This window comes from Podarcis bocagei, assembly GCF_964188305.1.
Source record: "Podarcis bocagei genome assembly, contig: HAP1_SCAFFOLD_171, whole genome shotgun sequence".
Taxonomy (NCBI): domain Eukaryota; kingdom Metazoa; phylum Chordata; class Lepidosauria; order Squamata; family Lacertidae; genus Podarcis; species Podarcis bocagei.
The window spans coordinates 1-72,089 of record NW_027670277.1 but is presented as its reverse complement, the minus strand read 5'-3'; the positions used below and the strand labels follow the sequence as shown (position 1 = coordinate 72,089).

The following is a 72,089-nucleotide window of genomic DNA, read 5'->3' as shown; positions in this document are numbered from 1 at the left end:
GGAATTTTGGGGGGGCCCTTCAACATTTTGGGGGCCCTCAGCCCATGTCCCACTAGACGACATGAGCACAACATGGGGTGTGCTGAAATTGCATGACCCCAGGGAATTTTGAGGGGGACCCTTCAACATTTTGGGGGCCCTCAGCCCATGTCCCCCTAGACGGCATGAGCACAACATGGGGTGTGCTGAAATTGCATAACCCCAGGGAATTTTGAGGGGAGCCCTTCAACATTTTGGGACCCCTCAGCCCATGCCCCCCTAGATGGCACAAGAACACCATGTGGTGTGCTGAAATTGCATGACATGACCCTAGGGAATTTTGAGGGGGACCCTTCAACATTTTGGGGGCCCTCAGCCCATGTCCCCCTAGACGGCATGAGCACAACATGGGGTGTGCTGAAATTGCATGACCCCAGGGAATTTTGGGGGGCGCTTCAACATTTTGGGACCCCTCAGCCAATGCCCCCCTAGATGGCACAAGAACACCATGTGGTGTGCTGAAACTGCATGACCACAGGAAATTTGAGGGGGCCCTTCAACATATTGGGGGCCCTCAGCCCATGTCCCCTTAGATGGCATGTGCTGACATCACACCGCTCCAGGGCATTTTGAGGGGGGCACCCCCTTGAAAATTTGGAGTCCTTGGCCTCCCCATCCTGTATATGTCACAAGCACACCATGGGGGTGTGCTGACATTGTGTGATCCCAGGGAATTTTGAGGGGGCCCACGCCTATTGAAAATTTTGGGAGTACCTTGATCCCCTAGATATCTCAAGCACACCATAGGGAGTGTTAAAGTCTCACTGTCCCAGGGAATTTTGAAGGGGCCCACCCCTTCTTTAAAATTTCGGGGGTCCTCAGTCCTTTGCCACTATAGGCTGTGCAGTCATGCCACAGGGTGTGCTGATGTCAGGCCTCTGGATTTCCCTCTTGCATAGATGCTGTATTGGGTCCCTGGACAGCAGGTGGAGGATATCTGCAGGATTAGGAGCAACCGAGGAAAGACACAGTTGTTGAAAATTAGGCTTCGGGGTACTTACAGAGGAGAAGGAAGGGGTGAGGCATACAGAACTTGGCTGGGAGTGGGATTTGTGGGGCTGGCAGGGTGAGGTTTGGGGCTGGGGCTGGGGCTGGGGCTGGGGCTGCAGCAAGAAACTGCTAGGGTGTTTTCCTTGGGGGAACAGTTTGCGACAGAACACTGGGGAAAGAGTTTGTGGTGTAAAAATCCTTTTTTAAAAAAGTTTGTATTTATTGATTGATACTTATTCTAAGACAGACAGAAATAATATTCATTATAAATATATATTTTATAATATACTGAGTTAAAACAGCTACTTAAGCTAAGAAAGAGCAGAAAGAAAGTCAGAAGGAAGAAAATACAAGAAAAAGAGAAAACAAAAGTAGAAGACAAAGGGAAAGAAAGAAAACAACTAAAGGGAGAGACTAGAATAAAAGGACTTCTGGGTCTCAGTAGCTACGTATGATACTGGTTTATAGAAAATAGAATGTTAAAGAGAGTATTTTTTTTTCAATCTTCAAATTCAGATACTGCAAGTTCATTTTCTCTTTCACACAAAAGGTCCATAGGAAACTTCCAATCCTTAACAAATGCTAGTAATGATTTTTCTCTAATTAAACATGTTAGCTTAGCCATCTAAGGCAATGTGGGGTAAAACTCCTGTGGTTGTAGATATTTTTATTTTATTTTTTGCAGCAAGGGGAGGGCTGGGAGCAAGGTCATTGAGGCTTTTCCCAGTCCATGAAATTCAGAAGCATTATAAACAAACATTACAATTCAACTTTAGCTTAAACACATTCCTACTTTCATCTCGGGTTTCCCCCACCTTAAAAAAGAAAGAAAAAAAGCTTTCAGACTACCCAAAGAGGATTAGCAATGAGATTGTAAACTTGAGGACGGGAACTATCTTTTTTGTTTGTGTGGGGGGGAAATTATTTACTTAGACATAATATTTGTACCTACTTAACATTTGGTTTATCAGTTTTCCTACTACATAAAAACCAAATATTAATACAACTTTTATAGTAGCAAAAAGCAAAGGCAGCTTTGCATAGCCTATTGCGTTTAGGCGTTATTCAAGCTTAAGCTTTAGGCCCGGACCCAAAATTTCAAAGCCAATGTTTCCAAAAGATTGTGCTGTTTTAATATTAAGTGTGAAAACATTTAAACAATCGTCACTTACAGTTCCCATAGTTGTTTGCTAATAGTAATGGAGAATCTGTGACTCTTTTGGATGCTATTGGGACTCCAGCTGGAAGAGAAGCTGGAAAAGGAATACCGTATTTTTCGCTCTATAACACGCACCAGACCATAACACGCACGTAGTTTTTAGAGGAGGAAAACAAGAAAAAAAATATTCTAAATGAAACAGTGGATGTATGATTTTTGTGGTTCATGCTGTGGCCACAGACATGTGATCTGACAGTGAGTTTGGAGTAGCCCATTGCAAAAATCCTGAGGATCCATGTGGATCCATGCTTTGTAACCATGTTTTTGCACCACTGCGACCCTAGGCAACAGTGGGTGCGTGATTTTTTGGGTGCAGGCTGTAGCCATGGACATGTAATGTGATCTGATGGTGAATTTGGGGTGACCCAGTGCAAAAATCCTGAGGATCCATGTGGATCCGTGCTTTGTCACCACGTTTTTGCACCATTGCAGCCCCAGGCAACAGTGGGTGCGCGATTCTTTTGGTACAGACTGTAGCCATGGACATGTAATGTGATCTGATGGTGAATTTGGGGTGACCCAGTGCAAAAATCCTGAGGATCCATGTGGATCCGTGCTTTGTCACCACGTTTTAAATGGGGTGGGAAGGAAAAACACAGAAGGGACAAGGAGCACAAGAGGGGTGTGCGGAGAAGCAGCTGGCTAAGAATGCAGGGGAGGGGGTTTAACGGGGTGGGGGGAGGAAAGGAAAGCAAAAGTCCCCCCCCCAAGCCAGCCCCCCCTCCCTCTCTCCCACCTGCATGTTTTTCGGCTGCCTGCGAGTCCCTAGAGCACGGAGAGGAGGAGGTGGTGGGCTGGAGCCTGCACGCAGTGTGACTCGGAAAGAATTAGAAGGAAGGACTCGATCCTTTCCTTAACCCTCTGCTTGCCAGGAGGGCAGGGGATTCCCTTCTCTTTGTTGAGTTTGAGCAAACGCAGCAACAGAAGCAGGTGGGCAGTAGGACCCTGAGGCAGAATGCAGGAAAGCAGCAGCTTCCGCCTTCCCTCCGCCCGCCCGCCCGATCTTATTTTTGCCTGATTTTTGCCTATTTTTGCCCCTGCGCTCCGGCGAGTCAGCTCCAGGGACCACACATTCGCTCAATAACACGCACAGACATTTCCCCTTACTTTTTAGGAGAAAAAATCTGCGTGTTATAGAGCGAAATTTACGGTAGCTGGGGAAAGACACAGCTGTTGATAATGAGGCTTCAGCGTTCTTAGAGGAGAAAGGGGCGAGGCAGAAAGGCTTTTGATTTTCTTTCACCCATAGAAGCCCAGCTAATACATTTATATATATTAGAAAATTTCAGTACTTCCTAATCCATGAAATTCAGAAGCTTTATAACGAAACATCGCAGTACACCTTTAGCTTAAACACATTCCTGCTTTTCTCTCTGGTACTGAATGTGGGAAACACCCTATGTGCTTTACAGGCATTTCACACAACCTTGCCATTACTTGATAAGTGTAATTGCGTGTCAAGGTCCCCAAGCCACCCCTCAAATAACTCACAACACACACATAATTTTTGTTTAAGGTTTTTGGCATAATTTTGGCCACAACTTTATTAACATACATGATTGTTAGTGGTTGCTTAGGCATTGGTTAAGACTATCTTTTTTTTTTAATATAAAATATTTTATTAAGTTTTAAAACACACAATAAAGAGTAAACACACAAAATCCCCTCACCAAACAGAATAACAAACAAAACACCAAATGCAAGAACACCAACAAACACTATAGATAGAAAAAAGAAAAAAGAAAAAGAAAAACATAACTATTCAAAAACTTTTTTATATAACTAACTGGACTTCCTCACATCTCCCTTACCCTGCGTTCTTTATAATAGAAAATACCAGCAAATTGTTACCTTATTTCATATCTTATTTTGTACTTTTCAAACGTTATATTTTTTAATTTTAAAGTAGTTTTTGTCAGTTATTTGTACCTTAAATTAAACATTGTATTACTTTAAACTTCGACCTTATCTTACTTATAACTTAGTTTCTATATCTCACAATCAAATTACTGGAGCCATATTTTTCTAGACCATGCAATTTCTTAACATTCATATAACTTATATTGTTTTTGTAAGTAGTCTTTAAATTTTTTCCAGTCCTCTTCCGTTGTTTCTTCTCCCAACTCCCGGATTCTGCCAGTCATTTCAGCCAGTTCCATATAGTCCATCAGTTGCGTCTGCCACTCTTCCAGTGTGGGCAAATCTTGTGCCTTCCAATGTTTTGCAATAAGTATTCTTGCTGCTGTAGTCGCGTACATAAAAAAGGTTCTGTCCTTTTTTAGCACTTTCTGGCCGACTATGTCCAAAAGGAAGGCCTCTGGTTTCTTGGTAAAGGTATATTTAAATACCTTTTTTAGCTCATTGTAGATCATTTCCCAGAAGGCCTTCACTTTTGGACAAGTCCACCAGAGGTGAAAAAATGTCCCTTCAGCCTCCTTACATTTCCAGCATTTATTATCAGACAGGTGATATATCTTTGCAAGCTTGACTGGGGTCATGTACCACCTATATATCATTTTCATAATGTTTTCCTTCAAGGCATTACATGCCGTGAATTTCATTCCGGTGGTCCATAACCTTTCCCAGTCCTCAAACATAATGTTATGCCCAATATCCTGTGCCCATTTTATCACGGCTGATTTGACTGTCTCATCCTGAGTGTTCCATTTAAGCAGCAAGTTATACATTCTTGAAAGTACCTTAATCTTTGGTTCTAACAATTCTGTCTCTAACTTCGATTTTTCCACCTGGAATCCTATCTTTTTATCCAATTTAAATACCTCTTGAATTTGAGCGTAGTGTAACCTTATTCTTTAATTTTTCCAAACTCTGCAACCTCCAATTATCTCCGATTTTTTCTATTATTTCCCAATATTTCGGCCAACCGGCCTCCATATTGAGTCTTTTTCGGGCCTTCGCCTCCATTGGTGATAACCATCTCGGGGTCTTGTTTTCTAATAAGTCTTTATATTTTGTCCAGACAATAAATATTGCTTTTCTGACAATATGGTTTTTGAATCCTTTGTGAACCTTTACCTTGTCGTACCACAAATATGCATGCCATCCAAAAGCATTATTAAACCCTTCCAGATCTAGGACATCAGTGTTCTCTAACAGTAACCAATCCTTCATCCAGCAGAAGGCTGCGGCTTCATAATATAACCTTAAGTCCGGCAGGGCAAATCCCCCTCTTTCCTTTGCATCAGTTAAAATCTTAAATTTTATTCTGGGCTTTTTGCCCTGCCAGACAAACTTAGAAATATCTTTCTGCCACTTTCCAAAACACTCCACTCTGTCCACAATCTGTAGGGTTTGAAACAAAAACAACATCTTTGGCAATACATTCATCTTTATAGCTGCAATTCGACCCAACAAGGAAAGTTTCAATCTTGACCAAGTTTCTAGATCCTTTTTAATTTCTAGCCAACATTTTTCATAATTGTCTTTAAATAAGTTCAGGTTTTTAGCAGTCAAATTTACCCCTAGGTATTTCACCTTCTTTACAATTTTTAGGTCTGTCTCTTTCTGAAACCTTTCTGATTCCTCAGTTGTCAATTTTTTCCCCAAAACCTTGGTTTGTTTGCTTGTTCAGTTTAAACCCCGCCACACGACCAAACTCATGAATTAATTCTAAAACTCTTTTCGTGCTAGATTCTGGCTCCTGTAATGTTAAAACCAAGTCATCTGCAAAAGCTTTCAGTTTGTATTGTTTCACTCCGACCTGTATTCCTTGCACCAACCGGTACTCCCTAATCATGTTCAAAAACACCTCCAGGACTGAGATAAATAACAAAGGGGATATGGGGCAACCTTGTCGTGTTCCTTTTTCAATTTTAAACTCTTCTGTCACCACATTGTTAACTATCAGTTTAGCTTTTTGCTCTGAGTAAATTGCCTCTGTTCCATTTTCAAACCCCCGTCCCACTCCCATCCCTTCAAGGTTTTTCTTCATGAATTTCCAAGAAATGTTGTCAAAGGCCTTCTCTGCATCAATAAAAATTAGCACTGCTTTTGTATTTATGTTGGTTTGCAAAAGTTCCAAAATGTCAATAATGTTCCTAGTGTTATCAAACAAATGTCTACCTGGGAGAAAGCCTGCCTGGTCTTTATGAATTACTTCATTTAACACTTTTTTGAGTCTATTTGCCAAGATATCTGCAAAAATTTTGTAATCCACATTTAGGAGTGAGATGGGACGGTAGTTCTTAAGTTGAGTCTTTTCAGTTTCCAATTTAGGTATCAATGTGATGAAAGCTTCTTTCCACGATTCCGGCGCCTTCTTCCCCTCCATGATCTGATTACAAACCTCCAATAGTGGTTGTATCAAAAAATCTTTCAATGTTTTATAATACTTGGAGGTAAGACCATCTGGCCCTGGAGATTTGCCTAGTTGCATATTCTGAATGGCACCCTCAATTTCATGTTGTGTTATCTTATAGTTCAGGATTGTTCTCTTTTCCTGAGATAATTTCGGTAACCCATTAATTTTTATGAATTGGTCTATCTCCGTCTCATTTTGCGTCCCTTGCGTATAAAGGTGTTTGAAGTATCTCTGGAAGCACTTTCTAATTTCCTCTGGTTTTTGGATATTTCTCCCTTCAATCTCTAGGTTTGTAACCGTATTCAATTTTTGTCTCTTCTTCAACTGCCATGCTAGCAGTTTCCCACACTTATTCGCTGATTCAAATGATTTTTGTTTCATTTGTTTAATTTTCCACTCAACTTCTTGATTTATCAATTTAGCATATTGTGCTTGGTGGAATTTGATTTCTCTCAGAACCTCCTGTGATTTTGGTTTTGATCTCAATTTTTTCTCACCATCTCTTATCTTCTCTAAGATCTTATCCTTTTTTTCATTCCAAAGTCTTTTCTTTATCGTGTTCTGTTGTATCAAAAACCCTCTCATAACAGCTTTACTTGCGTCCCAGATTACTCTTTTTTCCACCGTGGTATTCAAATTTATTTCAAAGTAGTCTTTCAAAGTTTTTTGGGCCTTCTTCACAATCTCCTGATCTCTTAATAGGGTGTCATTCATTTTCCATCTGAAGGAACCGATTGGAGTAAGTCTCATTTCCACTTTCATAGCGTTATGGTCGGAGCAGGTTTTGGGGCAGATTTCCACTTTTCTGGTCTTAGGTGCCAGCCCTCTAGTTATCCATATTTGGTCGATTCTTGTCCAAGACAGATGGGCTTCAGAAAAGAATGTTCCTTCTTTACCTAGGGGGTTCTTTGTCCTCCAAATGTCAATCAAGTCCATATTGTCAATTAGTTCAAAAAAGGTTTTAGGTAGTCTGCCGTCTTTTGTTAAGTTTTGATTTTGTGACTTGTCCATATTTGTGGAGACCACCCCATTCATAACTCCCATCATAATGATGTTGGTATAGTCCAAATAGTCCAGCATTGTCTCATGCAGTTTCTTATAGAATTCTGATTTCCCCTCATTCGGTGCATAGATTCCTAAAATTAAAAACTTTTCTCCTTGAGTCTGTATCTCAATAGCCAAAATTCTTCCTTGCTCATCTTTAAATAAAAATTTTGGTGACAGGCTCTCCTTTGCATAAATCACCACTCCTCTTTTCTTAACTCTCTCCGATGAGATAAATTCTTGGCCTAATCTTTTATTGATTAACACTTTCCTATGGAGCCTAGTCACATGCGTTTCCTGCAAGCAAATAATGTCCAATTGTTCTTTTTGCAATATGTGAAATATTCTTCTTCTTTTTTCCGGGGAATTCCCGCCATTAATGTTCCAACTAAGAAGCTGCAGAGCCATCCTGGATCAATCTGTTATTCCTTTGGTGGTGGCGTCTCTTCCTTTGAATCCTCTGGTCCCCAGGGTGCAGGTGTAGGTGCAGGTACCGGCGGAGGTGGTGGCCAGGATGCTATTGCTCCTTTCTGAAGGTCCTCTTTGTGGTCGTTCAAAAACTTTTGTTGGTCTTCTGCTGTCTTAATTTTAACTTTCTTTCCTTTGAAGTTGAAGGATAATCCTTGAGGAAATTCCCACCTAAAGGGAATTGAGTTGCCTTTCAGTAGTTTTGTTAATTCCGTATATGTAGCTCTAAGGTCCAAGAGTTGTTTCAGAATATCTTTGTAAGTTTCTGCTCTGTTGCCTTGAATGTCAAGTGATTTTCCAAAATGAAGGCCTAGTATTTTATCTCTCTCTTGCTTGGATCTCAAAATGATCAAACAGTCTCTGGATCTGTCCTTCCTCACCACTCTTCCCAATCTAAAAGCACTTACAATTTTAAAATCCTTATCTTCTTCTATCCCCCAGAACTTTGAGAATTCCGATGTCAAATAGCCGATCAAATCTCCCTGTTCAAGTTCTGGGATTGCTCTCAATCTAAGGTTGTTTTCCCTATTTCTCAGTTCAACCATAGACAGGTAGGCCTGCTGTTCACCAATCTGTTTGTGCAAGGGCTTTACCTCCACCTTTATTGCCTCAACCTTCTGATTGGCTTCCACGGCTTTTTGGTTAGCTTCCTCAGCCAATTTGCGATTTTCTGCAGTTGCTTCCTGGAGATTCCCAATTGCTTGTGTATGTTGAGCAACTTGGTCAGTCGGTTTGCTTATAGTGGCTGTGGCTTGGTCAATTTTGGACGAATGCTCATCCGCCTTCTTATTTAAAATTTCCAATTGTCCCAAAATTTGATCTAAGACTGCTGCAGATCCTCCTGAAGCCATATCCTCTAATGGTGTTTGCTCAGCTACCCCTTCTTGTGTCCCTAAAACAGCTGGGACAGATGATCTGCGTGGCGGAGAAGTCAAGGTTGTTTGTACCAGTTGTTTAGCTTTCGTTTTCGCCAATCTTGCTTTCCCTGTGCCACTCATTCCAATCCTGTCTATGTGCGGCATTGGTTAAGACTATCTGTTCCCCCCCCCGCCCCCCGCCTGGGGACAGAACTTACTTCCGGATTCCACCGAAAGCCAGTAAGGGAAAACAATATTGGGGAGAAATGGAGCTGAGCGACAGGCCCTCACTTCTCCCCGCATGCTCCCTAGGGCTTGCCGGTCCTAGCCCCATTCCAGGGATTCGGACGAAAACATGGCAAGCCCCTGGGTTCCTTTAACGGAATTCCCTTTCCGCAGCAGCGTTGGAGGGGCAGGCCCAGCCAATCCTTGCCCCTGTTCCAAACAATTTGATAACCAATGCCTAACCGCAACTTACAAGTTGTGACGATTTGCAGTAGGCAAAAAACAAATCAGCCAGATGGACAAAATTCCTACCAGTCCCCTGCCACAACAGCAGATGACCCCATGACAGGCATAGCAAGGTCGACGCAGAAAACCCTTAAATTTAGGGCGGGCGGGCGGGCGGGCGGGTGTTCCGATGCACGCAGCAAAGAGAAAGTTTCCAAGCTGCGTGCACAGAGTATAAAGCATTAGATCCCTCCCACCAAATTGCAACACATAAATTGCCCCAGCAACTCAACCAACTAATCATTGCCACAGGCCAACTTTTCAATCATGCCTGGCAACCAAGGAGGGGGTGTGTGGCCTGATAGACCCCACCGCAACCAGCGCTCTCCATTAAGGAGAACACTCTTTGTCACATGAAAGTGGTGGGGCGTGGGTGAGAAGGCAAAACCTGTTTACATCCCAGGGGAAAGAAATGACTTGGGTATCAATCACCCATTTTCTGACTTCCTTCTACACTTGACCAGATGTACCCTCTTCGGCTGTGTCTGTCTTTCCAACCAGGGAAATGTTAATGCAATTTGGACTGTAAACAGAGTCAGGTACAGCTGTCCCCGTGATCATAGCTGGAAGAAAATTACATCTGTGTCCACAGAAATGCCTGCCAGTGTTTCAGTCAGTAGTTCAGTTCATGCTTACATGCCCACATGTGATTTCAGCTGAAGTCTGCTTATGTGCGAGGGAAATCAAGCAGGCAAACATTTGGCAGCAACTCGCCATGCACTCATAATGTACAGTACTTCCAGTCTGTAGGATGGTTCAGTTAAGAGAGATATGATGTTTCGTTTCTCTGTGCCAAGTAACTGCAGCATCACAAGCAAGTTCCCCAGAGGTTGCAAAACTTGACACACAGATTCCATAAGCCCCTCTGCTTCTCAAAAGGCTAAACTGTGCTCTCGCCTCTTTTTTTTGCTCATTGTTAGTGCCCTCGCGTATGCATCTTGCTTTGTTGGGTTGCCAGGCTCCATAGAATCAGAGAGTTGGAAGAGACCACAAGGGCCATCGAGTCCAACCCCCTGCCAAGCAGGAAACACCATGAGAGCACTCCTGACATATGGTTGTCAAGCCTCTGCTTAAAGGACCTCCAAAGAAGGATGTGGATGGCATAATGACCCGCAGAGAATCTTGTGGTAGATAATGAGGTATGAAAAACAATAAATCACATTTTCTGCTACATTGTTAAGCATCAGGTCACCACTAGATCTTGACAATTTCCTGCAATGATCGGTGCTTAGAAGGCCTATGATTCAGTTCCAGGAGATATTGGTGACAGGCGCTGTAAGGCAAATACTGCTTCAGCCTACCAAGAAATTCCTCTTGAAAGAAATTTGTCTCTCACCTGAGGGATAATTACCTCCTGTACCTGGAAATGCTTCATTTCAAATTACTGTGGACTTGACTGTTCACATAATTTCACTCTCTGTGCTTATGTGCACATTCCACATGTACTAATCCAGGGATTCAAAGGTGAAAAGTAGGCGAATAGGTAAGCAGTGGCGGCGGTGGGGGGAGAATGGTGGGGCCAGAATGCACAAACTTTTCAAGGCTAACTTGACTGAAGCTGCATAGGCAGACCAAGCAGCTACTCACAGGCAGGAGAAGGGATGGCGGGCACAATTCAAGAGGCAGCTGCTATTCTGTAATCAGCTTTTTGCCAAATTGCAGTCAAATTCCTCGGATGTGACCCAGGCGTGTCCATCCACGTCCATCGCATCTCCTACTTGGCTACCTACATCCCATGCCTCCTGTGGCTGCTCAAGACGGCCACTTGCAGTCCCATAACAACCCAGCGGTGGCCAGTGGCGGCCCCTTCGGTATCGGAGGGACTGATCCCCCTGCCTAGAAATATTGAGGGGGCTGAAGCCCCATATACCCGTTACCCCTGCTTTCTTGTATCTTTTGGTTTAGAAAGGGGTCCTTACTGTCACAGTTGCTTCTCTCATAGGAGATAGATGGTGAAGACTCCACCTGTTCTGATTCTCTCATGTCCCACTCGGCTACCTATGGTGTGTGCCTCCTGCAGCTGTAGGTGACTGTCATTTGCAGCCCCATAACTACAACCTGGCGATGGGGGATAGTGGGGGGGGGGCGGGCTGAGCCCCCATGGCCAGGATTTAATCCAGCTGGGAATGGATTTAATAATCTTGTGTTTTCCGAGAATGCATGTAGCTGCCCCACCAGTTTGCCTGAGATGGGTGGGAGGAGTTATTAACATTCCAAATTCTCCTTCATCTTTCACTCACTGGCCCATCTGTGTGGTCAAATTACTCAATGTGACCTAGATGTGTTCATCCACACCTGTCGTACGTCCCGCTCAGGTACCTACGCCCGGCGCCAAATGAATTGTTTGGTCCCATAGGCTGCATTAAGATGGGGTGAAAAACTAAGGATTTTGCTCTAGTTTGAGTTGCCAATCATTCTGGTTCCTTCGTCTTGGTTAAAAGTTGTTTATTTGTTTGGAAACCTGTTATGATACCCTGCAGAAGGCAAATGGATTAAATCAAATTTTCCCCCTCCCCTCTCCTCTCCTCCATCTTCGCCTCCCCTGCCAGGCGTGGCCATTCATATTTCTCGCATGTCCCTCGTGGCTAACAGGGCCCTTGGCCTCCCACGGCTGCTGGGGACAGTCATTTGTGGCCACAGCAACAGCCTGGTGGTGGGGGATGGCGGTCCCCTCAATACTGGGGGGACTGAGCACCCTTCCTAGAAATATTGAGGGGGCTAAAGCCCTGGGTATCTACGAGGTCTGCCCTGCCTTGTACCTGCAGTCAGTCATTCCGGCCAACTGAGGCAACAAGTCCTCAGTAGAGAATCAGCTCTGCTGGGATCATTAGAATTCTGCAAATAGCAGGGGCATCAGTGCCTTGGTACTTCATCCTCTGTTGGGTTCCTCATCGTCTTTTACAAAGGAAATGGGGCTGCTGCAGTTGGACAGTTGCTTAAGACATGCCTGCAAGGAGGTGTGGGCCAGCTCTGACACAGAGCACTCTGCACCCAAAATGGCAGGAAATGCAATCAAACTTCCGAATCTGAACTACACACAGGCTAACACCAGGCAGGCCCCAGAAGAAGGATCTTTCTTGTATCTTTTTGTTTGCAAGGGGTCCTTGCTGTCATAGGAGCTTCTCTGCTAGGAGAGGTACGGGGTAGGTTTCTTTTCCTGCTTCTGCTTTCCCAACAAATATTTTAAATTGCTAAATTATGGCTTGATTTTTGTATTTTTTGTTAACTGCCTTGATCTTTTCAGAAGAAAGGAAAGGAGAGTGTAGCAGGAGACCCCCCTTCATTACACTGTAATGCACAAGCTCCACACACACACACACACACACACACACACACACACACACACACACACCTCCCACACACACACACATACCTCCCACCTCCCCGAGCCTGGAGATGCCCCTTCTAGAGGGGCATCCCCTGAAAACCTTCCGTAAATAAGGGAGCACTAACTTGACAGCTCCGCACGGAACCCCTGTTATTTTCATATCTTTTCCCTGAGTAGACCGTGAAACTCTACCTCGCCCTATTCTTATGGGTTGACCAACTCTCCGAACTCGAGGTCAATCGGCTGCCGCTTCAACCAATCAGTGCTACCGAACAGCGCCCCTTGTGGCGGCCACGCTGGTACTGCAGGCAAAGGCGCGCTTCCCTATACTTTGACAGCTCTCAAATACAAAGTTTCCGAGTTCAATTGACTGTGACTGATCTAATCAAAATGTTGCAACCAGCTTCCGGAAAAGCGAAAGCGCTTTGAACTTCTAGGACAGTTTTCTTCATAAATTCACTATAAATCAGCCGTACATCGGATCTTCACCGGACCACTTTTATTCTGCTTCATATCACAAGGACTATCAAAGGGGGTGGCCATAATCCCTCAAGCAAGGAGGCACGTACACTACAGCCCTTCCCAGTTGGCATGGCAACCTTGATAGTCATCCTGATGGGCTCAGACAGAAGACTATCAAGAACACAACGAACTGCATACACTAGTGGATTCAACACGGACTATGACAAAGGGACAGTGATCGGATTCCCCTCAGGGGGCAGGAAACTGCGCCTATCCTTTTGTCTTCTGGAAATGACTCATGGGGAGGGGGGAAAGGGGCTCTGGCCAGGTGTCATGGTACTCAGATTACCTGAGCAACCCCTCCCCTGACTCCTCCTGTTTTTAATGTAGTCATGATGTAGTTACGATGTATTTCTAGGGGTGTAACTCAGGGGATTAGAAGCTAATAAAAGTTGGGGTCTTCTTTTGTTCTGGGCTTCCATCTTGCTTCACCTCGTGGGCGGTGGGAGTCCTGTCGCGACAGTCTTTCTTCAATAAAGACCGAGCCTACAGGCTGCTGATTTGCTCCAAATTGCTTTGGTTGGTGTCTTGATTTCTGCCCAAGGGAGCCCTCGGATTCTCCGGTAACAAGAGCAAAAGTAAAAATATTTTAAATAAATACATAAAGATATTCAAGGAGCCCATTGCTGTATACAGTGCTAATGTTACCATGGATTAAACTAGGGGTTTTTTTTTTTATTTGTTTAAAAACATTGTATGATTTATTCTTTGTACCCCACCCATCTGGCTGGGTTTCTCCAGCCACTCTGGGTGGCTTCTAAGCAGCCCATGGGGGTCGTTTAACCGGCCCCCGAGCCACCCTTGAACTGAACTGCCCGCTTCGCGAGTCCCCACAAGCTCAGGCTACCTTTTGGGGTGGCCAGGATGACATAATAGCAGCACGGGACATTTCAGCTGACAGCTAGAGTGGGCATAAGACAAACAGACTGCTGCGTTGATATTTGACAAGGTGACCACAGCTGTGCTTATCTCCATTTCCATTCTTTGGCCACATAGAATGGTGTCGGCTTCCTTTGTTTCTGAGATACATGGTACAAGTGGTGAGGCAACACATGCCATGGTCACATTACTTTGTATCAGTCTGAGCATCCGTTTCTTTGGCCTTGACTGTCATTGTCAGCTGAAACCACAGTAACAGGCTTTCCTGGGCTGTGTCCTCATGCTACACCCCAACCCCCAATGGTCTGCTGAGTCTATCTTGAGCCATCATGAAATCAGGCTCTGGTCACTTGATCAGATTATCAGGACACAAACATGGAAAATTCTCTCTTCAAATGACTAATCTCTTCACCACATATTTATGTATTTGAGGGGGAAACATTGTAGCTCGGTGGCATGCAGAAGGTCCCAGGTCCCTTCCCTGGCATCTCTGATTAAATAAGAACTAGGGAAGAATTGTCACTCCCTGAGACCCCATCAGGGCTATGCGGACAGATATTCTGTTGTTGTTGTTTTTTTAAATCATGGTTTTTATTGAGTTTTCCATATTTCATTTCATTTTATAATACATATCCCAAGCTTATATTACTGCTCCAAGCGAGCATCGACTTCCTTCCATCATTCTTTCTGACTTTCCTATTAGTTTAACATATTTGTCACATTTCTATAATCACTTCTTTACCATATATAATCATTTAACAATCACCCTTTCATTTGTAAATTAGCTCCTTCTTTCCACATTACAAAACATTTCACATTAATGTTACAAACGTTTTTAGGTGTTTACAACTTTCTTTCAAATAATTTATAAATTTGCTCCAGTCCCTTTGAAATCTTTCAGCGGGTCGGTTCCTAATTTTCTCCGTCAACTTTGCCAGTTCCACGTACTCTACCATCTTTATCTGCCAGTCGTCTAGAGTGGGGAGCTCTTGCTGTTTCCATTTTTGGGCCAGAAGGATTCTTGCCGCCGTTGTGGAGTACATGAATAGGTTAACATCTTTTTGGTGGATTTCCTCGTCAATTAATCCTAATACAAATACTTCTGGCTTTTTACTATTTATAATGAATTTTAAAAGGTATTGACCTTTTTAAATTCATTATAAATAGTATCCCAGAAGATTTTAACTTTGGTACAAGTCCACCACATATGTAGGAAATTCCCTTCTTCTTCCCTACATTTCCAACATAATTTATCTTGGCTTCTATACATTTTGGCTAATTTACTTGGTGTGATGTACCAACGGTACATCATTTTCATTCAGTTTTCTTTAAGTGCCACACATGCCGTAAATTTGATTGTTTTATTCCACATTACCTGCCACCTCTCAAAATCAATATTATGCCTCAGATCCTGTGCCCATCTTATCATCACACTCTTTACCTCCTCATCCTTTGTTTTGCACTCTAGTAGTACCTTATACATTTTTGATATCATTTTCTTATTACTACCCAGCAGTTCTGTCTTAATCTCTGATTGGATGTTACTAAAACCATTGCTTTTATTGTCTTTCTTAAAGATATCTTGTAATTGGTGGTATTGTAACCAATCGGTTAATTATCCTCTCAATTCTTTGAATGATTTTAACTTTACTTTACCATCCCCCTCCAGTAACATGTCATAGACCAAATGGAGCAAACAGCACGCAGACCTAGTGGTGGGAGGAAAAAATCCTTAAATAAGAGACACGGGGGAATGATTAATGGACTTCAATGTCTGTACACTAATGCGCAAAGCATGGGAAATAAACAAGATGAGCTTGAGCTCTTGGTACAGCAAACTAAATATGACATAATAGGCATCACTGAAACCTGGTGGGATAAGTCCCACAATTGGAATGTAATAATGGGGGGATACAATCTATTTCAGAGAAACAGACCAGACAAGAAAGGAGGAGGAGTGGCATTATATGTCAGGGATGTGTATACCTGTGAAGAGATCCAAGATTTAGAACCTCAAAGCCAAAGTGAGAGCATTTGGGTCAAAATTAAGGGAGAGAAGAATAACAGAGACCTCATTAAGATTAAAAAAGGATGTGTACAAAAAATGGAAAAGGGGGGAAACCACCAAAGAGGAATTCAAGCAAATAGCCAGCACGTGTAGACACAAAGTCAGAAAAGCTAAAGCACAGAATGAACTCAGGCTTGCTAGAGAGGTTAAAAGCAACACAAAAGGCTTTTATGGGTATGTTCGTAGCAAAAGGAAGAACAAAGAAACAGTGGGGTCACTCAGAGGAGAAGATGGTGAAATGCAAACAGGGGACACAGAAAGGGCTGAACTCCTCAATGCCTTCTTTGCCTCAGTCTTCTCCGATAAAGAAAACAATGCCCGACCTGAAGAATTTGGAGCAAATGATTCAGCAAAGGAAACACAGCCCAGAATAACTAAGGAGATAGTACAAGAATACTTGGCTAGTTTAGATGTATTCAAGTCTCCAGGGCCAGATGAACTGCATCCAAGAGTATTAAAAGAACTGGCATATGTGATCTCAGAACCACTGGCAGTCATCTTTGAGAGTTCCTGGAGAACAGCCGAAGTCCCGGCAGACTGGAGGAGGGAAAATGTTGTCCCTATTTTCAAAAAGGGGAAAAGAGAGGACCCAAATAATTACCGCCCAGTCAGTCTGACATCAATACCAGGGAAGATTCTGGAGCAGATCATTAAGCAAACAGTCTATGAGCACCTAGAAAGGAATGCTGTGATCACCAATAGTCAGCATGGATTTCTCAAAAATAAGTCATGTCAGACTAACCTGATCTCGTTTTTTGACAGAATTACAAGCCTGGTAGATGAAGGGAACGCAGTGGATGTAGCCTACCTTGATTTCAGCAAGGCATTTGACAAGGTGCCCCATGATATTCTTGTAAAGAAGCTGGTAAAATGCGGTCTTGACTATGCTACCACTCAGTGGATTTGTAACTGGCTGACTGACCGAACCCAAAGGGTGCTCATCAATGGTTCCTCTTCATCCTGGAGAAGAGTGACTAGTGGGGTGCCACAGGGTTCTGTCTTGGGCCCGGTCTTATTCAACATCTTTATCAACGACTTGGATGATGGACTCAAGGGCATCCTGATCAAATTTGCAGATGACACCAAACTGGGAGGGGTGGCTAACACCCCAGAGGACAGGATCACACTTCAAAACGACCTTGACAGATTAGAGAACTGGGCAAAAACAAACAAGATGAATTTTAACAGGGAGAAATGTAAAGTATTGTACTTGGGCAAAAAAAATGAGAGGCACAAATACAAGATGGGGGACACCTGGCTTGAGAGCAGTACATGTGAAAAGGATCTAGGAGTCTTGGTTGACCACAAACTTGACATGAGCAGACAGTATGACACGGCAGCTAAAAAAGCCAATGCAATTCTGGGCTGCATCAATAGGAGTATAGCATCTAGATCAAGGGAAGTAATAGTGCCACTGTATTCTGCTCTGGTCAGACCTCACGGAGTTTTACGTTCTAAGAGATTTTTATGTCTAGTCCATACCTCATACAAGGATTTTCTAATGATGTGGTGCAGAAACCCTCTGTGAACTTTTGTCTTTCCATACCACAGGTAGGCGTGCCACCCGTATCTATTATCGAATCCCTCTAAATCTAGTACCTCCTCATTGTCTAATGCTATCCAATCACGCAACCAACAAAAACAAGATGCTTCATAATAAATTTTTAGATCTGGCTGGGAGAATCCACCTCTTTCTTTTGCATCAGTCAGGATTTTATATTTGATCCTAGGTTTCTTTCCCAGCCAGATATATTTAGAAATAAGTTTTCGTCAGATGTCAAATTGTTTCGTTCCACATATAATAGGAATGGTCTGGAATAAGATTAACAGTTTCGGAAGCATGTTCATTTTAATACCAGCAATTCTGTCCATCAACGATAATTTCATTCTGGTCCAAATTTCCAGGTCTTGTTTAATCTCTGTCCACACCTTTTCGTAATTATCTTTATATAAGTTGATGTTTTTTGTCATTAGCCATACCCCCAAGTATTTTACTTTTTTTTGCAATTGTTAGTCCTGTTTTCATTTGTAACTCTTCTATTTCTTTACTATCCATGTTTTCTGTTAGTAGTTTTGTTTTGCTCTTATTAAATTTAAATCCAGCAAGATGACAATATTCTTCTATTTTTTCCATTGCCTCAATTGAACTATTTATTAGTTGTTCCAACGTCAACACTACATCATCTGCAAAAGCTTTATATTTGTATTCTTTTAAACCAATTTCTATACCTTTTACTCTTTTTGTTTCAGTTATTTTTTTCAGCAGAACATCTAGTGTTGTTATGAATAATAATGGCAATAGCAGGCAGCCCTGCCTTGTCCCCTTCGTTATCTCAATTCTTTCCGTTAAAGTATTGTTAATTATTAATCTAGCGAATTGTTCGGAATAGATAGATTTAATTCCATTCAGATATTCTGAGCGAGTATCGAGGCAGCTTCTTATGTATTTTGTAACTTGATGCAAGAACCTTCCCTCTCAGTCTCAGTCACCTCACTGCTATGTTAGGAAAGTGATAGTGGCCTACCTTGGAAGACTGTTGTAAGAAAAAAGTAGGTTTTTTAAATTGTACCCATGGTTTTTCAGAACCTATGGCTTGTCTAACTGATGCACTTACCTGAACTCACCTTTTACATGCCTTCTGAGGACATCAATTTTTCTTTTTCTTCCATGCTGCCCCCAGCAAAGGAAATTTTTGTGTTTCATTTGTGTTCCTTTGCATACTTCTGTATCTGTATTTTATTTTGTTGTACTTAGCTTTGGGGAAAAACCCTTAATAGACAAATATACAATGTTTAAATTGTTATATTGAACCAAAAACAGAGGTGCCACACTACTGGCAATTGCAAGTTTGAGAACACTGCTGGAAATTAGCATGTTGAATCCTAAGATCATCTGTCCAGTGGTTGTTGCTTCTGCTCGGATGAATTGGATAAAATGATTCTAGGGTAATTAAATGTTGACCTACATATCCATTTTTCATTTTCATATACAGTGGTACCTCGGGTTAAGAACTTAATTCATTCCGGAGGTCCATTCTTAACCGGAAACTGTTCTTAACCTGAGGCACCACTTTAGCTAAAGGGGCCTCCCACTGCCGCCGTGCAATTTCTGTTCTCATCCTGAAGCAAAGTTCTTAACCCGAGGTACTACTTCCGGGTTAACAGAGTCTGTAACCTGAAGCGTATGTAACCCGAGGTACCACTGTATAGTTATTGTGTTCTATATAATTTTAAGTATAATTCCCCATACAAGTGAATAGTAAAAGAACTCATACAAGTAATGCTGACACAACCCCTCACACACACTACCATATTTTTTGCTCTATAAGACGCACCAGACCATAAAACGCACCTAGTTTTTGGAGGAGGAAACAAGAAAAAAAATATTCTGAATCCCAGAAGCCAGGACAGCAAGCGAGATCGCAGTGATCCCGCTTGCTGTCCTGGCTTCTGGGATAGCCACACGCAGCCCCCGGCAGCAGGATGAAGGCTTCTGTTGCCCGGGAGAACTTGCGCATGGCTAAGGCTCCCCCAAGACCTGTGCTCCCTTTAAAGAGCCTGTGAAGCGCTCTTTCCCTGGGGAAAAGCCAAGAGCCGCACACAAGCTCCACACGGCTAATAAAAGGGAGCACTGAGCAGAGCCTCCCGCCTGCATTCGCTCCATAAGACGCACACACATTTCCCCTTACTTTTTAGGAAGGGAAAAGTGTGTCTTATAGAGCGAAAAATGCGGTAAGTAGAATAAGAGAAGCATAACCACCCGACCCCACCCCTCTCCCTCTTTTGTCTTTTTCTTCTTCTTCTTCTTCCTAATTGTTTAAACCAGTTCATAAACCAAGAACTTATACACTGATCACTAATAATGAAACATATGTTGCAGATATTTTTCCACAATTATTATGCTATTTTTGTGACATACTAATGACATGAGAAAACTTGTATAATGTTATTCTTGTTTATATAAGCCAATAAACACACACACACACACACAATTTTAGTTCTCATTTCCCCTAATTTCTTTCCAAGCAATTTCCCCCAAAATAACACATTTCTGTTTGTTATTGACACAAATATATGTATTTTTGATGCACACTTTTCCCTAACGTATGTGTCACGGGAAATGGGGTTGCTTGTGTGTAAATCTCCAGCCGTTCCAAACTGCTTAGGTGTGGTTGTGTCTTTTTCTGACTGAGCAGCCCTTTGCGCTGCTGCTCAGTCGCTAGCAGAATCCGTGAGTGAGTGTCTCCTAAATTTCCTCCAGCATAAGAATTCCTTAACGGACAACCTTCGCCTCGCCTCTCTGCGCGGAAGCCTTCTGCGCAGAGTGGGCGTGCCGAGTGGTGGTCCTCCACCCTCCTCACTGACTTCACTGGAAGAGTCTCGGAGCCTCGCCTCCGAGCTGCTCTCTGCCTCTCCCTTCTTCCTGGTGTCACCTGAACTTCCTTCCCCAGATGACGTTCTCTCTCTTCCCTTACTCTTCCCCTCTCCTGCAGAGTCCGGGAGCCTCGCCTCTCCCCTCTGCTCCGATGTCAGTTCCCTGACATCCACCTCCCTCCCAGGGCCCTCCAACCCCCCCGTCCTTTCCTCGGACGGTGATGCAGGAAACCCCCGGAAGGAACTCTCCCCTCCATCTGATGATTCAAACACCCCTCTCCATTTGCTGCTGTCTCTTCTCTCTCCCCTATCTCCCCAGTCGGATTCTTCTTCGGACAATTCCCCTTCCTCCTCTTCGGAGGCGGGAAAACCCTCAAACTCTTCCTCTTCATCGGTGGTGCCAAATTGCTCCCCCCAGAACCTCTCTGGTGGTTTGGGCTTTCCCGGATACCTGCTATGAAACTCCTCCTGCAGATACTCATCCCTAATCTCTTCTGCTGGGACCCATGCGTTTTCCGCTTCTGGCTCCCCCTCCCACGCCACCAAATATTCCACTCGTCCCCCTCTCCACCTGGAATCAAGAATTTCAGCTGCATGGCCACTGAATTCCCTTTCCTCCATCTGTGGATGCAAGGGTGTTTCACTTTGCTGACCCAGAAATTCCCTCCCCTCCCTGAACGGTGAGAGTAAGGACCTGTGGAACATGGGGTGCAGTTTCATGTGAGATGGCAATTTGAGCCTAAAGGCCACTGGATTAACTTGCTGGGCTACTTCGAACGGTCCCAGTTTCTTTGGCCTTAGCTTCTTGCACCCTCCTTTGAACGGCAACCCTTTGGTAGACAACCACACCTGGTCCCCCACTCTTATGGTTTCTCCCTCTCTGCGGTGCTTGTCTGCCTGCCTCTTGTACTCTTCCTTGGCCCTTTCCAGGTTTAACTTAAGCTGTTGGTGTAAAGCCTCCATTTCTTCCACAAATTTTTCAGCTGCGGGAACACTCCAACTTCCCTCCCCTTCCCCGGGGAAAGCCCTGGGGTGACACCCGTAATTCGCCATAAACGGACTCATCCCTGTGGACACATGTTCTGCGTTATTGTATGCAAACTCAGCCAGCGCTAATTTGTCCACCCAATCCTTCTCCCTCTCGCTGACGTAGCAGCGTAGATATTGTTGAAGTATGCTGTTAGCTCTCTCTGCTTGTCCATTGGTTTCTGGATGTCTGGCCGTTGAGAACCCAACCTCGACGTCCAGCAGACTCATGAGCTTCCTCCAGAATCTGGACGTGAATTGCCGGCCTCTGTCGGATAAAATCCTCAAGGGGGCGCCATGCAACCTGAAAACATGCTCTACAAACAGCTTTGCTGTTTCTTCTGCAGTCACCGCATGCGAGCACGCAATAAAATGGCACATTTTGGTCATCAAGTCAACTACCACCATTACTGCCGTTTTCCCCCTGGCTTTGGGTAAGTCCGTCATAAAGTCAATTGATACCACCTCCCATGGCCTCTCTGGTGTGGGTAAGGGCTCCAGTAACCCTGCAGGTGCTGTCCTCTCCCCCTTCGCTCTCTGGCAGCACTGGCACCCACGTACATACTCCTTCACATCTTCCCTCACCCGTGGCCACCAAAACTGCCTGGTGACCAGTAGCATTGTCTTATGTTGTCCAAAATGTCCTGCCGTGGGGTTGTCATGCAGTTGTTTGAGTATTCTGCTCCTCAAATCCCCCTCAGGTATGTACAATGCACCCTTATAGTACAGTGCCCCGTCCTTTACTTCGAACCCCCCCCCCTGAGTTTCCCCAGTGATACCAATTTCTCGGATTTTGGTTTGTGCATATTGATCATCCCTCGTCAACCCGGCCAGCTCTTGCCTCCCGACGAACACTCCCCCCCACACCCATCTGCCCTCGGGAATGACATGACGTGCTTCTGGCCCTCCCTCCCCTTCTGCGTATTCGGGCTTGCGGGAGAGGGCGTCTGCTCTGACATTTTCCTTCCCAGGCACGTACCTAATCTCAAAATTAAACTTGGAAAACTCCTGTGCCCACCGCACCTGTCGTTGGTTCAGCACTTTCGCCGTTCTCCAATATTCCAGGTTCTTGTGGTCAGTACACACCTGGACTTTGTGCTGTGCGCCTATGAGAAAATGTCTCCATCGTCGAAAGGCCTCGTGAATTGCCAGCAGTTCCCGATCGTACACTGTATAGTTTTGCTCTGACTTGTTCAGCTTCCTGGAAAAGAGGGCACACGGCTTCCACTGTTCCCCATTTTCCTGCTGGAGCAATATGCCCCCCACAGCTCTGTCTGGCGCGTCCGTCTCTAGCCTCATCGGCTTCCGCAGATCCACATGTAGGAGCTGCTCTTCCGACGCGAAAGCCCTCTTAAGCTTTTCAAAGGAACGCTGGGCCTCTTCTGTCCATTCGAACTTCTTCTTACTGCTGAGACAATCCGTTATGGGTGCCGTTAGATGGGCGAAGTTCTTGATGAACTTCCTGTAGAAATTTGCAAACCCCAAGAACCTCTGCACGTCCTTCCTGTTCTTGGGAGGCTTCCATTCTAGAACGGCCTGCACCTTCCCCGGGTCCATGGCCAAGCCCTTGTCTGACAACCGATAGCCAAGGAACTCCACCTCTCGAGCGTGGAATTGGCACTTCTCCAATTTGACCCACAGCTGGTGCTCCTGCAGTCTCTTCAGCACTTCCCTGACGTCTTTTACATGCTGCTCCTCGTTCTCTGAGTAGATTAGGACGTCGTCCAGGAAGGCTACACAATTCTTGTACAGCAGGGACCCCAGCACGTGGTGCATGAAAGCTTGAAAGGTGCTCGATCCCGATTGTAATCCGAAGGGCATAACTAAGTACTCAAAGGCTCCCAGAGGGGTGAACATGGTGGTTTTCCATTCATCCCCCTCCCTCATCCTTATCAAGTTGTACGCCCCCCGAAGGTCCAGCTTGGTAAAAATCTTCCCCTTCCTTACCCTGGCCAAAATGTCATCAATTCTGGGCATTGGGAAGGTCACTGGTTCCAACACCCTGTTCAATCCACGGTAGTCCACTACGAGCCTGGGCTCATGGGAGTCTCGCTTGTCCACAAAGAACACTGGACTACCCCCCACCGCCCTCGATTCCCTTATGAACCCTCGCTTCAGGTTCTTGTCAATAAACTTCCGCAATTCCTGCATCTCCCTATCTGACATGGCGTACAGCTTGCCCACTGGCAGCTGAGCGTCTGGGAGCAAGTTGATCTGGCAGTCAAAGGGCCTGTGGGGGGGGGGGTAGCCGATCCGCCTCCTTCTCGCTGAAGACTTCTTCCAAGTCCGCATACTGAGGTGGTATCTTCCCTTTTTCCCCTACTGCCATCCCTGCCACCCTGGCTACTGCCATCCTCAGGCCTTCACTTCCGTGGCAATGCTCTACGCAGTGAGCTGACCCAAAGGTGACTGTCCGCTGGTGCCACCCTACTACTGGGTCGTGCAGTGCCAGCCAACTCATTCCCAGTATGATAGGTGGTCCTGCTAAGGTGGCTACGTGAAAGACAATTGTCTCAGTGTGTCTGGAAACTGTCATTTTCATGGGCGGGGTCTGGTGGGTCACTTCCCCTCCCAAAAGTTCTCTCCCATCTATCGTGGTTACTTGCAGGGGATGTTCTAGAGGCACCACCTGTAGCTGGTGTTCTAGCGCAAAATCCTTGCTAAAGAAGTTGCAAGAGCTGCCTGAATCCAGCAGCGCCTTCACTTTGATGGGGTGTCCGTTTGGGAGTTCTAGCACCACCTCTATTGTGATGGCTGCTCGGGGGGGGGGTCTGGTTTGGGCACTACTACTGGTTGCTCGCCTGGCTGCTGTGCCCTCCTTCCTGCAGCCAAGCACGGCCGTTTCCCGGCGCCTCTTTTTTTTCCTCCTCACTCCCCACTGCCCCCACCATTCCTTGCCACGCCTTCTTCTGAGGGCATACTCTGGCAAAATGTCCCGGCTGCTGGCATAGGAAACACCTCTTACTGGTTTTCCCCTCCTTCTTACGCACCTCGCTGGAGTTTGAAAACCCGCGCACGCTCGCTTCTCCAATCTCCATTGGCTCCTCGGGTGGCACAGTAGACACTGGCATGTCTGGAATGCGGTTGTCATGCCAACGCTCTGCTCTCCCTTCCCGCCTTTCCAGAGCGCGCGTCTCTTGTCGGACTCCTACAGCGAGCGCCAACTTGGTCAGCTGGTCCATCGATTCCGGGCGGGGTGAGCGGGAAAGTTCGTCTCTCACCCAAGAGGATAAGCCCTCCTCAAATAACATTTGTACTGGTTGAGAACTCAGATCCCACCCAAGTTTATGGATCAGCATAGCAAATCTCGACCAGTACTCTCTCACTGACTGGTTTCCTTGTTTGCACCCCATCAGTTCTTTACGAGTCACACTCTCTTCAACATCGCTCGCGAACATGTGATCCATCACGCTAAAAAACTTTCTCAGGTCCTTCAAAGCCGCGTTCTCCGCCGCCATTAAGGGTCGGACCCAATCTCTGGCCCTCCCCTGCAGGTGCCCCACCACGAAAGCGACTCTTCCCCCATCGTCGGCAAAGTCATCGTGCTGCAGATCCAGCGCATACTGCACTTCAGTCTTAAAAGCGTTATAATCTCTGGGGTTGCCCCCAAAAGTCCGCACAAGTCCCCGTACCTTTCTTGCGATGGGGGTAATCTTCCCCTGGGCGTCATGTGTCCTCCTTTCATCCAGCCGCGCCGCTAGTAGAGCCAGTTGCTGCTCCAAGTCTCGGTTTCTCTCCTCCAGACTCTGTCCGCCTTTGGCCCCCTCTCCTGCGCCGGCTCCTCCGGTTTGACTCATGACTGTACCCCGGTCCTCTTGCACACAAGCAACGTAAAGGACTCACGGATTGCTGTCACGGGAAATGGGGTTGCTTGTGTGTAAATCTCCAGCCGTTCCAAACCGCTTAGGTGTGGTTGTGTCTTTCCCTGACTGAGCAGCCCTTTGCGCTGCTGCTCAGTCGCTAGCAGAATCCGTGAGTGGGTGTCTCCTAAATTTCCTCCAGCATAAGAATTACTTTGATCTGAAGCCTTTGAAGAGGAATTTAAAAGTTTCAATTTCGTGCATGACCTGAACTGTCGCTATAGGTACTAAGGGATTTAAACTTTTTTTTCTGCTTTGCTTTGAACTTAGTTTTTCCTCTCCCTGTGGATTTACAAAATTATTTAAAGAAACCCAGGTACTTGACTGCCAAACTATTAGAGCTGTCAGTTTGCGGACTTGATTTTTGCTACTCTGAACTGTTACTTTTGAGTGTTACTGGACTAGCTACTTTGAAACACTATTATCTGGCACTTTTCCTGAAACTTTGTTTAAATAAGGACTCACTCTGCTGGCTATAAAGAAGAGCGGAAGGTCTTTCTTGAAATTTATGAGTGGTTGGATACTGTTGGATTTTGGCAAAACTTTTTTAAGCTTTTACGCTTTGGAACAACTATTGGAAAAATTTCCTTTGTTCTCCTCAAGATTTGTTTGAACTCCCCCTGGTGGATTTTGGATTTACAACTGGTTGGGACTTGTTTTTTCTCTTTTTTCTTCCTTTAACTTGTTGTTTACTCTCTGGGCTTGTGGATTCCCATGGGAGCATACTAAATCTGACCTTGGTACGCAGACAGGAGTGGAATGAGTGGCACTGGGAAAACAAGATCGGCCAAAGCTAAAGCTAAACAATTAACTCAATCAACATTAACTTCCCAGTTGCGCAGATCATCTGTTCCTACTGTTTTGGGAACACAAGAATTAGAAACTGAGCTGACTTTATCAGAAGGCATGGCAGCTGGAGGAAACGAATCAGTACTAGACAAAATCTTGGAGAAGTTGGAAACATTGGACAAAAAAGTGGATGTACAATCGGCAAAGATTGACCAAAATACTGCCAGCCTAAATAAATTAACTGAACAAGTGACCTTACATGCACAATCAATTGGGAAGCTTTTTGAAGCTACTACAGAGAATCGTAAAGCTACCACAGAGAATCGTAAATTGGCTGAGGAAGTTAACCAGAAAGTGGAAGCAGTGAAGGAGGAGGTTAAACCACTGACTAAACAGATTGGTGAACATCAGGCCTACCTGTCTATGATTGAATTACGCAGTCGGGAAAATAATCTGAGGCTGAGATCAATTTTAGAACTGGAACAAGGGAATTTAACGGAATATTTGACAAAAGAACTTTCCAAGTTTTGGAACTTGGAGGAAGACAAGGACTTTAAAATCGTTAGTGCCTTCAGACTTGGAAGAGTAGCAAGGAAGGACAGACCCAGAGACTGTTTGATTACTTTGAGATCTAAGGAAGAGAAGGATAAAATACTAAGTTTACATTACGAAAAATCACTTGTAATCCAGGGAAGGAGAGCAGAAATTTACAAAGATATCCCTAAACAACTTTTGGATCTAAGAACCACCTATACAGAACTAACCAAACTGTTGAGAAGTAACTCAATCCTTTTCAGGTGGGAATTTCCTCAAGGATTATCTTTCACATTCAGAGGGAAGAAGGTGAAAATTAAAACACCCGAGGATAAAGATAAGTTCCTGCATGATTACGGAGAAGACCTTCAGAAAGTGATTACAGGGCCTGAGGCTTGGTCACCGCCACCGCCTGCACCTACACCTTTGGGATCTGAGGAACAGAAGAAAGAAACACCACCCTCTACAGAATAACAGACTCGCCCAGGATGTCTCTGCAACTTCTTAGCTGGAACATTAATGGTGGAAATTCCCCGGAAAAAAGGAGAAGGATATTCCATATATTAAAGAAAGAACAATTGGACATTATTTGCCTACAGGAAACACATGTGACTAGGCTCCACAGAAAAGTGTTAATTAACAAAAGATTAGGCCAAGAATTTATTTCATCAGACCGAGTCAAAAAGAGAGGAGTGGTGATTTATGCAAAGGAGAGCCTATCACCAAAATTCCTTTTTAAAGATGAACAAGGAAGAATTTTGGCAATCGAAATTCAAACCCAGGGTGAAAAGTTCTTGATACTGGGAATCTATGCACCGAACGAAGGGAAATCAGAATTTTATAAGAAGCTGCATGAGACAATGCTGGACTATCTGGACTATAATAACATCATTATGATGGGAGATATGAATGGGGTGGTGTCTACAAATATGGATAAGTCACATGGCCAAAGCTTGACAAAAGATGGCAGACTACCTAAAACTTTTTTTGAACTGACTGACAATATGGACTTGATTGATATCTGGAGGACAAAAAAACCCCTAGGAAGAGAACGAACATTCTTTTCTGAAGCCCAACTGACATGGACAAGAATCGACCAAATCTGGATAACTAGAGGTCTGGCACCCAAGATCAGAAAAGTGGAAATCTGCCCAAAGACTTGCTCCGACCATAACACAGTAAAGATGGATATGAGACTAACTACAACCGGCTCCTTTAGATGGAAGATGAATGACACCCTGCTCAGAGATCAGGAGATTATCAAAAAGGCCCAAAAAGCTTTGAAGGACTATTTTGAAATAAATTTGAACACCACGGTGGAAAAAAGAGTAATCTGGGACGCAAGTAAAGCTGTAATGAGGGGGTTTCTGATACAACAGAACACCATAAAGAAAAGAGCACAGAACGAGAAAAAGGAAAAGATTTTGGAGAAAATTAGGGAATGCGAGAAAAAGTTAAGATCGAAACCGAAGTCAAAGGAGATTCTGAGAGAAACTAAACTCTACCAAGTACAATACTCTAAATTGATAAATCAGGAAGTGGAGTGGAAAATCAAGTTAATGAAACAAAGATCATTTGAATCGGCAAATAAATGTGGAAAGCTGTTAGCATGGCAGCTGAAAAAGAGACAAAAACTAAATACGGTTACCAACTTAGAGATTGAAGGGAAAAACATTCAGAATCCTGTGGAGATTAGAAAGTGCTTCCAGAGATACTTTAAGCAACTTTACACTCAAGCTTTTTGTTCAGAATATATCGCACCCATACCATTCTCAAATCCTTGGCCTACCCCCATCCCATGAAGATTCTTTTTCATAAAACTCCAAGAGATATTGTCAAAGGCTTTCTCCGCGTCCACAAAAATCAGAACTGCTTTAGTGTTTATATTCACCTCTAGTAGTTCCAAAATGTCTATTATGTTCCTCACATTGTCTGATAAATGCCTTTTAGGGAGAAAGCCTGCTTGGTCCTTATGAATTTTCTCCATCAACACTCTTTTCAATCTTTTTGCCAAAATGTCTGCAAAAATTTTGTAATCCACATTAAGTAATGATATTGGGCGGTAGTTCTTAAGTTGAGTCTTTTCAGTCTCTGTCTTTGGTATGAGTGTAATATACGCTTCTTTCCACGATTCTGGCGCCCTTTTCCCCTCTAAAATCTCATTACAGACTTCCTTTAGTGGTTGCACCAACCACTCCTTCAAAGCTTTGTAGTATCTGGAAGTCAGTCCATCTGGTCCTGGAGATTTGCCCAATTGCATGTTCTGAATGGCACCCTCTATCTCTTGTTCTGTTATTCTCTGATTTAGATCCACCTTACTTTGATGAGAGATTTTTTGTAATCCATATTTTTTAAGGAATTCATCTATGTCCTCTTCATTCTGTGATCCTTGTGAATATAACTTTTTAAAATAACTCAGGAAACAATTTCTAATCTCGTTGGGTTTGGATATATTCTTTCCATCCACTTCTAGATTTGTAACTGTATTTAGTTTCTGTCTCTTCTTCAATTGCCAGGCAAGAAGTTTACCACATTTATCTGCCGATTCAAATGTCTTTTGTCTCATTTGCTTTATCTTCCACTCAATCTCTTAGAATCATAGAATCATAGAATCATAGAGTTGGAAGAGACCACAAGGGCCATCAAGTCCAACCCCCTGCCAAGCAGGAAACACCATCAGAGCACTCCTGACATATGGTTGTCAAGCCTCTGCTTAAAGACCTCCAAAGTAGGAGACTCCACCACACTCCTTGGCAGCAAATTCCACTGTCGAACAGCTCTTACTGTCAGGAAGTTCTTCCTAATGTTTAGGTGGAATCTTCTTTCTTGTAGTTTGGATCCATTGCTCCGTGTCCGCTTCTCTGGAGCAGCAGAAAACAACCTTTCTCCCTCCTCTATGTGACATCCTTTTATATATTTGAACATGGCTATCATATCACCCCTTAACCTCCTCTTCTCCAGGCTAAACATGCCGAGCTCCCTTAGCCGTTCCTCATAAGGCATCGTTTCCAGGCCTTTGACCATTTTGGTTGCCCTCCTCTGGACACGTTCCAGTTTGTCAGTGTCCTTCTTGAATTGTGGTGCCCAGAACTGGACACAGTACTCCAGGTGTGGTCTGACCAGAGCAGAATACAGTGGCACTATTACTTCCCTTGATCTAGATGCTATACTCCTATTGATGCAGCCCAGAATTGCATTGGCTTTTTTAGCTGCCGCGTCACACTGTTGGCTCATGTCAAGTTTGTGGTCAACCAAGACTCCTAGATCCTTTTCACATGTACTGCTCTCAAGCCAGGTGTCACCCATCTTGTATTTGTGCCTCTCATTTTTTTTGCCCAAGTGCAATACTTTACATTTCTCCCTGTTAAAATTCATTTTGTTTGTTTTTGCCCAGTTCTCTAATCTGTCAAGGTCGTTTTGAAGTGTGATCCTGTCCTCTGGGGTGTTAGCCACCCCTCCCAGTTTGGTGTCATCTGCAAATTTGATCAGGATGCCCTTGAGTCCATCATCCAAGTCGTTGATAAAGATGTTAAATAAGACCGGGCCCAAGACAGAACCCTGTGGCACCCCACTAGTCACTCTTCTCCAGGATGAAGAGGAACCATTGATGAGCACCCTTTGGGTTCGGTCAGTCAGCCAGTTACAAATCCACTGAGTGGTAGCAGAGTCAAGACCGCATTTTACCAGCTTCTTTACAAGAATATCATGGGGCACCTTGTCAAATGCCTTACTGAAATCAAGGTAGGCTATATCCACTGAGTTCCCTTCATCTACCAGGCTTGTAATTCTGTCAAAAAATGAGATCAGGTTAGTCTGACATGACTTATTTTTCAGAAATCCATGCTGACTATTGGTGATCACAGCATTCCTTTCTAGGTGCTCACAGACTGTTTGCTTAATGATCTGCTCCAGAATCTTCCCTGCTATTGATGTCAGACTGACTGGGCGGTAATTATTTGGGTCCTCTCTTTTCCCCTTTTTGAAAATAGGGACAACATTTGCCCTCCTCCAGTCTGCCGGGACTTCGCCTGTTCTCCAGGATTTCTCGAAGATGACTGCCAGTGGTTCTGAGATCACATCTGCCAGTTCTTTTAATACTCTTGGATGCAGTTCATCTGGCCCTGGAGACTTGAATACATCTAAACTAGCCAAATATTCTTGTACTGTCTCCTTAGTTATTCTGGGCTGTGTTTCCTTTGCTGAATCATTTGCTCCAAATTCTTCAGGTCGGGCATTGTTTTCTTTATCGGAGAAGACTGAGGCAAAGAAGGCATTGAGGAGTTCAGCCCTTTCTGTGTCCCCTGTTTGCATTTCACCATCTTCTCCTCTGAGTGACCCCACTGTTTCTTTGTTCTTCCTTTTGCTACGAACATACCCATAAAAGCCTTTTTTGTTGCTTTTAACCTCTCTAGCAAGCCTGAGTTCATTCTGTGCTTTAGCTTTTCTGACTTTGTGTCTACACGTGCTGGCTATTTGTTTGAATTCCTCTTTGGTGGTTTCCCCCCTTTTCCATTTTTTGTACACATCCTTTTTTAATCTTAATTCAGTTAAAAGTTCTTTAGATAGCCACCCTGGCTTCTTTAGGCACCTTCCATGTTTCCGTCTCATTGGTATTGCCTGACGTTGTGCTTTTACTATCTCCCTCTTAACAAACTCCCAGCCATCATGAACTCCCTTTCCTTTTAGTATTGCTGTCCATGGGATCTCACCCAGCACTTCCCTAAGTTTTATGAAGTCGGCTTTCTTAAAGTCAAGAAAATGAGTCCTAGTATGCTTGGCTGCTCCTTTCTGCTGTATAGTAAACTTCAGAAGAGCATGATCACTCGCGCCTAATGATCCTTCCACTTCTACCCCACTAACCAGGTCATCAACATTGGTTAGGACCAGATCTAAAATGGCTGTTCCTCTTGTTGCTTCTCCCACTTTCTGGACAATGAAGTTGTCTGCAAGGCCAGTGAGGAATCTGTTTGACCTTATGCTCTTGGCTGAGTTTGACGTCCAACAAATATCCGGGTAATTGAAGTCCCCCATTACTACTATCTCCCTTCCTTTTGCATGCTTGGCCATCTGTTCCAGGAAGGCATCATCTATGTCCTCCGTTTGGCTTGGGGATCTATAGTAAACTCCCACAATGAGGTCTCTGTTATTCTTCTCTCCCTTAATTTTGACCCAAATGCTCTCACATTGGCTTTGAGGTTCTAAATCTTGGATCTCTTCACAGGTATTCACATCCCTGACATATAACGCCACTCCTCCTCCTTTCTTGTCTGGTCTGTTTCTCTGAAATAGATTGTATCCCCCCATTATTACATTCCAATCGTGGGACTTATCCCACCAGGTTTCAGTGATGCCTATTATGTCATATTTAGTTTGCTGTACCAAGAGCTCAAGCTCATCTTGTTTATTTCCCATGCTTTGCGCATTAGTGTACAGACATTGAAGTCCATTAATCATTCCCCCGTGTCTCTTATTTAAGGATTTTTTCCTCCCACCACTAGGTCCGCGTGCTGTTTGCTCCATTTGGTCTATGACATTTGGATGATCATCTTCATTAATTGATAGACTCCTACCTTCAGGAGCACTGTCTCCCTCCCCCACATTAGTCAGTTTAAAGCCCTCCTGATGAGGTTTCTGAGATTTTTGGCAAAAACATTCCTCCCAACCGTTGTGAGGTGCAGCCCATCACTTGCCAGAAGTCCATCTTCAAGAAACTGCAGTCCGTGATCTAAGAATCCAAACCGTTCCTGTTTACACCATTTGCGAAGCCAGCTGTTCACTTCCACTATTTTCCCCTCTCTCCCTGGGCCACGTCGTTCAACTGGGAGGACAGACGAGATGACAATTTGTGCATTTAGTTGCTTCAATTTCCTGCCGAGAGCCTCGTAGTCTCTTTTGATCTTCTGAATCTTCTTGATTCATCAATTCCATATATTGTGTTTGATATAGCTTGATCTCTCTCAAAATCTCCTGGGACTTTGGTTTTGATCTTAATCTTTTCTCTCCTTCTTTTATCTTTTCCAAAATCTTTTCCTTCTTCTCATTTTGCTTTCTCTTTTTTATTGAATTTTGTTGAATCAAAAATCCTCGCATCACAGCTTTGCTTGCGTCCCAGATCACTCTTTTTTCTACATCGGCCTTTAAATTTATTTCAAAATAGTCCTTTAAGGTTTTTTGGGCCTTTCTGTGGATCTCCTCGTCTCGAAACAGGGTGTCATTCATCCTCCATCTGAATTGACCAGTTGTTGTAAGTTTCATCTCCATCTTCACGGCGTTATGGTCGGAGCAAGTCTTTGGGCAGATTTCTATTTTTTTAATCTTTGGAGCCATCCCACTAGTAATCCAAATTTGGTCGATTCTGGTCCAGGTCATCATTGCTTGAGAGAAAAAAGTTCCCTCTCTCTCTCGAGAGGGTTCCTTGTTCTCCAAATATCTATTAACTCCATATTTTCAGTCATTTCAAAGAAGGTCTTCGGAAGTCTCCCTTCCTTGGAGATTGTCAGTCTTTGTGCCTTGTCCATATTTGTAGAAACCACACCATTCATATCTCCCATAATTACTACGTTATAGTCCAAATAATCCATCAGAGTTTCATGCAACTTCTTGAAGAATTCCGCCTTCCCTTCATTTGGTGCATAGATTCCAACTATTAACAATTTTTCTCCTTGTACTTGTATTTCCACTGCCAGGTATCTTCCTTGTTCATCTTTAAACATCATTTTTGGGGCCAATTTCTCTTTTGCATAAATCACCACTCCTCTTTTCTTAACTTTGTCCGATGAGATGAATTCTTGTCCTAATCTTTTATTTATAAGTAGTTTTCTGTGTACCCTGGTCACATGGGTTTCTTGTAAACAGATCAAATCCAATTGTTCTCTTTTCAAAATATGAAAAACTTGGCGTCTTTTCGTGGGCATGTTCAGCCCATTACAATTCCAACTAAGGAATTGCAGGGCCATCTTGTTATTTGTCACTTACTCCTCCTACCGCTCCAAGTTGTTGCTCTTCCTCTGATGGTGGTGGTTTAAGCCCAAATGATAGATTCAGAATGTCCACTACTCTTTTTTGCTCTGAGATTGGGTCTACCGTTCCCTTCTGCAGATCCTCGTGGTTTCTCTCCAAGAATTTCTCTTTGTCTTGAATTGTTTTTATTTTCACCTTCTTTCCCTTGTAGTTAAAGGACAGTCCTTGTGGAAACTCCCACCTGAAGAGTATGTTGTTCTTTTTCAGCAGGTAGACCAGATCTTTATAGAAGGTTCTCACCTCCAAAATATATTTAGGGATGTCCTTAAAAATCTGTATATGAGAATTTCCAATTTCCAAGGCCTTTTGGTAATGTAGTTTCAGTATTTTGTCTCTTTCTTCCTTGGATCTGAAAGTAATCAGGCAATCCCTCGGAGTCTTTCTGTTTTGTCTCCTGCCCAGTCTAAATGCTGTTATTATCTTAAATTCTTCTTCCTCCAATTCTTCCTGCCAAAAGTCAGAAAACTCTTGTGTAAGGAACTCCACAAGGCTGTCTCCTTCACTTTCAGGAATTAGTCTTAATTTCAAATTTCTCTCCTTTCTCTGTAATTCCATCAAAGACAAGGCCGCATCATGTTCATACACTTTTTTAGAAAACGGTTCTAATTTTTCCTGTGTCTCCTCAGCAATCTTTCTGGCATCCTCTGCGATTTTACGTGTTGCCGAGTTTTCTTCAATCAGTTTATTTATAGATTCTGTGTTGGATATCACACTTTTCGTATTCAAATCCAGCCTTGCTGTTAATTCTGTTAGTTTTTGTGAATTTTCTGTACTCTGCTGTGTCAAAGCTTCCAGGGATTGATTTATCTTGAGTAACGCCTGTGTCATTGACTCCATGGAGACAGCCGTCACTTTTTCCTGCCCAGCTGCACCTGTCGGTGTTAAACTTGATATTGAGCCTCTTTTCTTCTGTTGCTGTTGCTGCTGTTTTGCTTTAGCTCTCGTAGTTATCTCCTCTGCTGGGCCACTCATGTCCCAAGGACGTTCTCACAGGAACAATTTCCAAATGGAAAATCCCACTGTCTTAATCTGTTATTCTGCAACTGTTACTTCTCAGCCCTCTAGAGGGGGCAAAACATAATGTCCAAGTGAAGGAAACAAAGAATATAGAACAAAGAAACCAGGAAACTTCAATATAAATGCTGCAACACTTTTTCTATGTAGTTTCTCTGTCAACACAGTCCAGTCTGGTATATTGTAGCAGCAAAACCCCAAAACTTTGTATCAGTTAAGTCCTCAACTATGTAGCCTTGTAACAAGTTTCTAAAATCTTTTCACTGTCCTGGTATCTTATTTTGACAGTCCGTCTCAGGGGATTGAGGCAGCGGAAAGTTTTTCTCTTTCAAAAATCATGCAGGTTAATGAGGTTACTTTCCCTCCCCTCTGCCCCTGCCTGCTAGAGAGGAGATTTATATCCAAATGCCAGACTTAAATAGTCCTATTGTTATTTCCCTTCAGATGCAGCTCTTTGTTTTTCGTTGCTTCATCTGTCATGCAGTCGGGGGAAGGCAGACTTCCTTGATTTTAACCTCCCCCGTTTCCGGCCAAATTTCCAATTTAAATTTAAAAGTTCCCGATAGTCATTCAATCCGAATTCAATTTGCAGGAAGGAATCGGCGCTCTCCGTCAATGGCGACGCGGCTTCACTCTGCGGGCTGGGTAGCGACTCTCAGCACCGCGCTCTCCCGATGCCGTTCCGGAGCCTTTAAAAAGGCAGTAAAGGGGGGCGCTTCTGGTGCCCACCGAGTCTCCTTGTTCACAGGCATCCGCGCCTGTGATTTTAGGGGTCCCCCACTTGCCGTAGCGGGTCAGACCCGAACTCGTGGAGCAGTCCTCCTCCGGAGCTCGGAAAGAGGACCGCCATTAACGCTGGCGCCGACCGGAAGTAAAGGCTTTCTGGGAAATGATCTATAATGAGTTAAAAAAGGTATTTAAGTATACCTTCCTTAAGAAACCAGAGGCCTTCCTTTTGGGCATTGTCGGCCAAGGGGTGTTAAAGAAAGATAGAACCTTTTTTATGTATGCAACAACAGCAGCAAGAATACTCATTGCAAAGCACCGGAAGACCCAAGATTTACCCACACTGGAAGAATGGCAGACGCAACTGATAGACTACATGGAACTGGCTGAAATGACTGGCAGAATCCGAGACCTGGGAGAAGAGACGGTGGAAGAGGATTGGAAAAAATTTAAAGACTATTTACAAAAACACTACAAACTGTATGAATGTTAGGAGAATGCACGATTGAAAGTAACACGGCAGTAGAAACTTTGTTGTAAAATATATGAGAATAAGTGAGGTTTAAGGAAATGATGAAATTTGAAGCAATATTATGTTTAAATCAAGCAGTTTAATTTACGATAAAGTTATTTAAAAGTTGGGACATAATATCCGAGATTTACAAAATAAGAATTGAAATAAGGTAATAAATTGCTGTCTATAACTATGTGACTGAGAACGCAGGGAAGGGTGATGCGAGGAAGTCCAAAGATTATGAAAATATGACTTATGAACAACTGTGTTTTATATGTATTCTTCTTTTATTCTTTGTTTATTTCTTAACTTTGCTTTGACTTTTTCTGTCTGTATGGTGATGGTATTTTATATGTTTGGTGGTTTGTTCGTTATTTTAAAAATTGCAATAAATATTTTATTTTTTTTTTTAAAAAAGAATTCCTTAACAGACAACCTTCGCCTCGCCTCTCTGCGCGGAAGCCTTCTGCGCAGAGTGGGCGTGCCGAGTGGTGGTCCTCCACCCTCCTCACTGACTTCACTGGAAGAGTCTCGGAGCCTCACGTCCGAGCTGCTCTCTGCCTCTCCCTTCTTCCTGGTGTCACCTGGACTTCCTTCCCCAGATGACGTTCTCTCTCTTCCCTTACTTGTCCCCTCTCCTGCAGAGTCCGGGAGCCTCGCCTCTCCCCTCTGCTCCGATGTCAGTTCCCTGACAGTATGTCCACATTGTTTTTTGTTGGAGAACCATGTGGCAAAATTCCAAGAAGTGCAAATTTCAAAAGAAAGCTGCGTTTCAGTGTGCCTCTTGTTTAAGGAAGGGTGAATTGGGTCAGTTTCATGTTAAGGGAACTGAATTTCCTCTCCATCCCTCTGTTCATATTGAGAAACATTCTCTTTTGCTTTGAGGTTCATTTTTTTATGCTTTCTGGACTTTTTGTTTCATTTTAACTGGGATGTGGTCATTGTTGCCCAGGCAGCCTGTGCAAACACCCCTCTCTGAGCTCCTGGGAATGGGGAAAGGTTAGAATACAAATGCTGCAAATAAAACGAAAAAATGGAACCAAAAAAATCAATGAATACTATATCATATGAAGGCAAAGGAATGGGGAACATGGTCTTAGCATGGGCATAGCGAGGACTTTTGTTAGCGGGGCAGAAATGACATGATTGGTCAGTTAAGTATTTCTATTGTTTTATTTGATAGGGAGCAGCTGCCCTCTGTCCCCCCCCCCCTTAGCTATGCCCATGGGTCTTATGAAACAAAATGTGGTATTTTGGGCTTGTGGCTCTCCCCCCCCCCCCCGGGCTGGTAACTTGCAAGGAAGGAGGACTTGTATTAGCAGCACACAAAGAGAGAGAGAGAGAGAGAGAGAGAGAGAGAGAGAGAGAGAGAGAGGGAGGGAGGGAGGGAGAGGGAGAGTATTCTGCCAGAACCATGGTAATATGGAAATAAACAAGTCTGGTTCCACACTTGCATCAGCATCGCCTGGGCAACCTGGGAGCGAATTGCGACATGAGGCATTGTTTATGTTCCAAAAAGGAGGGGGTAGAGGAGGAATTGGAAAGCTGAGTAACATCCCCACTCCTTATTGAAATCTACATCCAGATTTCCATTCCATCCAGAGAAGCAGCATCAGCGGTATGGGTGACTGACACAACCAATTGCTACTTTGATTGGTAACTGAAATCCTAAGACCTTTGTTTACTGTGTATTAGCATGATTAGGGTTAGGGAGCATAGCAATGCAAAGGCCAGTTGCCACCTCTCTTAGAAACTCCAGAGAATTAGAAAGACACAGAAGAAATTGTTTGTATTCTCCAAATGCTGCCCCACAGACCATGCCACTACAAGGAGATGACAAAAGGCATTGTTTTTGTGCCCTGTATTTAAGTTTTATTCCCCACCCCCTCCAAAGTGCTCAGGGTGAGGGATCAGGCCTGGTCTCATGCTCTGGAGGTGGTGCTCCCTTCATTCTGCTCCCATTCCTGGTTTAAATAAACAAAGGCACACAGACCTCTGGATTCACCCTCATTCCCTTAGCCCTTACAGTGCAGGGGCTGCAAAGGGGCTCTTCTCTGTCTGTTGTTGGACTAAAACTCCCATCATCCCATGGTGACTGGGGCTGATGGGAGTTGGAGTCCAACAAGCTCTTGGGATGTTGGCTACCCTGGCCTAGGTACACGCCGTTAAATCACATAAACAAGCAGCAATCTCCATTCTTTTAGCACTTATGGTCCTTATGTGGCCAAAACAGCACCATCTGTGCAAGACGGAGGGCTCAGCAAGCCTGGAGAAAACGGCAAGGTTTGAAGATAGGATAGGATAGGATAGGATAGGATAGGATAGGATAGGATAGGATAAGATCCCTCAGAGGAGAACACTCCCCCCTCCCCAAATAGCCCAATGTGAACTTAGCATACTTAGTGGAAATTGAATACTGTTTGGGGTGGGGTAGAACGGAGTAGCTGGAACCCTGAGCTGCAACACTCCATGGTGCAACATTTTATTGCAGGTTGGACTTGCATTCATTCATTTACTTTCATTCCCCAGAGCACTGGTGACACATACGACTCCCCACTGCAGTGGGCACACTCCAATGCCGACTTCCAGAGCCAAAGGTGCAGCTCAGCCTGTTAGTTGTCTTTCTGGTATCTCTAAGCATCCAGCCAGAGTGCCGGCCATCAAGAAGCAGTATGCGTCCATCAGTGCCAAGTATAAAGGTGAGCTGTGGGAATAGATGGGGCAAGAGAGAGAAGGAGATCAGGAATACAGAGGTACCCATATCTTTGCCAGTCTGGATGTGTTCAACAGCATTGTTGAAAGACCCTCTGGCATCTGGTTAGCCCCTGTGAGAACAGGATGCTGGACTCGGTGGCTGGCTGGCTTGATCCATCAGGGTTCCTTTTTTGTTCTTGTGGAAACCAAAGAAGGAAACTGATCTACATTTCTCAGTCACCATCAGAACTTTCTTCCAAGAGTACTGCTAGCATGCGAGACAGTGCATATTTCCTTGTTAATAAATAATAATAAATAATAAATTTTATTTATATCCCGCCCTCCCCAGCCGAAGCTGGGCTCAGGGCAGCTAACAACAATAAAATAATACAACATTCTAAAATCATTTCATTATAAAATTTATTCAAATCAAATTGATGGCAACCATTGGGCTAGAGTTCTGTGAAGATTGCCAAAGGAGGGAGTCAGGCTAATAATATTTTTTTTTCTTTTGTTTTCCTTTTCCTGTGGCTGGTATGTCACCACTGCTGTTGTCCTACCAGGGTAACGCTTGTTTAAAGGGGATGAAGGAACGGGGTTGGGAAAGTACAGGCAGAGCATAGGTGGTTGAGTAAAATGGGAAATCTTCTCTGGCTTGAATTATAGTCCGAGCCACAGAAGAATTCAGGTGCCTTGTAATGCTCACTTCCTATTGCAATGCAAATATCCTGGCCCAAGGCTAGCGAGATTTTACCAGAGGGAGAAGAAAAGTATGTTGTGGGACTTCCATCAGCCCCAGCCAGTCTGGTTCAATGGTCAGAGATGATGGGAGTTGCAGTGCAGCAACACCTGGAGATCAAACACATCCATTCTTAAGGAAATTAGCCCTGAGTGCTCACTGGAAGGACAGATTGTGAAGCTGAGGCTCCAATACTTTGGCCACCTCATGAGAAGACTCCCTGGAAAAGACCCTGATGTTGGGAAAGATGGAGGGCACAAGGAGAAGGGGACGACGGAGGATGAGATGGTTGGACAGTGTTCTCGAAGCTACAAACATGAGTCTGATCAAACTGCGGGAGGCAGTGGAAGACAGGAGTGCCCAGCATGCTCTGGTCCATGGGGTCACGAAGAGTCGGACACGACTAAACTACTAAACAACAACAACAACACCTAGAGAGCTGTAGCTCCAAAACCCAATATATTATTCAATATATTATTCAACACAATATATTATTCCATTTTGCCCTTTTACCCAGTGTGGCAGCTCATAATCTGCAAATGCTAATGGTTCCGGGTTGTCTTCCCATTATTTTATTCCTCCCCCCCTTGTGGTTCTCTTGCAGGGCCAGGACCTGGGAAGTATGGTAGGTAGCCTCTCACTGGCATTAAGGACCATGACTTCACCAAGTATGCTGAGCCAGCCTACACAATGCGTGTGTGTCAGGGGTTTAGGTGCAGAGGCACGGGCAAGGGAGGAAACAGAGAGCGAAGGGGAGGAGACAGAGGAAAGGATGAGTGATGACGACGACCCGAGATCTCCCAGTCTTTCCAGTGAATCAGAGGATTCACAGAAAGGAGCACCAGTGGCCAGGGCAAGGGGGGCGTCTAGGGAGGCACCCCAGGAAGATAGAGCCAGAGGAGACTCAGGGGGGAGCAGCTGGAAATCGGGACCAGCGTCACCGCCAGGAAGCAGGGAAGAGGAAAGGAGCCAGGAGGGAAGCGCTGGCAGCTCACCACAGGAGGGAGGGCAGGAGTCAGGAGTGGCCACACCTCCATCGGGGAGCGAAGAAACGGTTAAGAGGAAAGTGGAAGGTTGGGCGCGCGCGCCAAGTTCAAATGCAGAGGAAGGCGGCGCAGTGAGCAGCCCCGAAAGGGAACCGGGTCCTAAAGCCCGGCGCAAGGAGGCAGAAGGGTCTGGGTCAGCGTCAGAAGAATCCCGGAAGGAAGAAGCCCCGGGGGGTAGAGGGACCCAGAGGAGGACAGTCAGGAGGAAAAGGTGGAGCAAGGCTAGGATATTAAGTTGGTGCGCACGGGGCGGAGACTCAGACGGAGCCTCGCCGATCTAGCTAGTAGACGTAGAGTTGCAGACAGCAGCGTGAGAATGGAAACTGTAATTCAATAAAGACTTTTACTTAATGACCGCTGGCTAGCGTGATCCTCTGTGAGCTAGGATCTTGAAGCAGCTCTGACAGTGTGAAATCCAGTGAAAGATGTAAGATGCTGACAAGTTAGGTTCTGTGTTATTTGGGTTTTCCCAACAGCATTAACTGACCCACAGGGTGAAGCTGGCTAAACAACTGTTAAATTTGCTGGCAAAACATTTGAACAGAGATTGACAACCTGTGTTTTTGGGACTCTCTAATTATCGGGGCCACAGTTGATGGGACCTGGGTGATCCATGATCAAGAGCTGGGTGGCTTTCCAAAGTTTCCATTCCAACTGGATCAATGGCACTGCATGTAGGGGGCTAATGTAGTTGTTTCTTGACTACAACTCCCATCAGCCCCAGTCAGCATGGTCAAGAATGATAGGAGTTGTAGTCCAGCAAGGGCTGGAGGGTCTTATACTGCTGATTATTATGGTTGCACAAAAATCAGGGTTCTCAGTTGTACAGCTGTGGACCTTAGTGGGAAGAGGATGATCTACACTTAAGCCATGTTGAAGGATAACAGGAATGGAGGTGCAGGGGGGCGGAGCTTAACATATTCACTGCTATCTAGCTAGTGGGTGCCTTTAATTGATATCGGATAGGAAGTCAGTCATTGCAACCAAGCTAAATAGCTCAGAATCCACACCATGCCTCATGCAGACAATTCTTCTTTCCTTTGCAAGTGATCTCGATCACGGAGAGTCCTGGGCCCTGCTACTATGTGGACCCAAGCATTTCCCGTCTAGGGATATGGAGACCAGTTTCATTCCGCATGGTGCAAGACAGAAAGCGGGCATGTAAGTTGAAAGATGAGAGATACTATGATGGTCAAGATGGGGCTGGAGTGGCATCTGTGCAATTTTGTGATGAAAATGTTTCTTTCTCACCTTGTGCAAAGAAGGCTTGTTGGTCAATCCCTGAACATGAAAGAGAGGGAATGAAAAAGAATGAGTGTGAGTGAATGAGCAGGTGTGTTATGCATGAAAATGGATGTGTGGGAGCATTATGTGTGGAGCTGTGGTCTTAAACCACTGAGTCTCTTGGGCTTGCTGAGCAGAAGGTTGGTGGTTCGAATCCCTGAGACAGGGTGAGCTCCTGTTGCTCTGTTCCAGCTTCTGCCAATCTCGCAGCTTGAAAGCATACCTGTGCAAGTGGATAAATAGGTACTGCTCCAGGGGGAAGGTAAACGGCGTTTCCATGCACTCTGGCTTCTATCACAGTGTCCCGGTGCACCAGAATGCTGGCCACATGACCCAGAAAGCTGTCTGCTCCTTCAGCCTGAAGTGAGATGAGCGCCACACCGCATAGACGCCTTTGACTATGTATGTAAGGTCCTTTACCTTACATTTACCTTTTACCTGCATGCATGTGGATTTGTGTATGAATGACAGAGAGCAGGGGTAGACTTTGGTAATACGGTTTTCTAAGTGAGGACAAAATTTGGCACTTCCCCCAATATATTTTATTTCCACAGTAATTCCTTTTGGTACAGTTGCTTTTTAATGGGGTTTCTCAGTAGGTACCCACATGAATATAAGTATAATTATTATTATTATTATTATTATTATTATTATTATTATTATTATTATTATTATTACTACTATTATTATTGCTACTACCAATATTATTATTACTATTATTATTATTTTATGCCCCCTTGGCTCAGCACCCTGAGCAGGGGAACAGCCTGCACTGCCCTAGATCTGGCACTACAGAGAGAAGCATATGAAAAAGAGACAGGTGGCCTCACCCTCTTTTTTTATCAGCCACACTCACTGTTTGTCCCAGCCCCACTGGTTTGCAGGCCCTGGAAGGTTGACTGCATGGGAGTGTTGTCCATAGGCTGTAAAAGTTTATTCACTCTTTGATAAAAAAAATATTTCTGAGTAGGGGGTGTCAAGAACCAGACAGGAAAACCAGCTATGTACAGAGACCTTACCTAAGTGGGCTGTTTGATGTGGGAGATTGTCTGGGGTGATATCAAAGTGTAGTTTAAAAGTGTCTGTGACGCCCATCCATCCCTCCATTCATTCCATGTGAGTGTGTGATCCCTATTGCTTTCCAGCTATTGGCCTTGACCGAGTGGGGCTGCTCTGGATAAAGGGGCATTCAAGGAACTGGGGGAAATATAGTTTTCCTGATTGGTGTTCCACCAAGTCAACTGGGTTGAAAAACACTTTTTACCATTAGGGTGTCTAAGTGTCCTACTTTACAGAGGGCAATCCTCTAGGCAAAGGGTTCTTCCATGTGCTATATATATCAATAGTAACACCTTGAACCTGGCCTGGTAGCAAATCAGCAGCCAGTGCAGATCTTTGAGCACAGGTGTTATATGCTGACAAGGTCTCACTCCTGCCAGCAATCATGTTGCAGCATTCTGGTCAATCACGCTGGAAGTCTCATCTTCCTGATGCCAAGGGACCATAAGATGTTGAGCATGTGGCTGATGAACGGACAGAAAGGAGAGCCACCAAAAACAGCATAAGGGAAAACAAGAGGGTCATGTTGCTTTAGAGTCATAATCTAGGAAGTAGTCTGGAGGGTACCTATGGAATTAACAGTAAATGACAGTGAATTGCAAGGGAAGATGTCATGGAAGAGATTAATAGCACTGCACTCTTAACTCCACAGGTGATGAACTTAGTTGGAAAGGCTGCTAGAAGAGGAGATTGGAGGACAATGCCATGATTTTTAAAAGTGGGGGGGATTTTCAGTCAAAGCAAGGAGGATAGTGCCTCTTCCTCCAACATCCTCAAAATCACAACAGTTTACAAATGATTCAGCTTAAGAACAAATAGAATTCTCAAATTTAGAGAGAGAAAGAGAGAGAGAATATGCAAGGCTTGTCATCTACAAGGAGGAGCAGAGTATTGTAGCAAATACATGGGGAATGCTTTTCCCTTTCGTTTGAGAAACATCAATGGAAGCTTGGGATCTACTAATAGATCAATAAGTGGGTTTTTTTTACTCCTAACATTAGCAAGTAAAACAGCAACTTAAAAAACAAACAAACCCTGCATGGCAGATTGCTCCTTCTCTTTAAGCCTCAATGTTTCTCACCTGTCAGATTTTACATCCATCATTCCTGCCTCCTCCTGTGCTCCTGTAGGATATGATGTATCTGTTACAATATAGAAGCAATGCGGCCGCGAGCTGGTAGCTTGAAAGCAAAACATAATGGGAATGTTGGGACTGTTCCTTTTTTTTTTATAATAATTTTTATTACTTTTTTTACAACAGAAAAAAGAAAGAACATAGAAAATAGAAAGAAAAAAGAACAGAAAATTCAAACCATTTCAACAACTTATTTCAAATTTCCAACGGACTTCCCCGCATCTCCCGCCCGGTGCATTCTTAACAATAAAAATTATCAGCAAGTTATACCCTTGTTTCTTGTGTTTCTTTGTACTTTCAATTGCAATTTTAAGTTTAAATCCCTTATTTTCCATTTACTCTAAAAATATAGCATATTGTCGTTTTTACCCATTTAAACTTTGATTCTTTCATGAATATTATCCAATTTCTTATATAATCCACTCTCATTGCTGGGGCTGACCTTCCAAATCATACGGCACCTCACAGTTCATATAACTTATAATACTTTTGCAAATAGTCCTTAAATTTTTTCCAGTCCTCTTCCATCGCTTCTTCTCCCAAATCTCGGATCCTGGCAGTCATCTCAGCTAGTTCCATGTAGTTCATCAATTGCGTCTGCCAGTCCTCCAGTGTGGGCAAATGTTGAGTCTTCCAATATTTGGCGATAAGGATCCTTGCTGCTGTAGTGGCATACATGAAAAAAGTTCTATCCTTCTTTAACACCTTCTGGCCGACAATGCCCAGGAGGAATGCCTCTGGTTTCTTAGGAAAGGTGTATTTAAACACCTTTTTTAACTCGTTGTAAATCATTTCCCAGAAGGCCTTCACTCTTGGGCAAGTCCACCAGAGATGAAAGAACGTCCCTTCAGCCTCCTTACATTTCCAACATTTATTATCGGACAGATGGTAAATCTTAGCAAGCTTGACTGGGGTCATGTACCACCTGTATACCATTTTCATAATGTTTTCTTTCAAGGCATTACATGCCGTAAACTTCATACCGGTGGTCCATAACCTTTCCCAGTCCTCAGACATGATGTTGTAACCAATGTCCTGAGCCCATTTTATCATGGCTGATTTAACTGTCTCATCCTGAGTGTTCCATTTAAGTAGCAAGTTATACATTCTCGATAATAGCTTGGTCTTTGGTTCTAACAATTCTGTCTCAAGTTTCGATTTTTCCACCTGGAATCCTGTTTTTTTATCTAGCTTAAAAACCTCATTAATTTGGGCATAATGAAGCCAGTCTTGCACTTTACCCTTTAATTTTTCAAAGCTCTGCAACCTCCAGTTGTCTCCAATGTTTTCTATTATTTCCCAATATTTCGGCCAACCGGCCTCCATATTAGGTTTTTTCCGAGCCTTGGCCTCTATTGGTGATACCCACCTCGGAGTTTTGCTTTCTAACAAGTCTTTGTATTTTTTCCAGACCATAAATATTGCTTTTCTGACAATATGGTTTTTAAACATTCCATATGTTTTTGCCTTGTCATACCACAAATACGCATGCCAACCTAGCGAATTATTAAAGCCTTCCAGATCTAGGACATCAGTGTTTTCTAACAAAATCCAATCTTTCAACCAGCAGAAGGCCGCAGCTTCATAATATAACCTTAAGTCTGGCAGGGCAAACCCCCCCTCTCTCCTTTGCATCAGTTAATATTTTAAACTTTATTCGGGGCTTTTTGCCCTGCCAAACAAATTTAGAAATATCCCTCTGCCACTTTCCAAAACATTCCACTCTGTCCACAATCTGCAAGGCTTGAAACAAAAACAACATTTTTGGCAAAACGTTCATTTTTATAGCTGCAATTCGGCCTAACAAGGATAATTTCAATCTTGACCAAATTTCTAGATCTTTTTTAACTTCTGACCAACATTTCTCATAATTATCTTTGAATAAATTCAAGTTCTTGGAAGAGAGATTGACCCCCAGGTATTTCACTTTTTTAACAATATTTAGTTCTGTTTCCTTCTGAAACCCCTCTGTTTCAATGGTTGTCAAGTTTTTCCCTAACACCTTAGTTTTTTGTTTGTTCAACTTAAAGCCCGCCACCCGACCAAATTTCTGGATCAATTCCAAAACTCTTTTTGTACTAGATTCTGGCTCCTGTAATGTTAAAACCAAGTCATCTGCAAATGCTTTCAGTTTATATTGTTTCACTCCGACCCGTATTCCTTGTACCTGCCGATCCTTCCTTATCATATTCAGCAAGACCTCCAGGACTGAAATAAACAATAAAGGGGAAAGGGGGCACCCCTGACGTGTTCCTTTTTCAATCTGAAGTTCTTCTGTCACCACATTGTTCACTATCAACTTAGCTTTTTGTTCAGAATAGATTGCTTCTATTCCGTTCTCAAACCCCCTTCCCACTCCCATCCCTTCCAAGTTTTTCTTCATAAATTTCCAAGAAATATTGTCAAAGGCCTTCTCCGCATCAATAAAAATTAACACTGCTTTAGTGTTAATATTTGTTTGTAAAAGTTCCAGAATATCGATAATATTCCTAGTGTTATCAAACAAATGTCTACCTGGGAGAAAACCTGCTTGGTCCTTATGAATTACTTCATTTAATACTTTTTAAAATCTGTTTGCCAGAATATCTGCAAATATTTTGTAATCCACGTTTAGGAGTGAGATGGGACGGTAGTTCTTAAGTTGAGTCTTTTCAGTTTCCACTTTGGGTATCAATGTGATGAATGCTTCTTTCCACGTTTCTGGTGCCCTCCCTCCCCCCATAATCTGGTTACAAACCTCCAGTAATGGTTGTATCAAGTAGTCCTTTAACATCCTGTAGTACTTGGAGGTAAGTCCATCAGGGCCTGGAGATTTGCCTAGCTGCATATTCTGGATGGCAACCTCAATTTCCTGTTGTGTTATTTTACAATTCAAGATTGATCTCTTCTCTTGAGATAGTTCTGGTAGGCCATTGTCTTTCAAGAATTGTTCTATCTCAGTCAGTTCCTCGGGCCCTTGGGTGTACAGTTTTTTAAAATATTTCTGGAAGCACTTTCTAATTTCTCCCGGTTTCTGAATACTTTTTCCTTCAACTTCTAAATTGGTGACATAATTTAGTTTTTGTCTCTTTTTCAACTGCCAAGCTAGCAGTTTCCCACATTTATTCGCAGATTCGAAAGATCTTTGTTTCATTTGTTTGATTTTCCATTCCACTTCTTGGTTAATCAATTTCGTATATTGTGACTGATGGAATTTAATTTCTCTTAGAGTCTCTTTTGATTTTGGATTCAATCTTAATTTTTTCTCTCCATCTCTTATCTTCTCTAATATCTTGTCCTTTTTCCCATTCCAGAATTTTTTCTTGATCGTGTTTTGTTGTATCAGAAACCCTCTCATAACAGCTTTACTTGCGTCCCAGATTATTCTTTTTTCCACCGAGGTGTTGAGGTTAATTTCAAAGTAGTCCTTTAAAGCTTTTTGGGCCTTCTTTACAATCTCTTGGTCTCTTAGCAGGTTGTCATTCATTTTCCATCTGAAGGAGTCGGCAGTGGTAAATCTCATTTCCATTTTCAGAGTGTTGTGGTCGGAGCAGGTCTTTGGGCAGATTTCTACTCTTGTGGTCTGGTGCCAGCCCTCTAGTTGTCCAAATTTGGTCAATTCTTGTCCATGACAGGTGAGCCTCAGAGAAGAAAGTTCCTTCTTTACCTAGGGGGTTTCTCGTCCTCCATAGGTCAATCAAATCCATATTGTCAGTTAGTTCGAAAAAAGTTTTTGGTAGTCTTCCATCTTTAGTCAGATTCTGGTTCTGTGACTTGTCCATATAGGTAGAGACCACCCCATTCATGTCTCCCATCATGATGATGTTAGAATAGTCCAGATAGTCCAGTAATGTCTCATGAAGCTTCTTGTAGAATTCTGATTTCCCCTCATTTGGTGCGTAGATTCCTAAGATCAAAACTTTTTCTCCTTGGATTTGTATTTCAATTGCCAGGATTCTTCCTTGTTCATCTTTAAACAGAAATTTTGGTGATAAATTCTCTTTTGCATAGATCACCACTCCTCTCTTTTTAACTCTGTCTGATGAGATAAATTCTTGGCCTAATCTTTTGTTTATTAACACTTTCCTGTGAAGCCTAGTCACATGAGTTTCTTGCAGACAGATTATATCCAAATGTTCCTTCTTCAAAATATGAAAAATCCTTTTGCGTTTTTCCGGGGAATTTGCACCATTAATGTTCCAACTATACAGCTGCAGAGACATCCTGTAACAATCTGTTGTTGCTCTTTATGGGGCGTCTTCTTTCTTGTCCAAATCCGAGGGTGCTGGCTCTTTTCCAGAGTCAGGTGGTGGCCAAGGAGCAGCTACTCCTTTCTGCAGGTCTTCTCCGTGGTCGTGTAGAAACTTCTGGCTGTCCTCTTTCGTCCTGATTTTAATCTTCTTTCCTGTGTAGTTGAATGATAGGCCTTGTGGAAACTCCCACCTGTAAGGTATTCCGTTGCTTCTCAGAAGTCCAGCTAGATCAGTATAGTTAGATCTGAGATCTAGTAGTTGTTTAGGAATATCCTTGTAGATTTGTGCTCTTCTGTCCTGGATCTCAAGTGCTTTATTAAAATGTAGGTGTGAGGGTTTGATTAGCTGCTTGTGCGTGAAAACGTGCTCCCTCAGAGTTTGTGCGCCCCCACAAACCTCCGTGTGTGACGGAGCTCCTCAGACATGTCTGCTCTAGTCACTAGTAGAGTCCGACAGTGGCTGCCTGCGGAAGCGTTTCCAGCAAAGAAGTTCCTTAACGGAAACGCGTCTCCTGGACTCACGGCGTGACAGTTTCCTGCGAGGTATGGGTCTCCCTATGGGAGACTCCGATACCTCCCCACTGTCCTCGCTGGAAGCCTCCCTGAGCCCTCCCTCCTGCTCGCATTCCCTCAGAGACCCACTCCTCCCCCTGCTGGTCCCTGCTTCAGCAGTTGAGTCTCTTTCATCCTGCCTGAGTCCCTCCACCACCTGATGCTCTGATGGCAGTTCCCTGACATCCACTTCCCCTCCAGGGCCCCCCTCACCCCCTCCCAATTCCTCCCCCCTGGGAGGTGAAGGGCTAAAACCCCGAAACGAATCTTCCTCATCTTCTGACGTCTCGAACAATTCTCTCCATCGATCGTCGTCCTGGCCAGCTGAATCCTCCTCCTCTTCAGAATCTGGGAACCCCTCCAACTCCTCTTCCTCGTCGGTGGTGGCAAAGTATTCCCTTCGGAACCTCGCTACAGGCTGAGGTTTACGTGGGAACCTCTGATGAAAAGTCTCTATTAAAACCTCGTCATTGACATCCTCTGCCCTAACCCAGGTGTTTTCCGACTCCGGTTCCCCTTCCCACATCACCAAATACTCTACTTGATCTCCCTTCCACCTGGAATCGAGGATCTCCGCTACATGGTAGCTGTGTTCCTTCTCCTCCATTGCTGGTCCCCTAGTGACCCTCCCCTCACTGTCTCCTCTATACGGTGACAGCAACGACCTGTGAAAAACTGGGTGCAGCTTCATGTGGTTCGGTAACCGGAGCCTGAAAGCCACTGGATTGACCTGCTGTATGACTTCAAACGGACCCAGCCTTTTGGGTCTTAATTTCTTACAACCTCCTTTGAATGGCAACCCTTGGGTTGACAGCCACACCTGGTCCCCCACCCTGATGCTTTCACCTTCCCTTCTGTTTTTGTCTGCTTGCCTCTTATATTCCTCCTTAGCCCTGTTTAAGTTGAGTTGGAGCTGGCGATGGATCGCTTCCATTTCTTCCACGAACTGTTCTGCAGCTGGAACGCTCCAGTTCTCCCCCTCCCCCCCTGGGAAGGCTCTGGGATGGCACCCGTGATTAGCCAAAAAGGGGCTCATCCCCGTGGACACGTTCTCTGCATTGTTGTAGGCAAATTCTGCCAACGCCAGCTTCTCCACCCAATCATTCTCTCTGTCATTAACATAACACCTCAAATATTGTTGGAGAACCCCATTTGCTCTTTCCGCCTGCCCGTTGGTTTCAGGATGACGGGCCGTCGAGAAATTAACCTCTACATGCAGTAAGCTCATGAGCTTCCTCCAGAACCTGGAAGTAAATTGTTTCCCTCGGTCTGAAACCACCCTCAAGGGGGCGCCATGCAACCTAAACACATTCTCTACAAACAATTTGGCGGTTTCTTCTGCTGTAACCGCATGTGAGCAGGCTATGAAGTGGGCCATTTTAGTTAACAGGTCTACTACAACCATGATGGCTGTTTTCCCTCTAGACCTTGGCAGATCAGTCATGAAATCTATTGCCACTGCTTCCCACGGTCTCTCAGGTGTGGGCAGTGGTTCTAATAAACCAGCCGGCGCCTGCCTCTCCCCCTTGGCTCTTTGGCATTGTTCACACCCTCTCACATACTCCCGCACATCTTCCCTGACCTTGGGCCACCAAAATTCCCTGGTAACCAGCCACATGGTTTTGTGTTGCCCAAAGTGCCCTGCTGTGGGGCTATCGTGCAGCTGCTTGAGTACTTTCTCCCTCAATTCCCCTTCAGGTATATATAACGCTCCCTTATAATACAATGCCCCATTTCTCTCCTCAAAACCACCGGGTTTGTCTTCCTCCCCTCTGAGATCCCTGAGTTTCCCCTGGGCGTATGCATCCTGCACCGTACCCTCTACCAATTCCCTTTGCCCCACCAAAGTCGCCCCACACACCCAGCGGTCCTCTGGAATGATATGGGTTTCTTCGGGTGCTCCCTCCCCCTCCAAATATTCAGGTTTGCGTGAGAGAGCGTCCGCCCTAACATTCTCTGGGCCTGGCACATAACAAATCTCAAAGTTAAATTTGGAGAACTCTTGGGCCCATCTCAACTGCCTTTGGTTGAGCACTCGTGCCGTTCTCCAGTACTCTAGATTTTTATGGTCCGTGCACACTTGCACTTTATGTTGTGCACCAACTAGCAGATGCCTCCATCTCCGGAACGCCTCATGAATAGCAAGCAGTTCTCGGTCGTACACCGTGTAGTTCCTCTCGGATTTGTTCAGCTTCCGCGAGAAGAAGGCACACGGACGCCACTCCGACTCCTCCTTCCCCGGCTGCAGAAGAAGCACCGCCCCTATGGCTCTGTCAGATGCGTCTGTTTCAACCCTTAGCTTCTTTCGTAAATCCACATGCAGAAGTTGTTCTTCAGAGGCGAAGGCCCTTTTCAGTTCCTCAAACGCTCGCTCCGCCTCCGCCGTCCATACAAACTTCTTCTTACTGCTGAGACAGTCAGTGATGGGCGCCGTCAGATGGGCGAAGTTGCGGATGAACTTACGATAAAAGTTTCCAAACCCTAGGAACCTCTGCACATCCTTCTTGGTTTTGGGTGTTTTCCATTCCAGCACTGCCTGTACCTTGCCGGGATCCATGGCCAATCCCTTGTCTGACAGGCGGTACCCCAGGAATTCCACCTCCTTGGTATGGAACCGACACTTCTCCAGTTTGACCCACAGCCTGTTGGCTTGCAGTCTGCTCAACACTTCTCTGACGTCTCTCACATGTTGCTCCTCATTCTCAGAATACACCAACACATCATCTAGAAAGGCAACGCAATTCTTGTAGAGCAAAGGGCCCAGCACGTGGTTCATAAAAGATTGAAAACACGCGGAGCCTGCTTGTAATCCAAATGGCATAACGAGGTATTCAAACGCCCCCAAAGGGGTAAACATGGTGGTTTTCCATTCATCCCCTTTCCTTATGCGTATCAGGTTGTACGCCCCCCTTAGATCCAGCTTTGTGAAAATCTTTCCCTTCCTCACCATGGTCAAAATATCATCAATTCTGGGCATAGGGAACGCCACCGGTTCAGTCACTGCATTCAGCCGCCTAAAATCACATACAAGTCTCGGCTTGTCCGCATTTTTTTTGTCCACAAAGAACACTGGGCTCCCCCCTGCTGCTTTGGACTCTCTGATGAAGCCTCTCTTCAGGTTCTTGTCAATGAACCCTCGCAACTCCTGCATTTCCCTGTCTGACATGGCATACAACTTGCCCACGGGAAGCTGTGCTCCAGGGAGTAAATTGATCTGACAATCAAAGGGTCTATGAGGTGGTAGTTGGTTAGCTTCCTTCTCACTGAACACATCGCTGAGATCTGCATACTGTGGTGGTACCTTCACCTTCCCCATTACTTCAGTCCCTGCTAGGGTGGCTTGGGCCCCTACTGAACCCTTCTCCCCTTTGCAGTGTTCTAGGCAATGTGCTGAACCAAAGGACACCACTCTTTGATGCCAGCCAACCAGCGGATCATGTAGAGCTAGCCAGCTCATTCCCAAAATAATGGGAGCGCCTCCCAGGGTGGCCACATTAAACGCTATCAGTTCTGTGTGCCTTGCCACCCTCATTATCATCGGGACAGTCTGCAAGCGGACTCCTCCTCCCAACAACTCCCTGCCATCAATCGTGGTCACCTGCAGGGGGTTGCTTAAAGGGATGGTCTGTATCTGGTGTTCAGCAGCAAACTCCTTGCTCATAAAATTGCAGGAGCTGCCTGAGTCCAATAGCGCCTTTATTTTTAGGGGGTGCCCATTCTGCAGCTCTAGCGACACTTCAATCACTAGAGCAGGTCGAGGAGCTTCTGGCACGGGCACTTTCACTGCTCTTTGGCCTGGCTGCAGTGCCCCAATTGTGGCAACCAGGCGTTGGCTTTTACCTGCTCCGCTCCCCCTTCTTCTCCCCCCTCAACAGCTCCCACCATCCCTTGCCATTCCTTCCTCTGGGGGCAGACTCTGGCAAAGTGGCCTGGCTGTTGGCAGAGATAGCATTTCCGGGGGCCCTTTCCCTCCTTCTTAGCTCCCTCGCTGGTTTTTGAAAATGCGCGCGCGCGCGCTGTTCCGATTTCCATCGGCTCTGCCGGCGGGAAAGCTGGCTCAGGAATGTCTGGAATGCGGAACTCCTTCCAACGTTCCCCTCTCCCTTCCCGCCTCTCCAAGGCTCTTGCCTCCTGCCGCGCTCCTATGGTCAGCGCAGATTTGGTCAGCTGATCCATAGACTCCGCCCTGGGGCTCCGTGCCAGCTCGTCTTTCACCCCCGAAGAAAGACCTTCTTCAAATAGCATTTGAACGGGTGCCGCCGATAAATCCCAACTCAGTCTGTGAATCAGCATGGTAAACTCAGTCCAATATTCACGGACAGATCGACTCCCCTGCTTACAAGCCATTAGCTGTCTGCGCACCACCCCTTCCTCAATATCGCTGGAAAACATGATATCCATTGCACGAAAGAACTTCATTGTGTCCTTTAGTATGTCATTGTGCGTTGCCATTAGGGGTCGAACCCAGTCTCTAGCCCCTTTCTCAAGATGCCCAATTACAAAAGCAACTCGCGATTCCTCATCAGGGAACTCATCGAACTGCACATTAAGGGCATATTGCATCTCTGTCCTAAAAGCATGGTAGTCCTTGGGGTCCCCCCCAAATTTCTGCACCAATCCTGGTACCTTTCTGGGGAATTGAGTGGCTCTCCCCTTCTTGTCTGCATCCTGAGCCCTTCTCTCCTCCAGCCTCGCCGTCTGCAGGGCCAGTTGAACCTCCAACGCTCGGTATCTATCTTCCAAGCTTGGACCAGCTCCAGCCCCTGCTCCTCCGGTTCCGGTTGGTTCGCTCATGATGCCTTCTCTTGCACAGGCAGCGTACAAAGACTGTCGGACTGCTGTGAGGGTTTGATTAGCTGCTTGTGCGTGAAAACGTGCTCCCTCAGAGTTTGTGCGCCCCCACAAACCTCCGTGTGTGACGGAGCTCCTCAGACATGTCTGCTCTAGTCACTAGTAGAGTCCGACAGTGGCTGCCTGCGGAAGCGTTTCCAGCAAAGAAGTTCCTTAACGGAAACGCGTCTCCTGGACTCACGGCGTGACAGTTTCCTGCGAGGTATGGGTCTCCCTATGGGAGACTCCGATACCTCCCCACTGTCCTCGCTGGAAGCCTCCCTGAGCCCTCCCTCCTGCTCGCATTCCCTCAGAGACCCACTCCTCCCCCTGCTGGTCCCTGCTTCAGCAGTTGAGTCTCTTTCATCCTGCCTGAGTCCCTCCACCACCTGATGCTCTGATGGCAGTTCCCTGACAGTAGGTCAAGTAGTTTGTCTCTCTCCTGCTTGGTCCTTAAGATGATCAAGCAATCTCTAGGCCTGTCTTTCTTGACAACTCTTCCCAATCTGAATGCAGTTGTTATTTTAAAGTCTGTATCTTCCTCTATACCCCAGAATTTAGAGAATTCTGCTGTCAAAAAGCCGGTCAAATCCTCTTTCTCAATCTCTGGGATAGAGCGTAATCTTAAATTATTTTCCCTGTTTCTCAGTTCCACCATAGACAGGTAGGCCTGCTGGTCGGTGATGTGTTTATGTAGCGGCCTTACCTCTCCTTTCAATTCATCCACTTTCTGAATTGCTTGACTTGCTTTTTCGTTTGCAGCCTCGGCCAATTTCCGGTCAGATGTTGCGTCTTTTAAATTCCCAATTTCTTGTGAATGCTTAGCCACTTGTTCAGATAGTTTAGTAATTGAGGATGTGGCTAAGTCGATTTTTGCTGTTTGGTCATCAACCTTCTTATTCAAAATTGCAAATTGTTGTAGCATTTGATCTAGAAGAGTGTCAGATCCCCCTGCTGCCATATCCTTGCTTGAAAGCAAAACATAATGGGAATGTTGGGACTGTTCCGTGGGAAACAGAGGGACAGTCAATTAACAGTGCAGAGAGCACCGGAATTAGCTGAGAGCGTAATATGAGCTGTACAGGAAGTACAGGTGGAGTTTGTCTCTCGGCTGTTGGAGTTTGAAGAGAGCAGTCGTGTTTTTCTGTAACGCTGCAAAGACAGAAATAAAGGCATGTAAATACGTTTCTGTCTATCTCTTTCCCCTGCCTGGGGGGGGGGCAGGAAAGAGGGGGGGTGTTCTTCTCACGCTGAGAAGGATCGCCTATCACGACCTAGCCTGTATCCTGCTGGGGAATGCAGACAGGGAGGTCATCAGGAGATCAAGCCGGGTGCCTAGAGAGTTGCCAGTTTCTCCTAATAAAGGCTTGATTCCCAACATCTGGTAGCAGAGGATGGTTTTGATCCATGAAAGCAACAAGAGAGGTTGATGGAGCGTACTTCATCCTCTGCAAGGAGATAAGGAAGATATGGTAGCGTGCGGATGGAAGCACCGGAGGAGGTGTTTTTGCTGAGCAACGGAACCCCTAAGGTATGCTAATTTTATGGCTGTGAGAGTGAACGCGAATTGAGACATTCTTCGGTTCACTGAGTGTCTGCTTTTGGATGAAACCAGCACTGAAAGAGAGCCACATATTTCGCATACCTGAGTCTTGATAAGCCTGGAATGTCCAGTTGCTAAGCAACGAAACGTCAGTAAAGTGGAAAGTTACCGGCCAACAACGGAAGAGGGGCTGGGACTGTGAGAGGCTGGTAAACAGCGTTTGTTTTGTCTAATATCTCACTGCTCTTGAAAGGACTTTCAAAACAGCCTGTGTTTAACTGCCAAGTGAGGCAGTAAACAGCCAATAGACTCTTGGAATTTTACAGGCTCGAGAGTGAGAGCTGAGGCTTGGATTCAAAATGGATGCCAAGAAGGGAGGAGGCTTACCTTACCCACCTCCACTGACTAATGACAATTATTCCTCATGGTCTGTAAAGATGAAAGCCCTGCTTCAGAATCAGAGGATTTTTGGGGTGATTGAAAACCCCATCCCTGCTGCACCAACGCCAGGTTGGAATTCACAGAATGTGAGAGCCAGGATGGCCATAATTCTCTGTATCTCAGATGATCAACTCGTGCATATTCAGAATTTGCAATGCGCGCGTGAGATTTGGCAAACGCTGCTGTCAGGGGTTCAGGAGCAGAGGCACAGGAAAGGGAGGAAACAGAGAGCGAGGGGGAGGAATCCGGAGGTAATATGAGCGATGACAGCGGCCCGAGATCTCCGAGTCTTTCCAGTGAGTCGGAAGATTCACAGAAAGGGGCGCCAGTGGTCAGAGCAAGGGGGGCGCCTAGGGGGACACCCCAGGTAGAAGGGACCAGAGGGGACTCAGGGAGCAGAAGTTGGAAATCGGGACCAGCTTCCCCACCAGAGCGCAGTAGGGGGGAGGGGTCCCAGGTATCGGGATCTGGCGGCTCGCCGCAAGCGGGAGGGCAGGAGTTAGGATTGGCCACACCTCCATCGGGGAGCGAGGAAACGGTCAAGAGGAAGGTTGAAGGCTGCGCGCGCGCGCCAAGTTCAAATGCACAGGAAGGCGGCACAGTAAGCAGCCCGGATAGGGAGCCAGGTCCTAAAGCCCGCCGCAAGGAGGGAGAAGAGTCGGGGGGGTCAGCGTCAGAAGAGTCCAGGAAGGAAGAGACCACGGGGGGTAGAGGGACCCAGAGGAGAAAGGAAAGACGGAAGAGGTGGAGTAAGGCTAGAGTATTAAGTTGGTGTACAGGAGGCGGAGACTCAGACGGAGCTTCGCCGGTCTAGCTTCTAAGACGTAGAGCTGCGCGCTGCGGCTTGAAAATGGAAACTGTAGCTCAATAAAGAAGTTTGTACAATACTGCCGGCTAGCGTGGTCCTCTGTGAGCTGGGACCTGGAAGCGGCTCTGACAGCTGCGTAGAATACATCAAAGAGATGCTGGTTCTTCAGCGTTGCTGCATTTTGAAAAGCTGACCAATCTAAGGCTAGTGCCAGATGGAGATGTACAAGCGCATCTGACAGAGATGAAATTCTTACGCCAGCAGATGGCGGAATGCAATTTCCCTCTACAGGAAGAGATATTCTGCTTCATGATTATTAACAGCCTTAATGGGACTTATGCTGCTGCATCGTGAGTGTCGGAGAAGGCCTCTCCCTCCTCAGGCTCACTCCATCCGGCCTAGGGGGCGGGGCCCAGGCTCACCTTCGCCACAGCTTTAAGAGGCCTCATTGGGGTCTGGGACATCGCTGCTGCTGCATCGGAGTGTCGGAGAAGGCCTCTCCCTCCTCAGGCTCACTCCATCCGGCCTAGGGGGCGGGGCCCAGGCTCACCTTCGCCACAGCTTTAAGAGGCCTCATTGGGGTCTGGGACATCGCTGCTGCTGCATCGGAGTGTCGGAGAAGGCCTCTCCCTCCTCAGGCTCACTCCATCCGGCCTAGGGGGCGGGGCCCAGGCTCACCCCCGTAATAGCTTTAAGGACACTGGTGCTGCTGCAGCAAATGTTGAAGATGTTTATATATATTTTAAGGTGTTTTTATTGTTTACTTTGTTGTACCACCGTGAATGGTGGTTTTTATCTATGTATTTTTGTTTGTTCCGTCTTGTTTTGTTTTTGGGGTTGGACATCAAGTGGGGTGGGGATTGGTTTTGTTTGGGCATAATTGTTTTGGTTGTTTTGTTTTCTAATTTGTAAATGGAGGTTAGTATGAGGCTTGGGATTGCTACCGTGGAGGGGCGAGGGAGGTATGGAGGTGGGGGCAGATGTTATAGGCGAAGGGGATTGAGATACGGATATGCTCGTACCCCTTCCAATCTGCGCCCCATCCCGAGGGACGAGGGTAGGGTGAGCAAGGATTACTCACCTCCTTCACTGGTGTTGTGCAATGCCAGGTCTATAGGCAACAAAAGCGCTACCCTGCGAGATTTCTTTACCTCGCAGGGGGTTGACCTGGCTTGTGTGATGGAGACCTGGGTGCACGAAGGGGTAACTGTTACCTTACGAGAGATGCCGCCCCCGGGTTTCTCCGTCCTCCACCAGTCACGGACTGTGGGCCGGGGGGGAGGGGTGGCAGTATTAATCCGGGAAGATTGTTCTTTCAGGGCTCTACCATCGCCATTGATCCCCGGCATTGAATGTGTTGGCCTAGTGTGGGGCTCCGAGGAGAGCTTGGCTGTCTGGCTGGTGTACCAACCACCTAGCGTACCAGCAGCCACCCTGTCAGGCCTGTTGGAGGCGGTGGCCGGCTGGGCCTTGGAGTTCCCTAACCTATTGGTATTGGGAGACTTCAACTTCCACGCTGATGCCACTCCCTCCTCACAGGCTCTGGACCTGGTGTCTTCCATGGCGACACTAGGGCTCTCCCAGTTTGTTTCGGGCCCCACACATCAAGCAGGCCACACGCTGGATTTGATCTTTGGCGCCGGTATAGATGTGATCATGTCTCCTTCGATGAAGGTGCCATGGTCTGATCACTATGCTCTGAAAGCCAGGATTGATGTTCCACCCCCACCCTGCTTAGGTGGCGAGCCGATTTGGGCTCGCCCGCAGAGGCTGATGGACCCTGATAGATTCCGTCAAGCCTTGCGGGACCTTTCTCCCCCTGGCGACTCATTGACTGAGCTTGTTGAGGGCTGGAATACCCAGCTCCTGGCAGCCATCGATGAGATTGCACCTAAGCGCCCTCTACGACCCCGCAGAAACCGGGCTCCCTGGTTTACCGAGGAGCTTCGGAAAATGAAGCGGGACCTCAGACGGCTAGAGCGAGTATGGCGGGGTGCCCGTGACGGAGCCTCAAGAACATCTTATAGGGTTTTTATGAAAACCTATGAGATGGCAGTGAAGGCCGCTAAGAAGTCTTACTTCTCGGCTTGCATTGCATCCGCTAGCTCTCGCCCGGCGCAATTATTTAGTATAATTCGGTCTTTAACATCCCTTGAAGGACAGCCAAATTTAAATAACAATCTGACACACAGCTGTGAGGCATTTGCGAGCTTTTTTGCGGAGAAGGTCCTGTTGCTCCGCCATGACCTCCCTGCCAATTTGGATACAATAAAGGAACTGGAGGCCCCTCGACTGTCCTCGGGTCCAGTATTGGACCACTTTGACCGGATATCTCCAGCCGATGTGGACAGATTCCTCCAAGCTGGAAAGCCCACCACCTGTCCTCTTGACCCGTGCCCGTCATGGCTGATTAGAGCGTGTCCAGACGAGGTGCGGGCCCCCCTGGGGGATATCATCAATTTGTCCCTTGGCACCGGGATATTCCCAGGGGAACTGAAGGAGGCGGTGGTGCGTCCGCTCTTAAAGAAAACATCATTAGATCCCTCAAATCTATCCAATTACCGCCCGGTCTCGAATCTTCCATTCCTGGGTAAGGTGATTGAGAGAGCGGTTGCTGAACAGCTTGGTAGGTTTCTGGATGAAACATCTGCTTTGGATCCATTCCAGTCCGGCTTCCGCGCTGGTCATGGGACCAAGACGGCTCTGGTCGCCCTAACAGATGATCTCCGCAGGCAGCTGGATCGAGGCGGGTCGGGGCTGCTGATTCTTCTAGATCTGTCAGCAGCCTTTGACATGGTCGATCACGAACTCCTGGACCACCGCCTTGCCGACGTGGGGATCCAGGGCACAGTCCTTCAATGGCTGCGCTCGTTTCTCTCTGGTCGGGGACAGAGGGTGGCGCTTGGGGGGGAATTGTCATCGCGCCACTCCTTGGTGTGTGGAGTGCCTCAGGGTGCGATTCTCTCCCCGATGCTTTTTAACATCTTTATGCGCCCCCTCGCCCAGCTTGTCCGGAGTTTTGGGCTGGGTTGCCATCAGTATGCTGATGACACCCAACTCTATCTGTTGATGGATGGCCATCCTGACTCGGCCCCAGACACACTGACCAGATGTCTGGAAGCTGTCGCTGGATGGTTACGTGGGAGCCGGTTGAAGTTAAATCCTTCGAAGACAGAGATCCTCTGGCTGGGGCGGGACGATATGGGATTGAGGGGGCAACTCCCATCTCTTGCGGGGGTGCAATTAGTGCCAGCACCGTCCGTTAAGAGTTTGGGTGTAATCTTCGATACCTCCCTCTCCATGGAGGCGCAGATTACAGCTATAACAAAGGCGGCATTTTTTCATCTCCGCCAAGCTAAGCAGTTGGCCCCTTATCTCTCTCGCCCTGACCTAGCCACTGTGATCCATGCGACGGTCACCTCCAGACTGGATTATTGTAACTCGCTCTACGTGGGGCTGCCCTTGAGACTGACCCAGAAACTCCAGCGGGTGCAGAATGCCGTGGCGAGACTCCTTATGGGGTCTTCGCTGCGAGATCACATTCACCCGGTACTATACCAGCTGCACTGGCTCCCGGTGGAGTACAGGAGAAAGATACAGTGTTTATAGAGTGCTGGTTTTAACCTTTAAAGCCCTATACGGCCTAGGACCCTCGTACCTACGGGACCGCCTCTCCTGGTATGCCCCACAGAGAAACCTACAGTCTGCCAATAATAACATCCTCAAGGTCCCAGGCCTCAGAGAGGTTAGGCTGGCCTCAACTAGAGCCAGGGCCTTCTCGGCTGTGGCCCCAATCTGGTGGAATGCTCTGTCACAAGAGACTAGGGCCCTGCGGGACCTGACATCTTTCCGCAGGGCCTGCAAGACAGAGTTGTTCCACCAGGCCTTTGGTCAGGGCGCAGCCTGACTCCCTCCTCTGGCAACCTGCACATAATTTTGCTTAATTGGTTGCCTTCAATTTGATTTAATTAATTTTTATAATGAAATATTTTTAGATTGTGTAACTATTTTACTGTTTGATTATTTGATTGTTGTTAGCCGCCCTGAGCCCGGCTTCGGCTGGGGAGGGCGGGATATAAATAAAAATTATTATTATTATTATTATTATTATTATTATTATTATTATTATTATTATTATTATTATAAAACGGTTGCAAGTCAGCTTGGTTCTCTACTTGCCGCAGAACTCACGACGGAGAGAATCTGCGCCGTGATTCTCAATGAGAAAGATCGCCTTGCTGCAATAGATGTCAAAGACAGGGGGAGAGAAGCTCGGAGTTCTGACACCCCCACTGCTATTGCTAGTGAAGAACAGGCTGTTGCTTTGAATGTTGTCCATTGTTTCAATTGTGGACAGACTAGGCATCTTCAGCGGAATTGTAAGAAGCCATGTCAACACAAAGGAGCTAAGGGGAACTCTGCAAAGCCTGAAGCGTCAGGCAAAAGTCGTACCAAGTCCCAGGTGAAACCTGCAAAAGACTTCCGGTCAGCACCAGCGACAAATGGCGGATTCCCTCTGAGCTCCGGAGGGAATCGGCTCCACGGGGACAGGGTCTGACCGCTGCGGCGAAGCGGGACCCGAAGAAATCTCAGGCGGGGAAGCCTGAGAACTTGGAGACTCGGCGGGCTCCGTTTGCGCCCCCCTTTTTAAAGGCTCCGGAACGGAAAGGGGGTGTGTGGCGCGGAGAGCACTGATTTCTTTCTGGACAATTGGAAGCTAAAGCAACTACCCGTGAGTAGGAGTAAGCAAGTAATTGGAAGAAAAATTTAGTTAATTTGGCACCGAAACGGGAAAGGCACAAACAGGAAGGCTGCCTCTTCCGACTTGTAAATAGATTAAAGTAAAGAGACTGTAAAGCTGTAACCCTGAAAGACGACTTTTAAAGGTCAAATCCAGCACCAAAAAAGACGACTCCCCTCCGGTTTGCAGGAGTGGAGGGGGGAGAACCAAGCATTATTTTACCTGCAAGAAAAGAGGGTGTAAACATATTTCTGCTGTCTCGGAAATCTGGGAACGGACTGCCTATGACAGGGAAGGTCGACCAGTGGGAAGAATTGTCTGCATGTTAAGGGTAAAGAATATTGACACTTTGAGAAAGATACAGTGTTTATAGATCTGCCTTTGACTATAAAGTAACTTTTTAGAGACACTGAAACTTTTCTAAAAGCATTGAAACTCTGGCTTTTGAGGGATATTGGAACTTTTAAGAACTATACTTGTTTTTAACAGTTGCATAGTGAAGTTGGAAGGGTGTCCCCCTAGAGGAGACTACGTTGTAACAACTATTTTGTCATCAAGTTACCAAGCTCTGGAAAATTACTTTGCAAAACAAACTCACCAAGCGTGTGACTGACCTTGGGCTTGTTATGGCAGATGGGAAAGGGAAGATAGAGCTGGTGAGTGGCATACAGGATAAAACTACCAGATCCGGCAGACAATACAAGACTGATATTACTTTTCAGAGAAGGGCCTCAACATCTGGAGCGGCAGGCACAGTAGGAGCTGCTGCTTCGCAAGTAAAATCAAAAGCTATGTCATCTGAAGAGCTATTGGCTCAGGCACTTGGCAAAATTGATGCATCTTTGGAAAAATTAGCCAAACAGGTTGCAGAGACAAATAAACAAGTAGCTGGGGCCTCAGCAAAAATAGATTTGAACACTCCAAGTATTAATGAACTGGGGAACAAGGTGAACTCCAATACACAGTCCATTGAAAAACTATTAGAGGAATCAGCCTCGACTCGACAGATTGCAGAGGAAGCTAAGGATATTGCAACTGCTGTTCAAGAGAAGATACCACCGGTATATAAGAAATTAGAGGATCACGACCTGACACTCTCTATGATTGAATTACAAAGAAAGGAGAGAAACCTAAGAATTAGAGCAGTACCTGAAAGTGAGAAAGACAACTTGATAGACTTCCTTACAAAGGAATTCACAGACTTTTGACTACAAGACCTGGGGAAAGATGAATTCAAGATAGTGAGTGCATTTAGACTCAGCAAAAGACAAGGAAAGAACAGAGCAAGAGATTGTTTGATCACCTTAAGAACAAAAGAAGAAAGAGATAAAATCTTGAATCTGCACTACCAAAGAACCTTGGAAATTGAAGACTCATTTGTTGAGTCCTTCAAGGATATACCTAAACACATTTTGGATATAAGGGCTTATTATAAAGATCTTGTCGGCCTACTTAGAAGAAATAAAATACTCTTCAGGTGGGAATTTCCCCAAGGTTTATCTTTTAAATACAAAGGAAGGAAAATAAGAATAAGGACAGTGAATGATAAAGACAAGTTTCTGAAAGATCACGAGGAGGACTTACAGAAAGAAGTGGAATCAGGAGAGGAGCTGACTGCATCAGGAAAAGGAATTCTAGACATAGCAAACTTGTCATTTGGATTCCCGGGCCCAGGGAAAGACAACAACAACTCGGTGCAGTTGGAGGGAAAGCTAAGTAACTTACCATGGCTCTGCAACTTTTAACCTGGAATTGTAATGGACTGAATTCCCCTCGGAAGAGGAAATCTGTTTTTCATGTATTAAGGAAAGAACAATTGGACTTGATTTGTTTAAAAGAAACACATGTAATGAGGCTACACAGGAAAATGCTTATTAATAAGAGATTGGGACAAGAATTTATTTCGTATGACAAAGTTAAAAAGAGAGGCTTGGTGATATATGCAAAGGAGAAATTGCTACCAAAATTTCATAGAATCATAGAATCATAGAGTTGAAAGAGACCACAAGGGCCATTGAGTCCAACCCCCTGCCAAGCAGGAAACACCATCAGAGCACTCCTGACATATGGTTGTCAAGCCTCTGCTTAAAGACCTCCAAAGAAGGAGACTCCACCACACTCCTTGGCAGCAAATTCCACTGTCGAACAGCTCTTACTGTCAGGAAGTTCTTCCTAATGTTTAGGTGGAATCTTCTTTCTTGTAGTTTGGATCCATTGCTCCGTGTCCGCTTCTCTGGAGCAGCAGAAAACAACCTTTCTCCCTCCTCTATGTGACATCCTTTTATATATTTGAACATGGCTATCATATCACCCCTTAACCTCCTCTTCTCCAGGCTAAACATGCCCAGCTCCCTTAGCCGTTCCTCATAAGGCATCGTTTCCAGGCCTTTGACCATTTTGGTTGCCCTCCTCTGGACACGTTCCAGTTTGTCAGTGTCCTTCTTGAACTGTGGTGCCCAGAACTGGACACAGTACTCCAGGTGAGGTCTGACCAGAGCAGAATACAGTGGCGCTATTACTTCCCTTGATCTAGATGCTATACTCCTATTGATGCAGCCCAGAATTGCATTGGCTTTTTTAGCTGTCGCGTCACACTGTTGGCTCATGTCAAGTTTGTGGTCAACCAAGACTCCTAGATCCTTTTCACATGTACTGCTCTCAAGCCAGGTGTCCCCCATCTTGTATTTGTGCCTCTCATTTTTTTTTGCCCAAGTGCAATACTTTACATTTCTCCCTGTTAAAGTTCATCTTGTTTGTTTTGGCCCAGTTCTCTAATCTGTCAAGGTCGTTTTGAAGTGTGATCCTGTCCTCTGGGGTGTTAGCCACCCCTCCCAGTTTGGTGTCATCTGCAAATTTGATCAGGATGCCCTTGAGTCCATCATCCAAGTCGTTGATAAAGATGTTGAATAAGACCGGGCCCAAGACAGAACCCTGTGGCACCCCACTAGTCACTCTTCTCCAGGATGAAGAGGAACCACTTATACCGAAAACAGAGACTGAAAAGACTCAACTTAAGAACTACCGTCCCATATCCTTATTAAATGTGGATTACAAAATTTTTGCTGATATTTTGGCTAAGAGGCTGAAAAAAGTACTGATTGAAGAGATTCATAAGGACCAAGCGGGTTTTCTGCCGGGAAGACATTTATCTGATAATCTGAGGAACGTAATTGACATTTTGGAAAAGTTAGAAGTGAATATAAACACTAAAGCAGTTTTGATATTCGTGGATGCAGAGAAAGCCTTTGATAATATATCTTGGAGTTTTATGAAAAAGAACTTGCAGGGTATGGGGGTAGGCCAAGGTTTTGAAAATGGTATAGGTGCAATATATTCTGAACAAAAGGCTAAATTAATTGTAAATAATGTGGTTACGGAACAATTTAAGATAGAAAAAGGAACACGACAGGGGTGCCCAATTTCCCCATTGCTTTTTATATCGGTCCTGGAGGTTCTGCTCAATATGATCGGAAGAGACCGGCAGGTTAAAGGTATACAGGTCGGAGCTAAACAATATAAATTGAGAGCATTTGCAGGTAACCTAGTTTTGACGTTACAGGAGCCAGAGTCTAGTACCAAAAGAGTATTAGAATTAATTCAAGAGTTTGGTCAGGTGGCAGGATTTAAATTGAACAAATTAAAAACTAAGGTTTTGGAGAAAAACTTAACATCATTGGAAAGAGAGAAGTTCCAGAATGAAACAGGTTTGACTGTGGTTAAGAAAGTGAAATACTTGGGGATTAATATGACAGCTAAAAATGGAAATTTGTTTAAAGATAACTATGAAAAATGCTGGACGGAAGTTAAAAAAGATTTAGAAATTTGGTCAAACTTGAAGCTTTCCTTGTTAGGTCGAATTGCTGTTATAAAGATGAATGTATTGCCAAGAATGTTATTTTTGTTTCAATCATTGCAAATTTTGGACAAAATGGACTGTTTCAAGAAGTGGCAGAGAGACATTTCTAGATTTGTCTGGCAGGGCAAGAAGCCCAGAATAAAATTTAAAATATTAACTGATGCAAAGGATAGAGGTGGATTTGCCCTGCCAGACTTTAAACTCTACTATGAATCAGCGGCATTTTGCTGGCTGAAAGAATGGCTGCTTCTTGAGAACACAGACATTTTGGATTTAGAAGGTTTTAATAACGTTTTTGGGTGGCATGCATACTTGTGGTATGACAAGGTTAAAGCACATAAAGCATTTAAAAATCATATTGTCAGAAGAGCATTGTTTAATGTCTGGATAAGATATAAAGATTTACTTGAAAATAAAACCCCAAGGTGGTTGTCACCGATGGAAGCAAAGGCCCAGAAAAAGCTCAATATGGAGGCCAAATGGCCGAAATATTGGGAAATTTCGGAACAAGAAGGAGATAAACTGAAATTACAGAGTTTCGAGAAATTAAAAAGTAAAGTGAGAGATTGGCTCCATTATTATCAGATAATGGAGGCCTACAATTTGGATAAAAAAGTTGGCTTCCAGGTGGAAAATACTAAACTGGAAACAGAACTGTTAGAACCCAAAACCAAGATTTTTGTCAAAAATGTATAACTTGCTGTTGAAATGGAATACTCAGGATGAAACGGTTAAATCTGTCATGATTAAATGGGCACAAGATGTTGGACATAATATTAATTTTGCTGACTGGGAACAGTTGTGGACCACCAGAATGAAATTTACGGCATGTAATGTCTTAAGAGAAAATATTATGAAAATGATTTACAGGTGGTACATGACCCCAGTCAAGCTCGCAAAAATCTATCTATCATTTGCCCGATAACAAATGTTGGAAATGTAAAGAAATGGAAGGTACATTCTTTCACCTTTGGTGGACGTGCCCAGAGATTAAGGCTTTCTGGGAGATGATATATAATGAACTGAAAAAGGTATTTAAGTATACCTTCCTGAAAAAAACAGAGGCCTTTCTCCTGGCCAATTGGTGCCAAAGAAGGACAGAACTTTTTTTATGTATGCAACGACAGCAGCAAGAATACTTATTGCAAAGTATTAGAAGACGCAAGATTTGCCCACTTTGGGAGAATGGCAGATGAAGCTGATTGACTGTATGGGACTGGCAGAAATGGCTGGCAGAATCCGTGACCAGGGAGAAGAGTCGGCAGAGGAAGATTGGGAAAAATTTAAGGACTATTTACAAAAATATTGCAAAATTAAGGAATGTTGAATGATGTTGGATTGAAATTAAGCGGTTTTCAGCTGTAATGGTAAAAGGAATTTGATAAAATGGTTTTCTTTTATTCAAAGTTATAATAATCTAAGAAAATAAAGTGTTTTTTTCTTCTTTTTCTTTTTAAGCTGTAATGCTTTGAGATAAGGATTTGCTGTATGAATAATCTGAATTGGATATACAAGAAGGGGAGGTATGAGGAGGTCGGGGAAAGATGTTATGAGAAAATAAGCTGTGAAATTTATGTGTTTTTGGGTTTTTTGTTCTTTTTTCTTTTTGTTTGTAAAAATTGGAAACTCTAATAATTTTTTTTTAAAAAAGGAAAGAAACCTGCAAAAGCATTGCTGTCAACAAAAGCCGCATTTTCAACGGAGAACGCTTTTGTTCTTGACACGGGATGCACACAGCACATGACATCGCACAGAGATCTGTTTTCAACATTTAAGAAGCAAAGCTTCACTGTGAAACAGGCCAATGGCCAGGAGCTGAAAGCGACCGGGTTTGGAACTGTGCATCTTGAAAGTCTGAACTTGACTATAAACAATGTGTATTTGGTTCCTGATGTAAAGTTCAATCTGCTGAGTGTTTCGCAGATCACAAAGAAAGGACTGACTTTGTCCTATGATAGAGAAAGCTGCAAAATCTTCAAAGATGGAGAGCTGTATCTTTCTGCCAGAGAGAAAGATGGGCTGTATTTGTTGACTTTTATTCAAAATGATTGCATAAATTGTAATGCATCTGAATCTAACATGATTTCTTTCGCAGGTGTGTAGAAAAACGTCCAGAAGACGACGCAAGTAATCAAAGCTTTTCAGCGAGTGTATGCTGATGTGATTGGTCCTCTAGCACCATCTAGAGGCAATGCAAGATATTATCTTGTGTGTGTGGATTATTTCTCTCATTATGTGTGGGTATATATATTGCAGAAACCACAAGAAGCCTTAGAAAGGTTTAAAGAATTTTGTGACAAGGTTAAGAATGTTCATAATGCTAACATTGATTGTCTTTTCACAGATGAAAAGCCAGTTTTTCTTTTACAGGATTTTCAGGATTTCCTGGATAAGAAAGGGATAAGGCACAAGACTGCTGTTTCTGCAGAAGCATGGAACAGAAGTGTCTGTGTGCAAGTGAACAAAGAATTGTAAAATGGCATGAAGGCACAATTGCTGAGTTCACATTTGCCACATGAGTATTGGGCGGAGTCGATATTGTGTTATTGTTAGTCTTGATTGAGAAAGGTTTCAAAAGATTTGGGAAGTTCTCCTTTTGAGAAGCTGTTCCGTAGAAAACCTTTTGTTGCCCATTTTAAGGTTTTTGGGTCTCATGTGAAGACAGAAGCTCCAGGTGGAGTAAAGAATGCTAGAGGCATTTTTGTGGGTTATGAAAAGGGTCTCTACAGAGTAATTTTGTCTGAATCTGGTCAGGTGATTCTCAGAAAATTTCTAGAGAGTGCTCCTGAACAGGAGAGAGTAATTGTTCACACATTTCCCACTGAGGACAATTCAGATGTTGATGATGATTTTACTGATTACAGTGGTACTCAGAGTGACAGTGATAGCTCAAAGAGCTCAGTTGACACAGTCATTGAGAGGAAATCTCACACAATGGCTAGACCTTCACAAATGAAGGATGAACCACTGTTTACTATTGGAACTGGTTCTCCAAAGAGTCCTGAGACTGAACCAGTGAGCAAAGAGGATCAGCACCTCATACGTAGGTCTGAGAGAGTTACAAAGGGTGTACCACCCAAGAGGTATTCAAAAGAGTTTGCTAACTTAGCTGTTGCGTGTGTTACTATTGTTGACAAGTCAAGACAGGTTGAAGCTGTGTCTAAGTCAGAGACAAAGACACAACAGGGAGTTGCTAAGTGTAACACTACATTCCCTAGCCAAGGTCATGCAGATGCACTCATTCCTTGGAAGTCAGACTACCAGAGAGGTACACTGGGGAAACCAGTGGCGGGTAGTTCCAAGGGTGGAACTGAAACAACAGGGGAGTGTTATATGTATAACAACTGTTTGTTTTCTTCTCTGGATCACGCTTTGCTCGCAGCGCACATTGATTCATATGGGGGAGTATGTTACGATATAGAAGCAATGCGGCCGCGAGCTGGTAGCTTGAAAGCAAAACATAATGGGAATGTTGGGACTGTTCCATGGGAAACAGAGGGACAGTCAATTCACAGTGCAGAGGGCGCCGGAATTAGCTGAGAGTGTAATATGAGCTGTACAGGAAGTACAGGTGGAGTTTGTCTCTCGGCTGTTGGAGTTTGAAGAGAGCAGTCGTGTTTTTCTGTAACGCTGCAAAGACAGAAATAAAGGCATGTAAATAAGTTTCTGTCTATCTCTTTCCCCTGCCGGGGGGGGGGCAGGAAAGAGGGGTGTGTTCTTCTCACGCTGAGAAGGATCGCCTATCGCGACCTAGCAATGCAGACAGGGAGGTCATCAGGAGATCAAGCCAGGTGCCTGGAGAGTTGCCAGTTTCTCCTGATAAAGGCTTGATTCCCAACAGTATCCACAGGTTTATCCACATGCTCGACAGTGGGGAGCACCAAGTGAGGGGTGTCACCTCCTATCTGCTCTTGGCTTGCCGTTATATCTTGTACGCCTGCCCCAAATGAGTACTACGTGGAGAAGATACACCCACTTGAAGAGTCGAATGCACCAGCGTACACTATGGGCCTTCGAACGCACTACTGGGTGAGCAGCCCAAACCCAGCACCCAACCAATACACCCTTCCACAGACACTGGGTCCAAAGCTGCCTGTCAAACCTGCAGCTCCCTGCCTCTCAATGGCATCCAGTGCCTCTGTGTGGGGCTATGCTAAAGACCTGGTGAGAGGGCCTGGCCCGGCAATGAATACCATACCTGAACCAGATGTTTACCTGTGCCACCAGCCATCCTACAGCATCTCCCAAAGGTTTGCTTCCTCCAGCAAGAACTATACACCAGGACCCCCTGACTACAATGCGGAGCTGGTCACCACCGACAAACCCAGAGCCCCACAGTTCAGTCTTGGGATTCGTCACTCTGAGTATTCTCATGGCACACCTCCAGTTTGTTTACTCAAAGAGTGAGGGTGGACTCACAGGCCACAGAGGTGACTTGCCCCTTTGGGTAGACCCACCTCCAAATAATTCCATTGTGACACAGTGTCAGGAAGCAGGTGTAAATAGCTTGTTTCAGAGGGAGAGATTCTGATGAACTTTGAACACGTTTGGGCTATGCCAGGGTCAGGTAATTGGGGAGGGGGACTAGATAGCCCTCCTTGGTGAGACAGGGGGTCTGCCTTGGTTCTTGGCAAAATCCTTTCTCTATCCTTCCTCCTTCCAGTGTGCATTACTAGTGAAGTGTTTCTCACCCCACCACTTAATTCGCTTTCTGTTACAGAAGATTATTGGGAAGAAGGCTAAAATGCTCTTTTTGCTCATATAAGAAATAGTTTTATAATTTTATAAGTATTACCTTTTTTTTTTTACAAAGCTCCATAAATATTTATTTTCCTTGCTACTATTCTATTTACACTGAGAATGAAATGCAAAATGAGAGAGCTGTTTTTAATATTGTGTTTTACCAGTGTGTATTGAAGAGCCTTCCAAAGAGTGAATTTATAGGGCAGTCTATGTAACTTGTTTACATGTTACTTGCTTTGCGTAAGTAAGTAAATAAATAAATCCAATTTAGATCGCAGTTTTGGATTTTGTCAGCTTGGGATGACTAATGTACCTTCTAACATGCCTATCATCAAACCACATTCATTATGCTCTCAATTGATAAATGTAGGCTACATTGATTATGTTTATGAGCTCTGTGCATCCCTTCCCCCTCCATACCCAGGTGATTCAATGTATGAAAGGGAGAGTGAGACTGGGCTGCTTAGGTATCGTTTTCTATCCTAACCTCTTATTTGTTGCATGCAGCACCATTTCTGTTCTGCTACAGTTTGTCTCCTGCCAGCAAATATGTTATTTGTCTTGTCTGCTGGTGGTGAAATTATGGCACTTCACATCAGTCTCAAGGTTGAGGGTGCCTCTTGCCCACAACACATACACAGAATTTCCTCTAAGAGAAATGCTGGTTCTTAGCTCTCTCCTCCTAATCTAGATGAGCACCACAAGCCAAAAACCACTTTCTTGGGAAGAAGACTCACTGAACTCACTCACTTCACAATAAGAATGCGTAAGAACCAGGCTCTAAACTGCCTTTTTTCAATGTATTATTTATCCTGTAACAGGAATGTTTTCCCACTATTCTATTCTTCTATAAACCAGATGGGAACTAAGCTGACCCCCTTTCTCTCATTTGTTTGCTGCTCTTGCTCCGTGTATCATTTTTACAGCACTTCCAGCCAACTTTATCCAACCTCTTTGCAAGTGCATGAGTGAAATATTATTATTAATATTAATAATTCAATTTTTTTAATAATCTTTTAGCAAAAGATTTCAGGGTGGTGTACAACATTAGGAACACATTGTTGTTGTTGTTGTTGTTTAGTCGTTTAGTCGTGTCCGACTCTTCGTGACCCCATGGACCAGAGCACGCCAGGCACTTCTGTCCTCCACTGCCTCCCGCAGTTTGATCAAACTCATGCTGGTAGCTTCAAGAACACCATCCAACCATCTCATTCTCTGTCGTCCCCTTCTCCTTGTGCCCTCCATCTTTCCCAACATCAGGGTCTTTTCCAGGGAGTCTTCTCTTCTCATGAGGTGGCCAAAGTATTGGAGCCTCAGCTTCACGATCTGTCCTTCCAGTGAGCGCTCAGGGCTGATTTCCTTCAGAATGGAGAGGTTTGATCTTCTTGCAGTCCATGGGACTCTCAAGAGTCTCCTCCAGCACCATAATTCAAAAGCATCAATTCTTCGGCGATCAGCCTTCTTTATGGTCCAGCTCTCACTTCCATACATCACTACTGGGAAAACCATGGCTTTTACTATACGGACCTTTGTTGGCAAGGTGATGTCTCTGCTTTTTAAGATGTTGTCTAGGTTTGCCATCGCCTTTCTCCCAAGGAGCAGGCGTCTTTTAATTTCGTGACTGCTGTCACCATCTGCACTGATCATGGAGCCCAAGAAAGTAAAATCTCTCACTGCCTCCATTTCTTCCCCTTCTATTTGCAAGGAGGTGATGGGCCCAGTGGCCATGATCTTCGTTTTTTTGATGTTGAGCTTCAGACCATATTTTGCGCTCTCCTCTTTCACCCTCATTAAAAGGTTCTTTAATTCCTCTTCACTTTCTGCCATCAAGGTTGTGTCATCTGCATATCTGAGGTTGTTGATATTTCTTCCGGCAATCTTAATTCCGGCTTGGGATTCATCCAGCCCAGCCTTTCGCATGATGAGTTCTGCATATAAGTTAAATAAGCAGGGAGACAATATACAGCCTTGCCGTACTCCTTTCCCAATTTGGAACCAATCAGTTGTTCCATATCCAGTTCTAACTGTAGCTTCTTGTCCCACATAGAGATTTCTCAGGAGACAGATGAGGTGATCAGGCACTCCCATTTCTTTAAGAACTTGCCATAGTTTGCTGTGGTCAACACAGTCAAAGGCTTTTGCATAGTCAATGAAGCAGAAGTAGATGTCTTTCTGGAACTCTCTAGCTTTCTCCATAATCCAGCGCATGTTTGCAATTTGGTCTCTGGTTCCTCTGCCTCTTCTAAATCCAGCTTGCACTTCTGGGAGTTCTCGGTCCACATACT

At 44.9% G+C, this 72,089-nt stretch overlaps 1 pseudogene across 1 annotated transcript; it reads left to right on the top strand.

The window, feature by feature from the left end:
- The first annotated feature begins 38,740 nt into the window (after positions 1–38,740).
- Positions 38,741–69,468, top strand: LOC308579548 (protein CIMAP1C-like; annotated as a pseudogene). Its single transcript has 5 exons — positions 38,741–38,801; positions 40,140–40,225; positions 40,996–41,008; positions 41,629–41,729; positions 68,992–69,468. The product of its transcript is annotated as a protein CIMAP1C-like (transcript).
- Positions 69,469–72,089: the final 2,621 nt, after the last annotated feature.